Raw genomic sequence first — 72,089 nt, 5'->3', positions numbered from 1 at the left:
TTAATAAAATGGGCAAGTGAAATAAATAGTAAAGTCTTCTTCGATTATATTAGAGAAACGGGTTTGGTGAATAGATTGTAAAACTCTGTTCCACACTCCGGAGCAGAAGGTGGCGGTAATGCACCTATTTAAGTTGGTTGCCAGCCGCCGTTAAAAATCAAAAAGAAGAAGAAGAAGAAGAAGAAGAAGACCCTTTTACATCCCACGTGATCAAATAGTTGCGCGCGCATTTTGGCAACGGAAGTGGTGTTTTTCCCCACTGGCTCTAACGTGTTGGCACCTCCGAAAGTTTATCAAAACGGTTTCCCAGCATCAAAATGTCTGGTTGTTGCGTTTACGGTTGCACTAATCGATATTCCACCAAGGGGCTTAAGTTTTATAGGATTCCGAATTTCCGACAGGATCACGGCCGTTTCAGAATAGTGGCTGCAGGCGATTAAACGTGTTGATTGGAGCGAGGACATAATAAAAAATGCTCGCGTCTGTTGTTTAATCCGCTCGCGTAGCTTGACACGCTGCTGAAGTATTCTCGCCATACTTCCGTTGCCAATATGCGCGCGCATACGTCATCGTTGTGTACAAACAGTAAAAGGGTCTATTGATCACCCTCAGTGCAGACAGCTTTCAGATTTTTAAAAATTAAAAATTAAAATTAAAAAATTTTCAGATTTTTCGGTTAACGCAACACATGGTACAGCTGTTAGCGGAAGCCAGTGATTGTTATAGTTTATAAAGTTGTAATTATGGATATTCTTCTCACAAAAACGCATCGTTTCTCATCAGAAGGACTCTATTAAGCCCCTGGAGCGTATGGATTACTTTTATGGATGGCCTTTTTTGGGCTTCAGAAAACAAGCATTCACTCCCATTATAAAGCATGGAAGAGCTAGGATATTTTTTTAATATGACTCTGATTGTGTCTGGCTGAAAGAAGAAAGCCATGACACTAGGATGGCTTGAGGCTGAGTAAATTATGGGATAATTTAAATTTTTGGGTGAACTTACCCTTTAATATGAGTTCTTGGCTGCGTTCAGCCCCGACAAAACGTTGCACAACGTTTTTTAAACAGAAACGGTGATGCGTTGAACGTATCTCAAACCCCGTTGCACACCGGTGCACGCCGTTTCCAGGAAACATGACGTTCAACACGGAAACCGTAGCAAAACGTTGCGCACCATTTTGAACTTGAACGTGCCCCTTGTGTTACTGTGGCATTAACGAACTCCAGTACTCAAGGGAGCGATATAGTTACATTTAAAACTATCTGCTATTAAATAAATTGTTCATGCAAAAATGCAAATTCTGTCAACATTTGCTAACCATCATGTCATTGCAAATGGTGCATCTTGTGTACTTTGTTAAGGCCCGTTCACACCGAGAGCCATAACTACAATGATGACTAAGTTAGTGTCCATATTCGGCAGTTATTGTCTGCAGCTTTAAAGTCTATTTTATAAATGTACGTTATAGATGTAATTGTGAACAATTATTTTGACCCAATATTTAATCAAAATGTCATAACCGGACCTTTTGGTTTAAATGACAGCCTAAATACACTTGCCAGAAGTAAGCTGATCATCTGCTATAAACAAAACAAACCATGGTCGCATGACTTCAACATCTCCACCATTAAGCTTCCAACAACTCTTTCAGTCTTTATTTAAAAACATTTCCCTTAAAGTTTGTAATGAGGCTGTAAAAGCAGACCAGTGATTAATGAGTTTTCCTGTTTGGCTGACGGTGTTTAATATCCCTGACAACCTCTGTAGTCCCAGTTAGACACTTGTTAACAACCACCTTTTTCAAGACAGGTAAAAGCTTTTAAAAAATCACAATGAGGTATTTCTAATGTATTTTATGTTGTAGAATAAAACATGAAAATATATTTTGCGAGTAACCAACAGACCTTAATTATTTCAGGCATTTAACATAATCTGCTTTGTTCTCTCTTACGTTTACACCTGGAGATGAGTTTTGGTTGATCAGATCAAAAGTGCATGCTAAAAACAGGTGTAAAGGTGTCTAAAATGTTTTGAGCTTATCCATTTTCAACAACTTCCAGAGGTAGTCAAATGCATTTGACTAGATTACTTTCATAGAGTAAACGCTCATGTGGTCGACTGTTCAAATGACCAACTGACCCAATGCATTAACATTATGGGAAGCATGCCACCCTTACAACAGTTTAAGTGTGCTATTAGTTTACTTTTTAAACAAAGTAAACTGAAAGTATATATATATATATATATATATATATATACTATACTATTTAATATACTTCGAAAAATACAAATTAAAATTGCACTTAAGTATACTTGACATGCTGACAGAAAAGTCTAAGTATATTTAGCCTATACTTGTACTAAATTTTTGATCGAGATGTACAGAAAAGTATTCTTGGCTGCTTGTTCACTGTTTCATAAACTTAGATTGTTAGATGATTGATTTTTAGGGAAAATGTATGTTCCTAATTCTGAGTAATCTCCTGATGAAAACAGGGGTAAAGAAGCCGCAGTAACAAGTGATAGAAGATTGCTTGAGCAAATGTAAAATAATGCGTTCATCAAACATCTAACAGCATACATATGTTCAAAACTGCCTAACGTTACAGAATGAAATGTTGGCCCAGGAAGGGTTAATGACTCTGAAGCTTTGGGGGGGTGTTGATGGACTCGATCTTCTCCATCTGTTTTGATCATCATTCTGAATCCAATCCGGATGTAGGCCTAGTCTTTAACAAAAATGTAATTTTCTCAGCTTTTAGTTTAAAATGTTGCTTTTTTTAAATGAAACTTACCCACAGTTTTATTAAATATATATTTTATATAAAATAAATAATTTTCATAATCTTAAACCTTTAACTTTTGCTTTTTACTTTGGCCAAGGTTCTTCTTTAAAATGAGACCAAACTTAAGTCTGTGCTCCAATGATTAACATTATGATAGTATTTGACAGGGACATTTTTGTCCTCTAATGACCTCAGAGTAATTTTTTTTTTGAACTGATGCGCAAGAGGTTACACCCTGGCCTCACGCCAAATAATGACAGATTGCAAAATTGGAGCGTTTTATTCAACTCCAGATTTTGAGGGAGATCATAGTTTTCAGCCAGTTGGTTTCAAAATTCCACTTGTTATTTAGAAACTAGAAAGCAGTATTAGAACATGAATGTGGTCTTCATAAACATTCAAAGGATTTTAAACCGTTCACCTGCAAGAAGATGCGAAAGAAACTTAATTTTGTACACACGCGCTGTTTTCTGTGCATCAGCGCACCATTACTGAACTGAGCTCTCTTTTGTGTCTTGTCATGCTTACACGGATGAATACACTCAAAATTATGTCAAAATGGCAGTATCCTCCTAAGCCCAGAGTTAAAATAAAAAGTCTTAACGTAAACAGTTGGGAGAAAATCAGATCCATGCATTTGGTCTTAAAGTGAAAGTAGCCTAAAACTCTGCTCAAATCTGCTCATGACTGAATAACCTTTAATCTGTTTATTTCATTTGTATCTTTGTTCTAATGTATTTATTTGTGCTATTACTTGTTGTTGTTGTTTGATTATTTATTTATATAGCACTGGTAAAACACAACCGAGGTTGAACCAAAGTGCTTTACATACAGGTCCTATAAAAGGATAAAAATAAGGACACACATAGACCAATAAATAGACAACATATAAAACATCATATCTAACCATTATAGGCTAACGACATTAGATGCAGTTTCAACAGATTCTTAAACATTGACAGCGATTTGGCAGACCTGATAGATTGCGGCAGCTCATTCCATTGTCTCGGCCCTATTACTGCAAAGGCCTAGGCTGGTCGCCTTTATGTAGGCGATTTGTTCTAGGCACTGTAATGATTCTAATGTTCTAGGAGGGTTATATGGGGTTATATTTGCCAAATATGTGATATTTTTTGCTGCATTAAATTAAGGCCGTATAGTCATTTCAGCTGTTAAATCTTGAGTAATGATGAATTGCTTTGACTTGTGAAAGTGAAAACTGATAAACTTATGTTAATGTAAAAATATTTTGCCATGAGTTATTGAGCACATTTTTCCTGAGTGTAGTTCATTGTAATGACATTGTGTTTTCCTCTTTTGTGCACTTTTACATAATACACCAACACTTGTATCTGTTCCCAAGAAAGTGGTGGCTGAAATATGTGCAGTAAGTGGACATTTTCTAACTTTCCAAAGGAAAGAAAGTATAAGACTTTGTAATGTCTATTTGTTTCCATTGCACTGGACAGTAAATAAACCCTCTCAGATAACTGTCATATGGAGGAACTAGCCTACCTGCAAGTGCATAAATAACTTTACTTAATTTATACTTGCATGCTTTATGGCTGCAATATAAGTTGCAGGATTCCACATCTACAGAAAGGCCTACAGAAGAGTCTGCACAGACAGAGGAGACATAGGCCTACAGGTGGGCAGTGTATAGCCAACTTTTCCTTTTTATTTGTTGCATGAGGCATGTGTCTAATATCTCTTGTTGCAGGCACTTGACCGCTGGCTTTTCTTTACAAAGAACAATTGAAATAAAACTCAAGGAACTAAGCATATTTGTCTTTTATTAAACATTTAATGAAAAGTGTTTTTTTTTTTGGCAATGTTGTGTAATATGGCACATGCAACAATGTCACAGGCCCTGTCAGGTGTGCAACCCTCAGACTTTTCAGACACTGAAATCTTCCCTTTAGTTAGCCAAAGTTCATTTCATTGTGTGCCCTTGTCCTGGCTAGAGCTGCATTGTAACTGGTTTGGGTCAGGGAATGGGGTCATGAAACACCTGTCTGCAGGCAGGAACATGTCATAATCACCTATGAAAAAATGCAGTTCTGTTAGGATCAGCATAAGTGTATGTAATACAGTGAGCTTGATATTTAATTGTGGAACTTTCCTTACCACTTTCAAATAATGTGCATAAATGTGAATCTCTGAAAATTCTTAAGTCATGCACAGATCCTGGCCATTTTGCTTTCACATTTGTGATATGGAAGATTTTAGTCAACTGCCTTTTTTTATTTGATATAATATTATTAATCTGGAATATTAAGAATCCCAATAGTAACTGGGCTGCACATTTACATTGTGAACCCCCTTTCTGTTCACATAATCCCCTTCATTGAGGCCTTGATGGCAGTCTATGGTAGCCTATAGTCTATGGTACCAATCACGTTAGTGAAGCCTGAGTGACATATAGGCTACTGTAATCGGCATGGTCATGATCAGGGCCGTTTGAAGGAATTTGGGGGCCCCAAGCAAAATGGACATGGAGGCCCCCCAATACACCTCCTCCCCCCCCCCCCCCCCCACAAATTAGCCATAGTTCAGCCACACTTTATATAAATAAAAAATGTTTACAGTGCAAATACTGCAGTTTCATATACTGTGCTTAATAATTGAACATTTGCAGTAACCTTGAAGTAACTGTTCAAGATCCATTGGTAACTTAAAAATAATGTCATATTTGCATAAACTGTCACTACAGAAGCCTATATCCTGACACTAGCACATTAAAATAAGATATGAAAAAATCATGTTCCTCTGCCACTTTCTGGTTGAATAATGTTTATAGATGGATTCACTTACAAAGTATTTATTAAGTAAAAAGACTTGTTTGCTAACAGTTAAATGACAATTAACTAAAGATTAAATTAAAGACTAACAATTTACCATCTATTAATGATGGTTATTACCCCTGACTGAGCCTGGGTTCTCCCAAGGTTTTTTTTTCTCCATTAGGTCACCTGATGGAGTTTTAGGACACCATTAGGTCACTTGATGGAGTTTTTTTCGGTTCCTTGCCACTGTTGCCTTTGGCTTGCTCAGTTGGGGATATTTTGGGGATATTTAATTTTATTCTATCAATCAATAAATTCCACTAGAAACAAACCTTGTTGTATTATTTTATTTTAATGTAATACGAAGCTGCTTTGATACAATCTGTATTGTGAAAAGCGCTATACAAATATACTTGATTTGATTATAATAAAGTGTTACCGAAAAGATATGTTAGCAATTCCATATTTTGATATTATAAGGGAATGGATGCAGCTGCTTTCACAACTACCAATGCTTAAAAACATCCCGAGCTAATGTTTGATGCACGGAATTTATTGTGTGGTTTTCCTAACCCCCATTTGGGAAATAGATTATAACGGTGGAATAGTTAGTATACTGTAGCATGCTATGCCACTTTCATCAAAACCTATTAACGTTACAAAGCTATAGCAATGTCATGTCATTAAATACGATAAACAGTGATTCTGGAACAGATCTGCGTCTTCCTTATCCCGTTAAAAAACATATCACAGTATATAACCATATTCCGTCTTTTCGAGAAAAAAAAGTTGCATTAACTGTTCGTTACAAGCAGCATTTGCCGTCAGGCAGGTAGCTAACATAAACATATTTTTGCTAGCCTACCTGCTGCAAAAGTACACCATTTGTACAAGACAAGTAGAGCTATTTTATCCAGTGTAATTTATCACTTATCACTATATTTTTTTACCTTTATCTTCATTCTTTTCTGGCTTCCTGAAGCATAATTCCGCTTCATGATGACTGCCGAGGAGGTTTTGTATTTTGCCGGCAGCAGAGACGCGTGGTTGGCTGGCTGCTGTCAGCGACTACTGAGGGGGGCCCCCTTGAGGGGGATCCCGATAACAGTGTCATTGCACTTTACTGCATTGACTATCAAAGGGGCGCTCACACAGTTTGTCGTTGCATTTTATTCTTAACCAGTCGTTGTCTTGGGGCCCCAGGCCAGCTCGGGGCCCCAAGCAATTGCTTGGTTTGCCTGCCTTGTCGCGACGGGCCTGGTCATGATTGCATGATCTTCATAAAAAATTATGATAGCCAAAAAAAAAAAAAAACTGCTTTAAAAAAAAACTGCTTTACAACATTGGGTCTTCAGCTTGGAAATGCCACAAAAAACCTAAATCTGTTTTTTAAACCTAAAAGCGCCAGGTAAACTCCGAAAGACACGACAGACAGCACTTTCCATCAAGTTCTCCGCATCTCCAATAGTGTAAAGGAAAGAGCCACTCGCAAATAATCTTAGGGCAATGCAAGTTTGTGCTGTAGTTAAAGCCAGACTCCGACAAGTCGAAAATAAATGTGCGTTTCCAACAATTTAATAATGTAAACGACAATCTCACGAGTCACGAGAAAAAAAATATACATCTCAGAAAGTGCACTATCGCACTGCGCTGGACTTCCCGTATCAGATCCGCTTATGAAGCCGCGATCTAATCCTGTAACATGAAATAAGCCTGCTCCCGAGCAGGTTTAAGCTTGCGCACCTGTTGCTATGACAGCAAGTCCAGGATGAGCTTCGAAGAACCAAACCAAGAGCATGCCAAATCGTCAACAATCAAATCCAGCTAACTGAGTTAGCGACGTACGAAGAACGGGCCCCTGGTCTTTTTGTTATAAATAATAATAATAAAAAACCTGATGAGGGTCTCATCTGAACACAGCTTTTACTACAGGAAAGCTCACATGAATAGTCCTGCCAGATTTTTTTTTTTTTATGTTGGCATGTATTTAGCCTACTCATAACAAATCTGAAATAAAATTACCAGTGTGCTCTAGTTTTCAAGAAATATTTGTATTTTCGCATTTGAGAAGTGCAGATAATAATGAGTTTAGCAACTCCTAGATACTTCAAACAAATCTGTTGACTGGTTAACACAACATAAAGCCATAAGTACAAATTTGCAAGAAAAAACATTTATAACATCTGTTATCATTGAACAAAATAGATTTTAATATAAAAATATATACGGCTGCTTGACCAAATCAATGCTAAGACTTTTGAACAATGAGCATACTACTGCTTCCTTAAATGCTTAAATGTATTCTCACTGAATAAAAAATAAAGCATTTTAATGAATCCCCAAAAAGTAATTTGTGTGCTGTCTTTTTGTCCAGTAATCATAGTATAAAAAAAGCAACTATCTTTAATGAAATGGCAGCTGTCATGATAAGAGTTGTAACACCTGAACCTAATAATTGAGTATTACATGTTCCCATGACAACTGATTGTCAGGAAACAATTGGTAAATGCCAGTTGCTGGCACTATAAAGAGTCCCTTCAGGCAACACTAATATGTGCTGGAGGTCAAGTATGTTTTTTATGAATTTTTACTGGTGTTGTTGAAGTGGTAGTTGTTGTATTTTTGTTTGGCCATGGAGGGTACCACTAGCCGACTCTTAAGGTATGATGATAAATTGTAGTATTTGGCATTTGTTAACTAGTGGCACTCATCTAATTTTTTTATTATTTTTTTTCATCTACAGTTTTTCTTTGGCACTTCTCAGTCTTTGTGTCTGTGACCATTTTGGAAGTGGTAAGGTTTATCCAGGCAAGTTCTATAATTCATGTTTGCTAGCATGTCTGTTTGATTCTTTATTTTCCCTTTTCTATTTTTTTCTAGTTGGTGGCTTTGTCAGGAGTGGTTATCCTGTATACAATGAGGCTGGTTTCCCCATGCAGGATGTGAAGCCACGAAGTTCCTACAGCTGGTATGGCACTGATGTATCAAATCCCATCAGTCCTCAGAGATCAAGGAGTAACACTTACAGTGCTGCACAAGTTAAGGGTGTGTATAGCAGTATAAGCTATAGTCCTCAAAATGGCTCTTCTGGTTTTGGACCAGTGACTAATGTATATAAGCCTGGTTCTGACTCTGATGCTAGTAGTCATCTTCAAGGATCTCTGATATCTTCAGCTGGTAGTGGCAGTCTTGTTTCTGGTTCTGTGTCCACTGCAATGGGTACAAGTATGCACATTGAGTCTCAACCTGAGCCAACACAGCTCAACTATGAAACTATAGTACAGTCTAGTAATGAGTCTGTGGTGTCTAGTAGCCAGCAAATGGTGCAGAACAGCTCCCAGTCCAGTGGCCAAATAGTGGAAGTCAGCTACCAGTCTGCAGTGCAGCCCATTGTCAAGCCTCAGAGAAATAGTCTTCAAGTTGTTTCCAAGTTATTTTCCGGTAACAGGCCAGTCCAGGTTTCAAGTTCTACCTTTTTGGTCAAGCCTTTGCAGCAGAGAAATGAGTCCTCACAACCCAGCTATCACTTAGGGCAAGCCAGCTTTGGATATGGACTTGTGCCATTATTGAGTGGCCAGCAACTAGTGCAGTCACACTATGGTTCCACAGTTCAGCCTAGTGGTGTGCAGCTAGCACAGGCAAGATACCAACTTGTGGCCCGGCCCAGCCTCCAACAATCTCAAGCCAGCAGCCAGAACTCTGAACAAGCTGTCTCACAATCTGTGGACCAGTCCAGTGGCCTGCAATCAGCCCAAGCCAGCTCTCAGTCTGTGGACCAGTCTGGCATCCAACAACCTGCCCAAGCCAGCTCACAGTCTGTGGACCAGTCTGGCATCCAACAATCAGCCCAAGCCAGCTCTCAGTCTGTGGAACCATCAGGTAGCCTGTCAGCCCAAGCCAGCTCTCAGTCTGTGGACCAGTCTGGCATCCAACAACCCGCCCAAGCCAGCTCACAATCTGTTGAACTATCAGGTAGCCTGCTGTCAGCCCAAGCCAGCTCACAGTCTGTGGACCAGTCTGGCATCCAACAACCAGCCCAAGCCAGCTCTCAGTCTGTGGACCAGTCTGGCATCCAACAACCAGCCCAAGCCAGCTCTCAGTCTGTGGACCAGTCTGGCATCCAACAACCAGCCCAAGCCAGCTCTCAGTCTGGCCTGCTGTCAGCACAAGCCAGCTACCAGTTTGTGCCCCAGCTTGGTTTCCAAAAACCTACACAAACTGGCACCCAATCAGTGAACTGGCCCAGTGGCCTGCAGTTAGCACAAGCTAGATACCAATCTGTGGTCTGGCCTAGTGACCTACATCCAGGACAGGCACGCTACCAGTCTGTGGTGCAGTCTGGTGGCCTGCAGTCAGCGCAAACCGGCTCTCAGTCTGTGTCCCAGCCCAGTGGCCTGCAGTCAGCACAATCCCGTTACCAGCCCAGTGGCCTGCAGTCAGCACAATCCCGTTACCAGTCTGTGTTCTGGCCCAGCGGTCTGCAATCAGCACAAGGCCGTTACCAGCCCAGTGGCCTGCAGTCATCACAAGCCAGTTACCAGTCTGTGTCCCGGTCCAGCAGTCTGCAGTCAGCACAAGCCCGTTACCAGTCTGTGTCCCAGCCTAATGGCCTGCAATCAGCCCAAGCCAGCTCCCAGTCTGTGGAACCATCAGGTAGCCTGCTGTCAGCCCAAGCCAGCTCCCAGTCTGTGGAACCATCAGGTAGCCTGCTGTCAGCCCAAGCCAGCTCACAGTCTGTGGACCAGTCTGGCATCCAACAACCTGCCCAAGCCAGCTCACAGTCTGTGGACCAGTCTGGCATCCAACAACCTGCCCAAGCCAGCTCACAGTCTGTGGACCAGTCTGGCATCCAACAACCAGCCCAAGCCAGCTCACAATCTGTTGAACTGTCAGGTAGCCTGCTGTCAGCCCAAGCCAGCTCACAGTCTGTGGACCAGTCTGGCATCCAACAACCAGCCCAAGCCAGCTCACAGTCTGTGGAACCATCAGGTAGCCTGCTGTCAGCCCAAGCCAGCTCACAGTCTGTGGACCAGTCTGGCATCCAACAACCTGCCCAAGCCAGCTCACAGTCTGTGGACCAGTCTGGCATCCAACAACCAGCCCAAGCCAGCTCACAATCTGTTGAACTGTCAGGTAGCCTGCTGTCAGTCCAAGCCAGCTCACAGTCTGTGGACCAGTCTGGCATCCAACAACCAGCCCAAGCTAGCTCTCAGTCTGTGGAGCCATCAGGTAGCCTGATGTCAGCCCAAGCCAGCTCACAGTCTGTGGACCAGTCTGGCACCCAACAACCAGCACAAGCCAGCTACCAGTTTGTGCCCCAGCTTGGTTTCCAAAATCCTACGCAAACTGGCTCCCAATCTGTGAACCAGCCCAGTGGCCTGCAGTTAGCACAAGCTAGATACCAGTCTGTGGCCTGGCCTAGTGACCTACATCCAGGACAGGCACGCTACCAGTCTGTGGTGCAGTCCGGTGGCCTGCAGTCAGCACATTCCCGTTACCAGTCTGTGTCCCAGCCTAGCAGTCTGCATTCAGCACAAGCCCGTTACCAGTCTGTGGACCAGCTCAGTGGACTGCAGTCAGCACAAGCCCGTTACCAGTCTGTCTCCCAGCCTAGCAGTCTGCATTCAGCACAAGCCCGTTACCAGTCTGTGTCCCAGCCCAGTGGCCTGCAGTCAGCACAAGCCCGTTACCAGTCTGTGGACCAGCTCAGTGGCCTGCAGTCAGCACAAGCCCGTTACCAGTCTGTGGACCAGCCCAGTGGCCTGCAGTCAGCGCAAACCAGCTCTCAGTCTGTGTCCCAGCCTAGCAGTCTGCAGTCAGCACAAGCCCGTTACCAGTCTGTGTCCCAGCCCAGTGGCCTGCAGTCAGCACAAGCCCGTTACCAGTCTGTGTCCCAGCCTAGCAGTCTGCAGTCAGCACAAGCCCGTTACCAGTCTGTGGACCAGCTCAGTGGACTGCAGTCAGCACAAGCCCGTTACCAGTCTGTGTCCCAGCCTAGCAGTCTGCAGTCAGCACAAGCCCGTTACCAGTCTGTGTCCCAGCCTAATGGCCTGCAATCAGCCCAAGCCAGCTCCCAGTCTGTGGAACCATCAGGTAGCCTGCTGTCAGCCCAAGCCAGCTCCCAGTCTGTGGAACCATCAGGTAGCCTGCTGTCAGCCCAAGCCAGCTCACAGTCTGTGGACCAGTCTGGCATCCAACAATCATCCCAAGCCAGCTCACAATCTGTTGAACTGTCAGGTAGCCTGCTGTCAGCCCAAGCCAGCTCACAGTCTGTGGACCAGTCTGGCATCCAACAACCAGCCCAAGCCAGCTCACAGTCTGTGGACCAGTCTGGCATCCAACAACCTGCCCAAGCCAGCTCACAGTCTGTGGACCAGTCTGGCATCCAACAACCAGCCCAAGCTAGCTCTCAGTCTGTGGAGCCATCAGGTAGCCTGATGTCAGCCCAAGCCAGCTCACAGTCTGTGGACCAGTCTGGCACCCAACAACCAGCACAAGCCAGCTACCAGTTTGTGCCCCAGCTTGGTTTCCAAAATCCTACGCAAACTGGCTCCCAATCTGTGAACCAGCCCAGTGGCCTGCAGTTAGCACAAGCTAGATACCAGTCTGTGGCCTGGCCTAGTGACCTACATCCAGGACAGGCACGCTACCAGTCTGTGGTGCAGTCCGGTGGCCTGCAGTCAGCACATTCCCGTTACCAGTCTGTGTCCCAGCCTAGCAGTCTGCATTCAGCACAAGCCCGTTACCAGTCTGTGGACCAGCTCAGTGGACTGCAGTCAGCACAAGCCCATTACCAGTCTGTCTCCCAGCCTAGCAGTCTGCATTCAGCACAAGCCCGTTACCAGTCTGTGTCCCAGCCCAGTGGCCTGCAGTCAGCACAAGCCCGTTACCAGTCTGTGGACCAGCTCAGTGGCCTGCAGTCAGCACAAGCCCGTTACCAGTCTGTGGACCAGCCCAGTGGCCTGCAGTCAGCACAAGCCCGTTACCAGTCTGTGGACCAGCTCAGTGGACTGCAGTCAGCACAAGCCCGTTACCAGTCTGTGTCCCAGCCCAGTGGCCTGCAGTCAGCGCAAACCAGCTCTCAGTCTGTGTCCCAGCCTAGCAGTCTGCAGTCAGCACAAGCCCGTTACCAGTCTGTGTCCCAGCCCAGTGGCCTGCAGTCAGCACAAGCCCGTTACCAGTCTGTGGACCAGCTCAGTGGACTGCAGTCAGCACAAGCCCGTTACCAGTCTGTGTCCCAGCCCAGTGGCCTGCAGTCAGCACAAGCCCGTTACCAGTCTGTGTCCCAGCCCAGTGGCCTGCAGTCAGCACAAGCCCGTTACCAGTCTGTGGACCAGCCCAGTGGCCTGCAGTCAGCGCAAACCAGCTCTCAGTCTGTGTCCCAGCCTAGCAGTCTGCAGTCAGCACAAGCCCGTTACCAGTCTGTGTCCCAGCCCAGTGGCCTGCAGTCAGCACAAGCCCGTTACCAGTCTGTGGACCAGCTCAGTGGACTGCAGTCAGCACAAGCCCGTTACCAGTCTGTGTCCCAGCCCAGTGGCCTGCAGTCAGCACAAGCCCGTTACCAGTCTGTGTCCCAGCCCAGTGGCCTGCAGTCAGCACAAGCCCGTTACCAGTCTGTGTCCCAGCCCAGTGGACTGCAGTCAGCACAAGCCCGTTACCAGTCTGTGTCCCAGCCCAGTGGCCTGCAGTCAGCACAAGCCCGTTACCAGTCTGTGGACCAGCTCAGTGGACTGCAGTCAGCACAAGCCCGTTACCAGTCTGTGGACCAGCTCAGTGGCCTGCAGTCAGCACAAGCCCGTTACCAGTCTGTGTCCCAGCCTAATGGCCTGCAATCAGCCCAAGCCAGCTCCCAGTCTGTGGAACCATCAGGTAGCCTGCTGTCAGCCCAAGCCAGCTCACAGTCTGTGGACCAGTCTGGCATCCAACAACCAGCACAAGCCAGCTACCAGTTTGTGCCCCAGCTTGGTTTCCAAAAACCTACGCAAACTGGCTTCCAATCCGTGAACCAGCCCAGTGGCCTGCAGTTAGCACAAGCTAGATACCAGTCTGTGGTCTGGCCTAGTGACCTACATCCAGGACAGGCACGCTACCAGTCTGTGGTGCAGTCCGGTGGCCTGCAGTCAGCACAAGCCCGTTACCAGTCTGTGGACCAGCTCAGTGGACTGCAGTCAGCACAAGCCCGTTACCAGTCTGTGTCCCAGCCCAGTGGCCTGCAGTCAGCACAAGCCCGTTACCAGTCTGTGTCCCAGCCCAGTGGCCTGCAGTCAGCACAAGCCCGTTACCAGTCTGTGTCCCAGCCCAGCGGCCTGCAGGTAGCACAAGCCAGCTACGAGTCTGTGGACCAGCTAAGCGGTCTGCAGTCAGGCCAAGCCAGATACCAGTCTCTGTCCTTTCCCAGCAGTCTGCAGTCAGCACAAGCCCGCTACCAGTCTCTGTCCTTGCCCAGCAGTCTGCAGTCAGCACAAGCCAGTTACCAGTCTGTGTCCCGGCAGTCTAGATTCCAGGTCTTTCCTAAGCCAGAGCAGTCAAGTTACACGTCTCTTTCCAGTCTTGGTTCCAAACCTTTGGCGCAACCCGGTAAAATACCGCTTCAAGCTATGAGTTTGCAGTCTGTCCAGCCTGGCTCTCAAGATCCAGCACCTCTGCACTCTCAGACTGCTCAAAATAAGCGTTCATATTCAGGCATATTGAGGTTGTTGCATCAAGTGAAGTCATAGCTGCATACTTTGCCTTGTTTTCTTCATTTAGTGTTTGCTTTATGAAAAAATAAACAAACCTGTTACCTCAAGTGTCTACTGGGAGTCTTAGTATTGTTTGCACTGCATTAGCATGACCATCTTTGTTTAAACAAAACTCATTTAAACTCAAAGACTTTAGAACCAGAATCAGAAGTGCTAAAATGCAAACCCATTTGCAGGGTTTGGTCTACAAAAATATTTCATTCTTTCATTGCTCTATAGCATGCAACTCCAGAATGATGCTGTCATCACTTACCCCCAAGTTGTTCCAAACCTGTATGAGTTTCTTTTTTGTTTTGTTTTCATGTTGAGTTTGACACGTAGATACATTAATGTTGGTAACCAGACAGTTGGTGGCACCCACTGACTTCCATAGTTGGAGAAATACAAGTCAATGGGTGCCATCAACTGTCTGGTTACCAAAATTCTTTAAAATATCTTCTGTTTGAAAAACTCATACAGGTTTGGAAATACATGAGGGTGAGTAAATGATGTCAATTTTTGGGGGCAAACTATCCCTTCAAAAGGTTTCTGGTGGCTGCTATACCCTGGTCTCCATTTGTATTTATCACTGTTAACACCATGCCATAAGTCACACTCTGAGCTAAAAATGCACAACACTTATAAAAAACAAAGAACATAGGCCTACATTTCTTTAAAATGATGAAAATAGTTTAGTAGCTTGAACTGTTCTGAATATATGGACCACATGAAACAGGCTTATTCATAAGAGATGCACTGACATAAACTAACATAACAAACTGTATGATCCTTGTGTAGTTGCCTTAATGTAAACATTTAACTTGCCTGAGGGGACAGGGACAACTTGGCTATACCAGAACCACATCACATCTGAGCTAAAACAGACGCATTGCATCAGTGATTTAACAGGGTGAAGGAGGAAATCTCCCACAAAAACACAAAGATAAGGATGGAGTGTGTGTACCTAGGGGGTATGACTCTGAACCAATTTCATTCAGTGGACCTCCAACTGCACGGTTTAACGAAAGGCACACTCGTTTTATTGTGTAGCAGTGACATCTAGCGGTCAATGTGAGAACCACCAGTAAGGCCAATGCCAGTTGACGTCTGATCGATCGCACGTACACTGTAAAAAACAAACAAACAAACGAAGTAACCTTACATATTAGATAACTTGTAGAAGATATTTTTAAGAATATGTGTAGGCTAACCAAACAGTTGATGGACCCCAAAAATTCAATGGAAGTCGATTTTTGGTTACAGACATTCTTCAACAGAAGACATTCTCGTACAGGTTTGGAACAACTTGAGGGTTAACGATTACAGAAATTTAATTTTTGAAACTATAATTTGAATTGACCATAAGATACCATTTCATTTAATTAAACATGCAAATCAAAATATCTAGGCCCTACTGGTAACGTTTACTGGTAATGTTTATCTGGTAACTTTAGGCTAGTGATCAAAGTGCAATATTTTGAGTAAGCTAGTGAACTTAATGTTTTAGGTAATTTTGAGACAAGCATAAACATATTTTGTTTTTTTATTGGCCAATGGAATGTTTCCCGTAGAAGTTACTAAAAAAAAACATTCTTGGCCAGAGCAGCTGTCGGTAATCGGCGCCTGAGAGCCGCTTCCCTGCAATGCTGCACATCCAGACAATACATCGCCTTCTAAAAAGAGTGCGCTTATAGTCCCTTTACTGTATGTAATGTTGTAATCCACATTCATATGTGATGTGTTAGTGAGGAGATATAACAAATTCTACTATGGCTAAGGAATGGCTCATTAATAATAACGTCGAGCTAAAGTTGCTTGGTAACCTGCCTGGAGCGTCCAGTCACGTGAATATATTAATATTCATAAGCCAGCCTTCGCCGGAAAGAACCGCCCTGTTTTCTGAAGAGAAAATTAATTTCTTGGAATGAAGTTGTTATTTAGAACAATGAAGAGCAATTTCCATTTTATGATTTCTAATTCCAAAAAGGAAAAACAAGCTTAAAGTTTTAGTGTTTAACCGAACATTCACTTTGCCAGCTAATTTCCGCCCACTTACCAACGTTCGCTTTTAAGCCAATCGTTACTCCTACCGGACCAGCGTCACGCACGCATTTAATATTCATAAGCAAAGCCTTCACCATAGTAGGACTGGTAAACTCGTCGGATTCGTTGAGAGAGGGAGCGATGATGTCATATGTGAAAACTTAACCCACTCCCCCTAGTGAGAGGCGCTGATTTGCCTTTCACATAATTTTCTGCAGAAGTTTTGTGAAGTGACCGAGACACCGCGCGACCTCAAGTTAAGAAAAAACAGTCACACAGCCTCCGAGGACTAACTTTTCCGCATCTGGAACGTGGATATTGGACGTTCAATAACGGGACAGGCTTATAAATCGAGCCCATCATCCTGGACGGGCTGAAAAGTTTCAAGCGAGCGAAATGAACCGGAGCTTTAGTAATAAATCGCAATCTTTGCGTAGCTTGAACATGAACGCCGTGGAAGTGAAAAGCAAGGTGAGTTGTATGAAATGCATGCTGGAAAACTATTTTACGAGAATAGTTTCGTTGCATAGTTACACGATGTTGTATATTTTTAGATGGGAAAAATAGGGATGGCTAACTTTGGTTAGCCCATGTCAAATCATATTTTACCATATGAAGTAGTGTGGTCTTTGCATAGTACTCATTTACTTGCGTCAATTTAAAATTACGTTTCCCTCTGCTTTTGAGAATTGCGAGAATTTTGTTTCATCAGCGTTTTTCTGCTTAACTTTTAGTCGGCTCCTGTAAAAATAGTTTCAACACAACCGTTTTGGCGCTTGAACTGTCACATTAATGTATAGTGTTTATGATTTTCATGACTTTAGATCTCCAAAATGATATAAAACCTTCACATTTTAAAGCACAAATCCTGTTTCAGTCTTTCTGTAGTCTGGTTGCAGCATGTGGCTTTCAGATGGGAGCTTTCTGCTCTTTTGCATTCAAGCTGCTCTCTGAAGTTTTGTGTGTTTTGTAATCTTCACATCAGGACAGGTTAAATACTGTCCGAAAATAGTTTTCTAACAACACAAGGACACATTTACACATTTGACAAGAGCAAACACGAGAGCTGATTCATTGGGATGGGCTCTTTTATTTGTGTCAGTTGGACAAAGTTAAACTTTTTAGTTTCTTCTCCTCACTTACATAACATACTTAAACCACCGTTAACATTGTTACTTTAATAATTTCATTAGGGAAATGGAATTAAAGGGATAGTTCATCATCATTTACTCACCCTCATGTTGTTCCAAACCTGTATGAGTTTTTTTATTTGGTTGAACACAAAATATATTTTGAAGAATGTTGGTAACCAGTTAGTTGACTGCATTCATTGAGTTCCATAGTAGGAAATAAATATTATGAAACTCAATGGGTGCCGTCAACTGTCTCGTTACAACATTCTTCAAAATATCTTCTTTTATGTTCAACTGAATAGAATAAAGAAACACGTACAGATTTGGAACAACATGAGGGTGAGCAAATAATGAGAGAATATTCATTTTTTTTGGGTGAACTATCCATTTAAGATGTCTGTCTCTGTCTGTCTGTCTGTGTTTTTCTGTCTATCATTCTATTGTAACAGTTCCCTTGAAGAATAGCATGCTTTTCATTTATATCATGATGATAGATATATCATCACTCAAAGTGGAGCCATAAAGACCTTTCATATACAGTAATTGTTCAATTTGCCTGGGGAAATATCTGACAAAGCTTCAACCAAGCCTTCACAGAAATAATTCTATATCTGTCACCGCTTTTACTAATGGTGGTGTGGACTATACATCTGTTGCAGCCAAGCTGATGGAGACAGTATCTATTAAGGCGCTGTCATTGAGTCCCATTGGAACTAGATGATTCATTACATGTCTCTGCTTTCCTTTTGATATGTCTGTCACTTTATTCACTCTATATTAAAAAAATAAATGAGAGTGGCTGAAAAAACTGAGTTGTCTGTTGAACTAGACTTTGGCTAGACAAACTTTTATTATGTGGTTATGGATGTGATGGGTCTTAATTGTTGGAATGTGTGGGCGACATGCCCAGATCCAGACTCCGTTGCCATTGTCTGATTATTATTCGCGTCTATTATTCAGTCGTGCTCTAATTCATTACAGGGGCTGAAAATCCCTGCTACTGTTGTCAATGAAAGGAGCCACTGTTTGGGGTCTGTAAAGACAAGAGGGCCCCATTACATTTCTCTTTTCTTGGAAGATACCTATCAATGTTGAAATGGTGTCTGTGGATCAACCCGCTTTCCCACTGAAACCTGGAAGAACCAATACTCGTCCCCCAAACAAAAGTATCAATGGATGGATTTGTGAAACTTAAACCTGCGAGGCAAGAATGTTTATGGAATTGTTATCAAAGATCTTCCTGCCATGATGTTTGGAACACTGTTTATCAACTATATCAACATCACAAAGGATGCGTTACTCCAAAGTGATGCAATGTTGTGATGTCTCTGATCTCTCAGTATCACACGTAGTGTTCTTTATGATGTCATCCCCCAGTTCCGGTACATCACAATCAAGGAAGGGTTGTTCAGAGAGGAACTCTGATAGTGATAAGAGTGTGTGAGGGGGGTTTCTGAAGTGAACCATGAGCCAATGTTCTTTTGTGAGGAGCTGTTTTTTTTTTCCTCCCACCACTTTATATCTAACGTGTCTAGGGCTTTGTACATCTTCCAGAAAAACTCCTCCAACTGCTCTTTCAATTCCGTTTTCCACTGACCAAGCTGGATCTCAATTGGAAATGTACTCTTTGGAACGCTATACTGACATTTGATAAGATTGGGTTTTGGGTACTGTTGAGTGTCACACAAGTATTTAACACAAAGAGCTGTGTATCTGGCAGTAGTGCTGTGTTTTGACTTGCCTGAACCTGTCAGGGTTTGAGGACTGATAAAGTGTTTTCACTGTTCTCATATTACTCAGGATTTCGATGTTGGAAATTGGGTAGGCTATGTAATGCTCTGTGTAGGCCTGTATACTCAATTACCTGAGGTCATGTTATTGTTTTTAGGCTTGAGTTTGCACATGGATGACAACAAAATTAAGACAGATTCAGATTTACACTGTGTCCTAACCAGATGCGATAAGAATAAGATTCCAGTGATAAGCAATTTGTACACTAGACGTGAGACGTGACAATTGACAAAGGTACATGACGTGTCAAAATCAATCACATAACACAAAATTGTGAAGAGCACGTGGCTCATTTGCAATGAAATTAATAAGTAGCCTATATAATCAAATAACTAAAAATTAAACCATTTGAACATTATCAAAAAAGTCATGCTCTATGATATTCTAACTTAAGGAAATCATTCCAATACCAGAATTCCCTGCTGTTTGTTGTCATTCTTGCAGGTGGTTAGAACAAAAACTAATTTAATCATGTGCCACAGTATGGTGAAAAACTTAATCACAATTTATGTTACAATTTATTATATTTAAGCCAGGGGAAATATCAAGAAAAATCTAATTAGTACTTTATTGGGTTTTTATGATACCAAAATATGTTTGGTTTGGTATTAATCAAATTTCATCTTGATGCCACAGCAAAAACAAATATGTTATTAAATGAAGGCCTGGTTTCACAGACATGGTTTAGATTAAGCCAGGATTAGACCTTATAGGACATTTAAATAGCTAGCTTTTATAAATGTGCCTTAGAAAAAAAACATTACTGGTGTGCATATTGAGACAAAATAATGGCACGGATATATTTTAAGATATGTCAGTGCAAGTTGCTTTCAGTTAAAACCGCTCAAACATTAATTTTAGTCTGGGTCTAGACTTAGGCTAAGTCTTGTCTGTGGAACTGGGGATGAATTCATTTTTTTACCTTTAATTCATTATTTCTCAATCAAATAAATATTATGCAGCATTATGCAAGTTTTTCATGCTATTAGTCAAGTAAACAGTAAGAAACAAAGAAATAATGTTGTCCTTGGCCTACAACCCTGCCATATCTCTCCCAATAACAGTAAGAAGTGGCCAAGCCATTAGTGTTAGCAAAATAAAACATTGTCCGAATGTTTCTGGCTCCCAGTGGGGTTATCTATGTTTAAATAACCTAACCTGATAATTTTACTCTGACTTTAACAATTTGAGCACCGTATTCAATAAGGCTAAATTACAACTGTTTGCTGAAGAAACTGTGACTAACATTATCAGTGACTCTCAGGGAAAGAACAACAACAAAAGTATGTCACCATTTAATGACATTTTAAAACAATTTGTTCTTCACATTAGAAACAGAAAGACTGAAACATGTACTTTATTTATTTAGTCAGTGCAGCAGCAGCTCTGATGTCTTGCTGATAAATGGGTTAAATTCTCACACTTACTGTAGGCGGTGGGATGGATGTTTTCGTAATTCGTATGTGTCTGCAATTGGGCACATTGTCACATGCAGTCAACTTGATCACACACCTGCCACCCCAGAGACCCTCTGAGTGTATTTCTGCTGCTTCACATTTATATTTCATGTGCTAATGACAGGCTGCCACTGGTTAATGTAGGACTCTGGTTCTAGGGGCATAATTACATAGAGCAGCACAGTCCACGAGTGAATGCTGGGATTCTGCAGACTCAACCGCTGCTGTGAAAGACAAAGTGAGGCCTGTGTTTTTCAGGCTGGATGGGACGACCCACGCATTGAATCAAGACTCGCATCTGCGTGACAGTCACGTGATTCGAGACATAAACTCAGCTTGACCCCTTTAGTGAAGGGGACAGACAATTGCCTCTTCCGAATATGTAGGCGAAGATATACTTAACGGCCATGGCCTGATGTTCAGAGCTAGTAACCAAAGGTTTGTAGGGTTGAATCCCACACAACCAGTGATGCTTGAACATATTTGATCTTGGTCATGGCACTTCAAACCAGGTGACTTTAAATGCAGCCATTATGTGATGGTGTTGTTTAAGGTTTGTGTGGAGATAAAGAGATCTGTTAGACCACATCCCAATCAGTGCTATTTTAGTATTATTTATACTATTATAGTTTATATTAATATTTTTTTTGTAAATTTGTGTTTTTGTTAGTTTTTGTTTAAAAAAATATAAATAGTAATTTTATCAAAATTAGTAATACTATTAAATAGTCATTTTAATTTCAGTTTTAGTTTTTAGAAAATTGTAATACTTAAGCTTAAATTATTAAAAGCAACATTTCTAATTTTCATTTAATTTAAGATTTTCCATCTAATAGCCTACTGTTTGTTTTATTTCAGCTTTATTTCAATAAACAACATTTTTTGTAATAGTTTTAGTTAATAATAACAACAGTGATCCCAATTTGCATACTATCAGTCCTGTAGTAGGATTATTACTTTCCAAATCATAGTACATTAATTGTTTGTTAATGGCATAGCAAAACACTTAAAAAGCAGTGCAGAGGAAAAGTAATGACGTGTCTTGTCATTGTGTGCACGGTCCTGAGTGTGTGTTCTGAGAAGATTGGTCGGGTTTGTTCACCTGTGCAGGGGTGACATCCGCTAGTGTGTGTTGTTGTGGAAGTTCGCTCTGCTTACTCATCATCCAGCATTGTGCTTCACTCTATTGTGTCTCTGTCCCTGTTTGACTCCATTTCCTCATTACAAACAGCAGAGCTGCAAAGACAGCCGAGCAGACTGTTAGAGGCCTGGCCAAAACACTCTTTATCTCTCAGTATCAGTGTTTTGTGATTTCTGACATGTCTGAAGGCCAGTAAGTAACAGAAATAAGTCTCAAAGTTTTAGTTAGGTGGTGTCGAAACAGACATAAGATGACATGTATTGGGTCTACCTTTAGTTTGAAACTTGATAAAATGAGGTTGGTGTGATTTAACCTTGAGAATTCCAACTGTGGTTCTCATGGTGCTGGAGAATGTGAAAATTGTAAACCTTTATTTTAAATCTTTGTTTGGCTGGAAGGTGGGCTGCTTTCACTGAAGCACACGCACACACATACAGACAGTTACTCGCACACAGAGATCACACCGCACACTTACAGAAATATTCAGGACTCGGGAGCATTTGTTGTCAACACTGCCCTGTGACTTATATAAAATAGCTTTGCTACTGAAAAGATGCCTTATATATCTCAGCAACGAGGTGGAAGCATCTCTTTTTTTTTAAAGGAATTAAACTCACAGCTTCACTATTAGTAGAGAGACAATTTACACACACACAATCTGTTTCTCACTCTTAATTCATTCAAATACATAAATGCAATATTACTGCAATGCTTTGTCTCTGTGTCTGATTTAAAGTGGGAAGAAAGCTAAATCTAATGACCTTTAACTTGTCAATTTTGGCAAATGATACCGATATGAAACCAATACCGATACTCCATATAAGCAGAGTACGCATTCTGCGTAGGGTACCAATTACCAAGGGGGACGTAAGCAGAGCAGATTGCATAACATTTTGGAATCGGATCGTACGAATTAATACGAATTGGCAACCAATTCGCCAAAGCATAAAATATGAGAGTGCGTTCGGTCGATCGATACAGACTTTTTTCACATGTTTTTATGCAGGCTACAAATGCACACTTTAGAGAATCTAACAGCAGGATTTGCAAAAGTTTGCGAGGCGCATGTTATTTAAAGACTTTTGAATGATATAAATGAATATTTGCCGAATGCCGAGTGAGAAAGTATTATAGCCTTTTTTTTTCTACTTTCTATTAATGCAAATGCTTTAATTAATACTGTTTCATATATATCGTTTACTTTCTTCTTTACTGTACACTGATGAAGAACAGCACTGTCAAAATAAAAATCCTAGTGCTGTCAAAATAAATGTCTGCCTCTAACATGTATCGGCTTATCAATAAGTATGTAACTTATTGATTATTAGAAAATGCCAAACATTGGCCAGTAATCCGTATCCCCTAATCACAAACGACTGGAAAGATCCGTCAAAAGCCCTATAAATATCAATTTAGTGATGTTTTGTGACTGCATGCTAACTTCTGCGTTTCTTTTGCAGTATGGAGCAGAGTTCCGCAGGTTTTCAGTGGATCGACTAAAACCCGGCAAATTTGAGGAATTCTACAAACTCATCATGACGATCCACCGGATTGCAAACATGGAGGTGATGATCGGATACGCTGATGTTCACGGAGACCTCCTCCCCATCAATAACGATGAGAACTTCTGCAAGGCCGTGTCCACCGCACACCCCCTGCTGCGACTCTTTATCCAGAGACAAGGTACGAGCTCTCTCACTTCCCACCCACATCCCTTTATTCAAGGTGGATTTTCCTGCTTCATTTGAAGCATTGTCTGGTGACTCGTCTTGCCTGAAGATCTAGTTGACTAATCAGTCTTAAGGAAGCCTTGCATACTTGTATTGGTTTCAAGTTCTTCTGACTCCAATTGGGAATCGGTCAGTTAGGGGTTAAAAATCCTGCAGAATGTAGAGTATGAATTAAGTAAATACTTTCAGAGTGATTCAGCCCACAATTTCTGTGGTTCTGTGGTCAGGCGAAAATACTGGGTAAATAGGTTCATGTAATCTGTGATTGTATGCTGTGTTTTGAAGCACACAGAGACACGGTCCCAAACGTGGCCCCATGTGCAGTTATGTTGTCACCAGCACACATGTGTGTGTGTGATAGAACCGCTGTGGTCTGGAGATAACTTTCTACAGGAAAGGCTGCTGGTTTTGATGGCAGGGAAGAGAGTAACAGTTCTTTCCTGTGGAGAGACTCCGACTCTTCCTGTAAATCCCAATGCACCCTTGAAGACAAATCAGCATCCTGCAGCTGAACTGTTACAATGTGTGTTAGATACTTTGGCCAGTCCTCTTAACATCAGAGAATTTGTGTCCAATTGTAGTAACTGCTTTCCAAAATTGTTGGTACTAGTGATAGGGCCGATATATTTGGACATTTTATTGGTATTGGATACATGTAGTTTGGTTAAAATTGGTATTAGTTTGCCTTTTTGTCAATTGCAAAATCTGTACAAACTTGTGAATTATGCATGGTTTCTGTGTTTAAAGTCAACATTATTTGCCATTTGCAACCCCATAATTTGACACATTTCTGAGTGAAACCGGATATTCAACAAGAAAAAATGTAGGACATGACTTTATCAACTGGGCATTTATTGATTGGTGAAAAGTGGGTGGTTCATATTAAAATAGAGATATGCTTGTTTTGTTAAAATAATTTTGCTAACATTAGTTGAATGATGTCATTCACTAAAAATGTTGTAGCTGGACTTGTTTTAAGTCACTGTCACAAAATGTAGATATTGATTGTCAGGGATATACATTACCTTTTGGGGTCAGTAAGTTTTATTTATTTTATTTATTAGAGTTGAATACTTCTATTCAGCAAGGATGTATTAAATTGAAAGTGAAAATAAAAGTTTTTCTTAAAAAAAAAAAAGCATTGGCAATAATGAGAAATGTTTCTTGAGCACCAAATCAGCATATTAGAATAATTTTTCTGAAGTTCATGTGACACTGACGACTGGAGTGGTGGCTGCTTGACAATTCAGTTTTGCATTACAATAATTAATTACTTTTTATACTTAACTAGAAAACCACTATTGTAAATTTGTAATAATATTCATCAAATAAATGCAGGCTTAGTTGGTTATAGACTTCTTTCAGAAACATTACATTATCTTTCTGACCCTAAACTTTTATATAGTAGTGTGTTTGTGTGTAGTATGTATGCAGTTTTTTTTTTTTTTTGGGTGAACTGGGCTTTGCTGTTCATTTGAGGGTTCAGATCTCTCTGTTCTCAAAGAAACTGCAGCCTATAGAAATCAGGTCACAGTCTACTGGTATGACGGGCATTTCACACAGACAAAAGAGCCACGTGAAAAGGGACAAAAAAGAGAGAGAGAGGCACCTCAGCAGGCTGGGCTGTGCTCATCTTTCCACATCCACATATAGGACGCTTCTCTTACCGTGCTTTAAAGGTATAAACGCTGCTCTGCAAGTATCTGCATACTTCCCATCTCAGCAGTTACACAACCATAGTCCAGTAATGCCTTCAAGGAAGACACAATGCATACTCACACTCCAAGAACAAGCTGTTTTTAGTCTTTGACATATTTTGCTAAAGCATGCATTCTGGTTCCTCACACTTAGCGTGTTGATTTATTTATAGTGATCAGATTTACAATTTTCACCTGGCAGCAAAAACAAAACAAACACAACAAAAGTAGAAAAATGTCACAGACTTGCATTATTAACTACAGAATTCTGTTTTTGACACCTTATACAAAATTAGATCTCTGCATAAACGGTGGTTAAAAGCATAGGAGGATTTACATTTAGCTTTTCTAGCTTTGGTAATCTAAAATGTGGTCAAACCGTTCATGCATGTTAAGTTTTACTCCTCCTGACGGCTTGGCTTCCAGTCGTGGATTACGTAAGTCGTGTTTTCTTGCGCCAGCACAAGCTTTTAAGTGGTCAGCAGGATTTGTACTATTATGCTAATTAGTTTCTTTGCTCGTAGCTGTGAGTGCCATTCAGCTCTCATAGTGACCATTGTGAATGCTGAACAATGAGGTGCTTTCTCACGATTTGGCTTTCTCTTAACCTGAGCGTGAGTAAGCCCGTAACAGGCAACGCTCGCTGGGCGGTACCGGAGAGTCCAAGCATTCCCGTCAATCATGAGTTCCTGACATAGACATGACTGTGTATGAGTCAGTGTGAATGAGAAATCATTCCAAAAGCAGAGATACTCATCTTCAGGAGCCAGAAAAGCCACATTGGTTAGGACCACAGATGGATAGGACTGCAGTTTATACCTGTAAGCACTTTCCATAAAAAAATAAATAAAATCAAGGACATTTAGAGTCTGGTTTATTCTTGACGCATTCCACAGCAGTGCTTGCTTGTGCCCCCAAAATATATTGGAAATCTGACCTCCACATCCACTTTTCGAATGTTTGTCGGCATCATTTATAAAAATGAAATACGCACTGCTTAATTTTCATGCAGCATTTGGGGGCTAATTATAATAAATATAGACATTAGGGATGAGTATTAAGTTTAAAGGGATAGTTCACCCAAAAAAATAAAATTCTGTCATTTACTCACCCTCATGTCGTTCCAAACCTATAAGTCTTGCATTAATCTTCAAAACACAAATGAAGATATTGTTAATGACTTGGGTTAAACCACTCGATTCATGTCTTTATGAACTTTTTGAAGCATCAAAGTGTTTGTGTAATGGACTTTCAGTGGAGGGACAGAAACCTCTAAGGTTTCATTAAAAATATCATCATTTGTGTTTCCGAAGATGAATGAAAGTCTTAAGGGTTTTGGAACGACTTGAGGGTAAATGACAGAATTTTCATTTTTGGGTGAAGTAACACATTATTAATTCTGCTTCCAGTTTCTGTAGACACTTCTGGTTATTTAATGGTTCCGTTAATGATCCTTTTAGTACTTTTTGGGGAAAATATTTTTTGGAAATTCATTGCCAGATGATGAGAATTTCATTAATACGTTTAAATCAGTTATTTCAAAAGGTATTAAAATTGTTTTAGACATAACAAACACATTCCAATAATTGATTTTGATTGAAAATAATTGAAAAATACTAAACAAAAAAGGTAGTAACGTTTATTAACTTTCTTACTGCTGACAGAATAAAATGTTTCTTTAATTACATTTTGTCATATAAACAACTATTTTTAGTCTCACAAACCTTCAGAACAACATAATACTGTTAGTTTTAAGCTGTATAATCAGCGAACTGTTTCATTTCACAAAAAATGGTCATTAAGAGTAGGAATGCACGAAAATAAAATAAACATTTCTGGCCGATACGATGTTAAAAATCAACTAGTTACCGATTTGTCACTTGCTCACTTATTTGAACTTTTGTCATTAAAATAGTTTTCTGTTTTAATGAAGTTTTCAGTTATCAAATTCAAAAACATGCATTAAGGTATAGGCTACTAGCTAGTTTATTGCTGCATCATCAAATCATTTTTACTGAACATGGATTAAATCCATTTAACATTCAACAGGCCTATTTGGAATCAAACTTCACTGGTTGTGCAAGGCATGTTGCAGTGTAAAACATTTAAAAATCGAACCGTTCTTAACTATTTTCTCTCATATCGCAAAATAAAGCTTGATGCGCCGCTTGAAGTGCCTACAAGGTTTTACTACAGCAATAGTCTTAACACACATGGACAAAACAGTTTCTTTAAATGCCCCCTGGTGCCAACAAAGCTCTAAAAACTCACAAAACTTTATATTTTTCTTTTCTTTTTCTTCCTTTCTTTTTCTGCTCCCTTTAACTCCCTCAGAGAGGTCACCAGTGGAGACTTCCTTTATTTAAATGCACTATAAAGATGAGAAAAAAAAACAAAAAAAAAACAGCTCAGGCAGTCTGGGTTAATTTCCTTTTCTTGAGTTCAGCCAGACATGGACTTGATCTCATGTTGCAGACACTGACTCAGGGCTTTCTAATGCCCAGACCCAGAAGCAGATCTCACCCCTGCAGAGACAGACACTGGGGACTTCCACACCAGAGCATTGTGGGAAAGACCCACCTGATGTGCACCTGTCCTGGCCTGTGGTTGGCAGATGCACAGAAACGCCCCCTAGATCTCTGGCTAATGACTAATCTAGGGTCAGAGGAAATGAATGTAACGGGATCTTGCACATATTCAACGATGGGGAGGAACTAACTAAAAGTAGCAATGCTACTTATTTAACTACATTTTTCAGTAGTGTGACAGTAGTTTGTCTGCTGAAAATGACTTAAGATTTCCAGTAACAAATAACTTGCATTTTTTTCCCCGTCACATTATATTGTGTACATAGCCGTCCAATCAGTCAAACTGATCATGTGCTGATCAAAGGATCATGTGACGCTGAAGACTGTTGTAGTGGATGCAGTGGATTTAACATCAAAAATCTTACTGACCCCAAACTTTTGAACAGTAGTGTGGTTATAACTCCGTACAATTAATGAGTGTAAAAATAAGTTAATTGTTTGTTTCTTAGTTACTTGAAGTGCATCTAACTACTTTTTTCTCTCTATCTCTTTTCTCTAGAAGATTAGAGGATTGTTTTGAATTTGCATGTATAGTAATTACAGAAGGGAAATTAACAAAATTCATAGGTCTGGGAACATGTCCCAGAAGTTTTGTTTTCCTTATGTAATCCGCTAGCCTGGATGCCAGCCGAACTTAGCCCCGCCCACAAATTTTTTAGGTCGGGAAGTTCGGTCTGGACTCGTTCCGTTGAGGAGCTATTATGCCCGAACAAAAATTGTTCGGACCAATCAAATTGTCAGGGCGGGCTTTATACGATGATGGACAGATGAGCAACGTAACGTAATCATCCACGTCATCAACGAGCGCTTGGGTTGAATTCAAATGACTGCCGCTGAAGAATTGAGATTTCACGAGTTCACGCTTACAAATAAGTCAGATAGAATAAATGCATATTTGGCGTGCTGTCCGAGGAGAGGCTTCGGGCTCGGTATTCGGCCCGAACCCAAAGTACTCCCCCCATATTCCAGGCTGTGGAAGAACAAGCCGAGAGTGAGTGAAGGGATGCTGAAAACTGTCAAGGAATGTTAGGTGAGTTGACAGAGTGAATAAATATATGCTTCCTCTCATGCTGATAGTGTAGACCGTAGACAGTTGATTGGATTGATTATTTGAATGTGCTCCTCCTGAACTTTGTTTATAAAACATCATGTGTAGATTCCGCCATCGCGTCTGTTATAGAAGATATCGACAGCGCATTAATTTTAAAAGAGGAACAGAGAACCGCGATCGGAAACATGAATGAAAAACATACGTCACTTACTCCGTTGCTCTGATTGGTTGTAGGTCTATCCAATTGAGTGCAGAGGCATTTTTTTTCCTGGTTCGGTTGAAACACGCCCCATAATCAAATCTCAATGGAGCAGTATCAGACTCACATTCTGACTAGAATCTGAGTATGACGACGTCAGGCTAGTAATCCGCTCCATCATGTCTTTGTTTGTGACAATAATAAACTGAAGAAAAATCTGCTGTCCTGTTTTGAAGCTTCAGACTGTTCATCTTTGTCATGCAGCATCTGTTGCCTAAAAATGAACATTTGAATCATAAGTGTTTTTTTCTCCCTTACTGTGAAAGTTAGGAAAGAGGATAAAAACACAGACTGTGTTCTTAGTTTTTTTTTTCAAGCCCAAATTAGAAATTAAGTTGATTGAGAACACATGTCCTGTCGGAAGTCTTCATAGCGTGTTAGAGGGGAGGGTACAACTTTATGGTCGATGTAAAATAAGGTTATGTATCATAATTTACTCTGTTACTCCGTTATTTGTCATTTGGCAGTATATGTTATATTTGTGGCCTTTGTTTCTGCTGGTCAATCATAACCATAACTGATGTAAAAAGATCTTGTTAAAAGAATGTTAAAGGTTAAACAAGTTAAGTTTTGTGTCATGCTGTTGAATACTACCGACAGTAATTTCAACTTCAGTCCCTGAGTTTGTAAAAACAAACAAAATGTATGTTGTTGAACTGTCTAAATCTGTTCTGGGCGGATGAGCTTCTGGTTGTGGGTCACAGACGTTATTCCTGTGGGTGGATGTTTCTCTATGTAAACAACTTCTTTCTGGTATTTTTGTGCATGTTATTATTAATGCTCAAATGTCACTCCATGTCTTTACATCACTCATATATTGTATTAAAACCATCGTAATTTGATACTACTTGTCAGTTTGCTAACGGTTTATTTAAAACTTGCTGCTGTATCAAATTGTCCATTCAAATTTATATGAAAATCATTCAATTCACAGCACTGTAATTCTGCAAATTGGAGCATTAGAAAGTGCGGTGTCTTCTAACTCACTAGTGATCAAGCATAAAGGATTTTTATGTCAGGATAGTAGGAAATCATTTAATTTTGTTCCCAAATTCCATGTTTTTTGCATGTAACAGAGTTTTACTGTTGAAATTAAATTATGGATGAAAATTTGTGATGGGCTATTCCTTAAAATAGTTATTGTTTAACTATTATTATTATTATTATTATTATTATTATTATTATTATTATTACTACTACTACTTTGAGAAGTGAATTCTAAACAATAGTAATATATTTCTGTCAAAATTTCATGAAATGTTTGTGAAGTAACTCAGTGAAGTTCATGTGTTCATGTTCTCATATGGTGAGACTGCAGATGCTGAAAACCCCACACGCATCATGCATGCTTGAGTATGAGTAGTAGACAAAACTGCACCATTTATTCACACAGAGACATGCAGACTTTGTATTTAATTAAAAGTCTAGTCAAATACTAGTTCATATCACCATTTGATCTTGATTTGTTAATCCAAATTTTGCATTATACAGTAAACTCTATTTTTATGGCTGGTTTCTGCGATTTCCACATTGTGGAAACCATACTGTGATAGATGTAAAAGTTGTATAAGTCTGTAAGAATGTTATTCAGGTTCACAGTGACCTACTGTAGATGGCCTACATCAAGGCTGAGACTAAATACAGGACACACAGAACATCAACAAACATGAAGGTTTCCTATCTGTGGCTTGTTGCTGCTGTGTTTGGAGACACAGGCTATACTAAACTGATAAACCCCTCTTTCAGACAAAAGATAAAAAAGTTTAGATTTATGTAAATGTAGATAGTGGTGTAGTAAATGTGGACAGAGGTCTTTTAAACAAGGTTTGTTTCCCACATATGTGTTTTGACTGTGTTCCACTAATGCCAACACTGTCGCTTGAGCAAACTGACCTCTGGTTAGAAACCACTTAACTTCTACATTTGGCTTCTAAATTTGGCTACTTTTTCCTTTTTTTTCTTTTTTTTTTTTTTTCTACACAAAACACCAATTGTAAATCTGTTATTCACAATACAGACTAGCCTATAGTTTGACATTTGAATTTCTGTTAATAGGATTAAGTCCCTTTCTGACTCTTAAAAATCTAAAACAATGAGCTATTGTGTCATTCTTTCATGCTTAAAAAATGAACGGCATTTTGACAGCATGGTCGGCCGTGCTTGTTAAAGGGGGTAAACGTCTTTCTTTGCATGCACTTGTAAATGTGCCTTTTAATCTATACTGGAATGATCTTCAAAGTCTGCCTGTTAAAACTGCAGGAAATTGCTTTTCAAGGCATTCTCTGGCATTGCTAGTTTTGTGCACTTTTAATAGCTAATTTTAGAAGTTTCTGAAGAAGTTTCTTAGTTTCTTCCAAAGAGGAAGACAGAAGGGGGGAAAGTCTGAAACAGTCCATGAGGGATGTCTTAGACCATGACGTGAATAGTACAGAGGTGTCAGGGAATCGAACAGTGAGAAGCTGGAGAAAGCTCAGTTTCTTTTGAAAATGAGTCATGGACTATCTTTATGATTGGTCTTCATTTTGATAGTCATGGCCTGTTTATGATTGGTCTTCATTTTGTCATGGACTGTTTATGATTGGTCTTCATTTTGTTGACCTGATATTGATTAAATACTAAACAATACTTGTAGCACGACTACCATGCATAAAGTTTTGAGTCTTGTGAAGACACTGAACGACAGCTGAACGACAGTCGCAGCACAGATCAGCAGCAGGAGTCAGATTTCATTTATCACGAGAGTGAGGAGCTGACTGACAAGACGATGGCAGAAGATTTGGTTTCAAAGTGCCAATATTTGTCAGTATTTGGGATTTAAGCCCATTGCTAAAAGGGGAACCTGCAAAGGATTAGTTGTGTTTTTCTAGTTGTTGTGTTTTTCATTAAGGATAATAATGAACCCACCATTCAACCAATGTCCACCCCCAAATTGGTGCTATTTTGTGCATTCATAACAGTGCGTGTCCACTGGTGCAGAGCAGAGCGAGCTTTTTCAGTTAATTCCTATGGAAGCTCAACTTTCATTGGAATTAATTGAAAACGCTCGCTCTGCTCCACACCGTTATAAATGCACAACTCGGAGCTCTGTAAGTTGTTTCCGTACATTATTATTGTAATGTTACGTGCTTTGAGACATGAGGTAATTTAACGCAGTCTCTCATGATGCTTTGCAGACGCTTCATGTGTTTTGAAAGAGGCGTGGCTTTGTAAAGCATTCTGAAGTGAGGGTGCGATCTCGTGCTTTCAAAGCTAGCTTGCTATTGCTAGCCTCTCTGAAATTGCCTACCCTATCTTTAAGTGAGCGTTATGGCGCTTTTCCACTGCGTGGTACGACTCGACTCGGTACGGCACAGTTCGGTTCGCTTTAGCTCGGTTGCTTTTCCACTGCAGTTAGTACCGCTTCAAAGTGGGTGGGACTGATCGTTATAGTTGCCGTCTCTACTGCCATGACATCATCATATTAAATGCGAATTTTTCATTCCGTGTTTCCCCATCCACTACTCGGCAACCAACGAGAGGAACGTCTGCACCTCGTCCACTGACCACGATTCAGCCATTTCTTTTTTTAAGTTTATACTCTTTTTTTTTTCTTTTTTTAAAGCAAATACTTTTAAAACAGGCGCTACAGTGTTGGCTGTTGTCTACTGGCTATTTAAATCTAGCGGGTTTAGTGTCTCGTGTCGTAAATACAATGACGCTGGTCGATGATTCTGTCTGACCAATCAGTGATCTGCAGTGTTTTCACGTCACATTTTAGTATCGGTACGGTACGCTTGGAACCTCAACAGAGGTGGTACCATTTAAAGCGAGCTGAAGCGAGCCGTACCGTACCGTACCATGCAGTGGAAATGCGCCATAAGTGAGCCGTACCGAACTGAGCCGTACCGTACCATGCAGTGGAAAAGCGCCAAAGCGTGCCGTACCGAACCGAGCCGTACCGTACCATGCAGTGGAAAAGCGACAAAGCGTGCCGTACCGAACCGAGCCGTACCGTACCATGCAGTGCCAAAGCGTGCCGTACCGAACCGAGCCGTACCGTACCATGCAGTGGAAAAGCGCCATTAGTTGATGGCAAAGGTATTCTAAATGTAAAAATAGGGGAAATTAGCATGAACAAATAATATCTAATTTTGGCAGAGAACCAATATGGTTCTGATAAATTAATAAATAAATGACATCCATCTGATTAAGGAGTTTTATTTTGTTTCACAAATCTGTAACAAAAGGCAATATATCTGTAGCTGTTCAGAATTTCACTATAATGTGTTTTAATGTCCATGACATTATTTTTCATACAGTCTAAACTGTTCCTTCATCCTCCCTCTTCTAAGTGTGCTTGTTATTTTTGGAGGAGAACGACAGGCGTCCCAAACTAATTTCGGTAGAATTTTGATTTTCATTGTTTTGCACACGCGTCTCGAATCTCCACCACAAAGTGTTAGTTTTAATGTCTTTTGTACAATGCTTGTGCCCTAAAATGAGTTAGTCCTCCTGATGTTTCATAAGTGAATCACTTAAATAGCGGTGCTTTTTACAGCATAAATCCTTCTAGAAGGTTCTGTCGTGTTTTCTTCTGTTTCCCCGTCTGTCTGCAGCGGCAGCCAACCACAGGGAACCGTTTGCACATCTGGCTGGTCGAGGCAGCAGAGCCCAGGGGCTTTTGGGAAATCTGTAATGGGAGAATGCCTGGCCTTCCACACATAGGCTACAGCTTACCCACAGCTGTTTGTTCTCACCATGTGCCGCCGCCACGAGCAGGCCTGAAAAATCACTGAACTCGGAATTCAGGAGCAGAAATTAATCTCCCCTCGCTGTGAGATTATTACATCCATGATTGTTTTGATATGATGTTTATATGCGCCAAAAAGCTGTGTTTCTTTCTGTGCTGTGACTCTTATGTAAGGACAGCAGTGGATTATGCAATTCACGTGCTGCTGGCGAGCAAAGTCGCGTTTGGTCGAGTCCCGGGACAGAGGGTCAGTCCTGCTGAGATTATTTTTGGCACTCATGGAGCTAGAGCAGGACTATGTGTTGCCTCTTTCATATGGGGGAAAATAAATAATAAAATGACACTAAAGGTTGAGTTCTTCATATTCTGGCTGAGTTTAAAGCGTTAGTCACAGTAGCGCGGCTTCACTCCTTTTGTTAGCGGTTACTCTGGATAACGTGCTGCTTTTGTCTGCACGGTGGAGACGAGCCTGAGGCGGTGCCATTAACAGCAACGATTCTCGGAAACATCATAAACGTTATTCATAGATTGCCTTTATTTATTTGTTTTTTAGGAGAGATGGCAGCTGTCAGGCCATCTTTGATACAGCAGTGTCTCTGTCTGTCTTTCCAGTATAAGTGCTGACCTCTCCAAAACAGTGGGGCATAGCAGTCATTTTAAAGGGTTAGTTCACCCAAAAATTAAAAGTAGCCCATGATTTACCCTGAAGCCATCCTTGGTGTATATGACATTGTTCTTTCAGAAGAATACAATCGGAGTTATATAAAAAAATGTCCTGGCTCTTCCAAGCTTTATAATGGGAGTCAATGGGTATATTTTTTTGGAAGTCCATCAAGCGCATCCATCCATGATAAAAGTGCTCAAAACGGCTCTGGGGGGTTAATAAAGGTCTCATGAAGTGAAGCGAAGCATTTGTGTAAGAAAAATATCCATATTTAAAACTTTATCGATTAAAATAAGCTTCCGGCAGATGGCCGTACGCAAGTCGACTTATGCCAAAAGAGTAACACTCATTCGACTTACGAACACTAGTCGTAAGTCGACTTGCGTACGGCCGTCTGCCGGAAGCTGTTTATTTTAGTCGATAAAGTTTTAAATGTGGATATTTTTCTTACACAAACGCAGTCAATTTTGCCTCATGTTTGATTTAAAAATATATATATATATATATATATATTTATAAAAATATACATTTTATCTATTTATGCATCTAATTTTATTTGAATTTAAATTAAAGTGTGTTTTTTTTTTTTTTGTCGCCACTATTAGCACCACACACAATAACAAAATTTTTTTATTTTACAATGGAAGTAATGTAAAGTAAATGGGGCAAATTCTTGGAGGATTTAAAAACAGAAATGTGATGGCCATTAAGCTACTAATTGATAGTGGGCATGCCCTATGGTGCAATGATGTAAAACCATTCACTAATGTATTGCTCTAGAGGCAGATGTGACGTCACAGATCCCACAATATCTAAACAAGCTGTTTTTTGGAGCTTGATTAATTAAATGCTCTGCTTATGAGGAGGACGCTTGGTTTTGAAGCTATGAAACTTTCAGGATGTTTTAATGGTACAAAAATGTCTTGTATGTCAAATGGAAAATTTGATTTCTCAAGGTCATGACTCATACTCATACTTGATGTACCACTCATACCCCTTTAAAACCTGTGTATTTTTTTTCAAATTTTTTCCCCCACTAAAATCATGATATTGAACACTGATATTGTTACCCTCTTGTGGCTATACTTTTGAAATTGTAAATGTTTTAACATTTCCATCTTTAAAAGTGCCTTACTATAACAAAGTAAGCCCTGAGCCCAGATGGACCAAATGACAACAAGCAATCTTCAGTCTGCATCTCCAGACTATTTTATAACATCAGGCATGAGGACTTTCCTCTGCACTAAGAAATGGACAAACCTTTCCACAATTGTTCATCCAGTGTACAGTTATTGGCATAGGTGGAGGGTGAACCAACTCTAAGATAAGGCTAGAAGCGATTGCTCCTTAAAAACACTATTAAAATAGAATGTCATGAAATGGTTGTCGCATATCAACAACCTACATATCCCTAAACACTCTTGTTATTAAAGGTGCCATAGAATGGATTATTTTATTATTTTATAATGTTTCCTGGGGTGCCCTTATAATGTTAGTATGTTTTTTAGATCAAAATTTGTTATAATTTAGAAATAAAAGGCATATTTCCTAGCCTGATTTCATCCATTGATTTGAACACTCTGTTTGAAGGGGCGTGTCTGCTGTGAGACTTCAGTGTTGTTGCCCACTGCTGTGATTGGCTGACATGCTTGCATATGAAATATCTGGCATTACATGTAGAGCTATCTGGAAAACTTTTACTATTACAGCTTTTATATATTTTTACTATTACAGCTATCGGGATTAACGAATCATGAGAAGTTTTTTTTTAAGTATTTAGATCTATTCCCATCACATAAAAGGTTTCAGTGATGAGCACTGAGCAGATGACAGCCTGTTGATCGCGTGAATGAAGATCTTATCACTGCAACGCGATATACTGATGCATAAACAGTGTTGAACGACTTTGAAAGAAAGATTATCTGTCTGAATTTGAACAATTACACATCAGAAATTCACATAACCCACTGGTTCTCCAGAGGCTCGGATGAAGGAGCAAAAAAATATTTTTGTGTTCATTTGTACAACCAAACACTGAGCAACTGCCATGCTTCGTTCGCTTGTTTGCAAGCCATGATGTCTCTCGAGGAAAAAACAATATCGCGCTGGATCTAGATAACACAATGTAAATTATCGTTAATAAAATCCCTACTTGCCGCTTGCGGGAATATAACGTTAGTTGAAATTGCCCCCTTCGTCCGTTTGAGACGCCGAGAGAAGCCTGGCTGCTTGATATTGTTGTAACAGTCCGTGGTGAAATGGGCAGAGCAACTAAACAACTTCGAATTAAACTGTAGCGGTATCCGATTATAGATAGATAGATTATAGATAGATCTGCCATTTTCCCTATGATCCTCCTCCTGCTTGTTTCTTCACCTGCAGAACTTCTGATGATTCGGCTGTGCAGTTTCGCCTGGCACTGAGCATGGGCTGGCATATGCAAATTTTTAGAGGCGTACATATTAATGATCCCATCGGTTTCGTCACAGTTGGTGTTATGTGGAGATTCGCCCGTTTTTCAGGGGTGTTTTTCAAAAACGAGATTTAAATAAGAAAGAGAAAACTATGGTGTTTGAGACTCACTGTATGTCATGTCCATGTACTGAACTCTTGTTATTTAACTATGCCAAGATAAATTCAATTTCACATTCTATGGCACCTTTAAAGTGGTTATGTTCACAAACCACTATAAATTGAACAGGCAAGCATATGCGTGATTTGGCATGGCAGCCAGTTCTAATAATAAATAGCCTAACCATTGTCTTACCTATTGCAGCGAAAGATACATTTTATTCTGAATGGATTATATATTGCCTAGAAAGTGTGCATAAAAGCTCTCTCTTCATAACCACTAGCTATCACTCATCTTAATTCATCGTGATCTCACAAAGTTCTGCTAATCGATTAAGCTGACTGTACAATGAACATCTTTTTAGCCTACATAATGTCTACGCTTTTTTTGTTACAAGTTAAATTATAACGAGAGGATTTGAGTGCGCAACACTGTAAAATGCATAAAAAGTGTGATGCAGCATGAGCTGATCTAAATTGAATGCCGCAATCGACACTTCATTTCATTTTCATTTTATTACTAGATTTAGTTTAAAGGTGCTGTATATAACTTTTTCACTCTACTAAAGCATAAAAATACCATCATATGTTTGCATATATTGAGGAAACATGCTAAGTTCATATACTCGTTTCTCTGAAAAACACTTCTACAGCCAGTTATTTTACTTTGAAATGTGCGTTTCCAGGCTGGAATATTTGTTATTGTTTTGGTCTGTGATACTGCACGTTGCCAATTTGCCAATTTTCATTGTCTATTGCGCTCGTTCCTGTTGCGTGTGCTCAAACTGGCAACCTTTGTGAGCACCGTCCAGTCTGAGGAGCAGGTGGCGGGAGAAACGACGATCTTCGATATTTTGAATTCGACTGCAGTGCCTGTTTCGACCACTGGTTGTCATTCTTACATACTGTACCTTTAAATGTGCAGGTGCATTTTTGGCCCAAGCCCCCTTTAATTTTTGACCCGTTGCTAGGCCTTCCCCAGCATTATACACACTCCACCTATGGTTATTGGGCTGTAACCTGACTGATTCTAGTCTCATTTTGTGGTGGTTACAGTTGCTCTGTGTTCTTCTGCCAAGTGTAGCCTACACTGAAGCCACTGGATGACTGCTGTAAAATGTAGTTGATGTTGTGTGGTCCAGCGTGTGTGGCACATTTAAAGGATGCTGTTAAAGAAAGAAAGAGGGCAGACGCTGTGTGAGCTCTTTGTGTCACACAGGTGGATTTTAACGGAAACTCTGACACACATTTTCCTGGCTGAATTTCTGAACGGTGACTAGCATAGCTGACATTTCACCTTTTTGTTGTTTTTTCTTTCGGTTTCCATTTTAAAGAATAGATTATATTCTTTCCCTTTGAATTTTGTTATAAAGTCCCTTTGTTTTAGTAGGCTTTTTCAGTGTTCTGTAAACCATCCAAAATCAAAATAGTTTTAAACAGGCTTTAATTCCTGGATTCTTCCGTCTTGCGGCCTATAATGTCTCTCTGTTTTACCACAAACCTCCCTTCTTACTAGGAAAACTTTTCCAGTCTTAAAGGAATATTTCTGGTTCAAAACAGTCGACACATTGTGGCATAATGTTGATTATCACAAGAAATAATTGACTTGTAAATGTTTTAAGTATTGAAAAGCAAGCTTTTAATGTTGTAAAGCACTTCAATTATTTTTTCTGTTCAATTAAAACTTGTATATTTTATCTGTAAAGTTGTTCTCAACATTTTTGGGTTGTTTTAGGCATTATGTTATGGTTTTAAAGTGATTGTTTTCCACAATAAAAATAGCAACAAAAATAAAAAAATGCAAGCTTCCTGTTGTTTGTGGAGTGGCAGGTTTAGTTAATCGGAGAAGTCTGGCATACGTCACCAAAGATAAATCTTAAATTTTCACAGGAAAAAAGGTTCAAAGATTTCACAAGGTCAAAAAAAAAAAAAGATGTACATGGTTGAATCTTTCACAATAAAAACTAAACTAAACTAAAACATGCATTCCCAAAGTAGATAGGATGAATATCAATTTCATCTCGAGTTTTAAACGATTGTTTTTGGCCAGTTCTTGATTCTTCAGGTCAAGGGATTTATTGCTTTAAGAAGTAATGCTTTTGAATCACCAGCCTTGCCTGTAACTGTTCACAGTAAGAAACCATTTTTGGGTAAGTTCAGCCTGCTGAGAAGAACTTGCGCTGGCTTCTAAGTGACCTTTCAGCTCACATTGTTCTTCTCCAATAGGGTGTTGTCGAGTGATGCCAAATCGTAGTGAATTCACACAGTCATAATACACATCCCCACTCACCAAATCAGAAAGTGACTCTGAAAGAATGAAACTTGTGTGTTGTCCGGTGTCTAGGTTCTCTGCCTGTTTTTGCAGGGAGGAAGGAAGTGCCGTTCACCAGGATTCTGGAGGCTATAGTTGTTTATCGCCTGGAGCAGAGGTTTGTGGCTTCTGGATTCGGCCCAGTGCCGTGCGGTTGGACTGAGATTTGAGGCCTCAGCCCTGTTCAGGGTGTGTGCACCCGGAGAGGTGCATTCTGGGTGACGGTGGTTTAGCCACTCTTCTGAAATTTAACTCGAGGCGCCTGGCTGAGCAAGAGTAGCTGGTTTTTGCAAAGCTTATTCCTGTTCCTTGCTAATTAAGGCTGCTCTCTGGGACGAGACCAGACATGTAGAGCACATGAGCTGTTTATCCTACCACAGCGCTGCTCTTCAAGGGATCTACTCGCTTTGATTCAGAGTTTTAAAGGCATGTGTGTGCTTGTTTATCTGAGATTACTCTACACTATTTGAAAAGCAAATGGGTCAGTTTTGAATCATGCAGATGGAAAAAAGTACCTGACGTTATTCTCAAACTGACTGCGTAATCGGATCCGTCTAACAGCTGTCTGTATAAAGCGACATTTAGACGCATGACTAAAATGTTATTTAATTACTGCCTCAAAGACTGCCTTTTGTGTCCTTTTAAAAAAAAAATCTTATCAAGTGAACAACTCCTGTGTCATTAGTGTTTTTCCTCCCCACATTCAAAAACTTCTTCAACCTGATTCTTAAAATTCTCATTTGCAGACAGGCTGTCTAGACCATTTCAGACTATTTTTGGTAACAAGACGTGGATGTGTCTTTCGCATATTCTTTCTGACTTTCTGTCTTCTCTTCCGTTCTCTTTTGCAAAGGTTTTCTCATCTCTGTCAAGACAGAAGTCTGAAATCTGCACCTGATATAATACTGTGTTCTAGAGCAGTTCATTTTTAACATTTTGTTTTCTTTTTGTCCTTACAAAAAGGATACTTTAACTTTTCTATTTGCGTAATTTTGTGCAGATATACGTTGTAATATAATGTATATAGTGTAATGTCTAAAAATTAGCTGAATGAATATGATATATATGATAAACCTCATATAAGATGGTTTGTATGGAAGTTTGTTTCCGCCACAGAATAAAAAAGGTAATTGCGACTCTCTATCTCACAATTCTGACTTTTTTTCTCGTAATTTAGAGTTTACATCTGACTTTTATTTTCTCAGAATTGCGTGATATAAAAAGTCGTCAGTCTTTGTCTTTCAGAAAAAAAGTCAGTCTTTATTTACTCAGAATTGGACTTTATAGCTCGCAATTGCGAGTTATAAAGTCAGAATTGCAAGATAAGCCACTATTATCTTTTAAATAGTTTTATTCCGTGGCAGAAACAAGCAATTATTTAAAACTAATTCTCTCTAGGTTTTTCTTCTTAAGTTTTAGTGCATTGTTATTATCTTGCAATGTTCTTTTTTCCAAAATCCTTTAATTATCATAATGAGACACTCTTAATCTTAATTGTTGACAAAAAAAAAACTTCCTAAATGAATAATTTTGGCTGTACATTTGTATTAGTACCTGTCTGGCTCATTTCCTTTGCTTCTCAGACTGTTGTCTATTGACAGTGGTTAAGAGTCTTCTTTGTAATTAAGTCCTCCAAAATTAGCTCAGTGGTAGAGTTGGAGGGGGGTCACACCTACAGCTTTAATAGCCTCAGGATATCGCTGGCTTTGAGATTTTTTTTTTTTTTTTTTTTTTTTTTTGGAGATTGCAGTGAAAAGAGTTGAAGATCTTAACTAAAAGATTCTAGGTTTGTTGCCCCACCAGGACAATCCATTCCAATGTGTCATTACTACTGTGCCCTTTGCAACGTACTTAAACACAGGTAGGTGATTGTCCTGGTAACAATTTAGTGTCTGCTAAATGACTACTTACTAAGTCAAATCAGAAGGTCACAGTAAACAACCTGTGACTAGGGAACAGTACACATCCTACTGGAATTCCTTATGGAAAAACAAAGACAGGGACCCGATAAGGTGGTCCCGGAAAACCTGTATTCCCTCTGTTCCATTGGATGAGTAACAGCTAGTGACCAGTCACTCAACATTGAAATAGTAAAGGCCTCGATAAACTCAAGTCAAAGAATGAACTGGTGTGACATCATTTTGAACAAAATTAGGCCCAAACAAAGTTGTCTTGCAGTTTATTTCTGGAGTTTATTTCTGCCGCCTTTGACATTGAAATCTTCTCTGATTAATTTATTCTGTTCAGTCCGTTGAGATCAGATGCGAGTGAAGCATGAACACACTGGAAAGCTGCTTTAAATGAAGAAATTAAGTGACACTCGCACTGTTTTTTCATTTTAAATAATGTAAGGGCCAGTTCACACAGAACGCATTTTTGCTGTTAAAAGCGCGAGACGCAAGAAAAAAAGTGCAAGGTCTAGAGATGTCTTTTTTTTTTAAACTTATTTTAATTTGAGCAGCACCGTAAGTGAAGAACAAAAATAAACTTTGCTGTGAGTATATTGGGGCCCCTTTTCCACCAATTTCTGGACCTACAACCTACTGGTAACCAGCAAAGATCTTAAACAACTGTACCACATCACCCCCTGAGTTCAGCTGCAAACCTTATCATCTCCATTTCTGTCTAATAAATTAGCTGAATCTCTGAGCCAGCGGTACACACGAGGTCATGAGAACTGCAGGAATGACCCTGCCACCCAGCTCATTTAGGTGGACTTAATTACAAAGAAGACTCTACACCCCCACAGTTACACGGACACACCCTGTCAGTGAGAGGGCTGTTTATGGATCGTTCACAGAACGGGCGTGCTCCTGCCTCTTATGTTTTTGGGAGGCTGAGGGCCAAATGTATATTAATTTCTGACCGCACCGTCTGGCTACGCATCCCACACACAGCAGTTGCCTCAGATCCCCCCCGTCCCTCCGTCACCCTCTACCTCCCTCTGTCCATTCCTGCATGCATGGGATGAAATGGCTGGAATACTCCCCATCTTCCTGTTGTCTGTGTTGTAAGAAGAGCACACATGAATCTTGAGTGAGTTCACAGAAGTTCACGTGGACTATACTGTCATCCATTTTTGTGAAGTTTAGTAAGATTAGGATCTCTATGTTTCTGCTTTTAAAGGATTAGTTCACCCCAAAATAAGTTCTGTCATCATTTACTCGCCCTCATATGATTCCAAAACTATCTGGCTTTATTTAAAATACATGCTCCCTTTTAGATACACTCATAATTAAGCTTTGAATAGGACACCAAAAGCACCATAAAAGCATCATAAAGTCTTGTGCGCTATATCCCAAATCTGTTCATGTCATATGATATGATTTGTGTGACGAGCAGATTAAAAGTAAGTCATTAAACACGGATGATTTTTGCTTTTAGTGGGCTGTTTATCATTGCGAACAGATTGAGTCAGTAAGTTGAGCTTGAGAAGTGGATAATTTCGCTTTGTGAAGTAATCATTCAGGCAGGGTTTTAAACTGGATCAACTGATTCATTGAATAGACTGCCATTGGAACTTGGAATCGAGAATTGTCCAAGTTTACATGGGTCAAAAATAATGAAAACTGTTTACTTTTTTTGTGGTGGGGCCACAAAGTAAAAATTGAACCACTGGCCTATCCGGCCAGTAGAAAACAATCCTAAGCGTTGAGGCCTGAATTATGGTTTTAATCATCAATGTGCCAATGAAATCTGGTGCAAAAATGTGGAATCATCACAATATTTATGTAATAATGTTGTGCAAGTTCACATATGACATATGAAGTCCTATTCAGTATTCAGAAACTTGGCCCGCTATGATTACAAATGTATAGTTTAGCCAGTCATAACAGGTAATTTACATAGTCTTAAAGGTACAGTAAAAATATAATTCTAAAATTCAGATAGAGGGTGGAAAATGGTCATGTAAGAAACCTTGACTAAAGGCCTGTTCATACTTAGACAAATGTTCACTATGAAATTTGGTGCAATAAACATTTTAATTTGAATGAACGGCTATTAATACGTCTGTTTAGACTGACACAAACATTTGCATGCAGTCAATGACAGATTTTTTCTGTGAAAAAAGCTAATCAACTAAAAGAAAATTGTGCTTTTGGTCAAAAGAAACAGTGAATAGGAACCAATTTTTATCTCTGTACTCTTCTATTTGGTGTTGTTTGGTAAGCACCATAGTGAATACAAAAATCTGAATGGCTGTTAAACATATACTGTTTGACTTTCTTTATTCTTCATGATAAGTGGGTGTCAGAAATGAAAAGTTGAGTCTCTCTCTTTTTTTTTTTTTTTGGTCTGAACAGACTAACCGAATACAAAAATCATGCAGAATATTTTATTTTGGTGTGAACAGGCTTTAACAGCTTAATGTTACAAAAATGTAGACTGGCCTCTTAAAGTTTTCACTTCTAATTTTCTCTCATTATATTGTTAACATTACGCGCATCAAAAAGTAAACACACTTGACCGCTGATAGATTTACTGCAGCCTTTAGCTGTCACGTGAGAGCCTAAGTTGGCTCAGGAGACAACTTAATCTGTCATCTCTCTTACTCAGTCTCTCACATATATGAATACATACAAACATATGACAGCTTAAAGAACGGTTTAAATTGGCTTTGTCTGTATGTGTCATGCTTCACAGGCAGTATCCCTCATGTGAGCAAACAAGGGAAATGAATCTGAACTCTTTGTTTTGTGTTTGGTTTGTCTTATTTTGTGTGTAGGGGGATGGGGAATGGCTTTTTGGAAATCCTACTTAAATCCTTTCAGCTGTAGTGGTTGGACAGACCACATTCCTCATGCCTTTCCTGCCTCTTTCATTGCAGTCTATTGTTTAAGCCGTCGTACAATATGTAATTCTAAAATCATACTGGCCTATTAGTGGTTTGCAGTTGGATTTCTGTAAGCCAATTTGGCTTAAGCATGCTAAAAGAGGGGTGCGGGGGTGGACACATTGTGGACGTTCATTTAAAAAAACAATTAGACTCTGTGAATGGTGGGGCACCAATGGAAGCCACATATATAGGTCAGAGACCTTTAAAACAATGAGCTCCCCCTCACTGTGAGGGCACCTTACAAATAATGGCACTGGAGCAGAGGCGTTATCTCATTGGTTGCTGGGAGACTGGTGAGCTGTCATTTAGGTTGATCTGATTGGCTTGGTCCCAGTTCCACTCTCAACTGTTGACAACCAAATGTGACGAGGGAGGTATCCCCCCCTCCCTCATGTTTACATTGCACTGATGTTTACATTGTAATTCCCCTAGAAACATCACTGCATCAGAGCTCATACATCTTAATTTCAACATGCTCGGATTTGGGACATAATAATTACACTGCACTGGTTTCAGTACTTGTATAGAGTGGTGCAGGTATGACATCACTTTGTAGGCCAAAATGCGAAAGCGAGTTAGCATTCTTAGCACATCCAGTTCAATCATCCCAAAGTCAATGGTTTTTTTTGAATGGGGGTTTGGTTAAATGGCTGAAATAAGGAATGTGGTGAACACAAGCTCAAGACACTTTCACGTTTTATTCCATGACATAAAATACATCAATATTACCCCACTCGTGATTTTTTTTTTTTTTTAAGCTGTTACGTGCTTTGAAAAAGGCGGCTAAATGGGACTACAGAGGTTGTCAAGGAGATTAAATGTCATTACGCCGAAAAGATAAACTCAGTCTGCTTTTACAGCATTGTTCATGCTTATAATTGTGCTCTTACAAACTATTCTAACGTTCGGGGAAAATATTTTTTGATAACTTGGTGTCTAGCTTAGCTTAGTGATGGTGACGTTGAATTTGTGGGGCCGTGGTGTAGTTTGTTTATAGTCTACCTTTAGCTTTTTACTTCTGGCGACTGCATTTAGGCTTCAAAATTCAGAAGTTGTTCATCTGTGATTTATTATCTTGATGGAAAAAACATGCAAGTATCATAAACTTTTGTTGATCACAAAGTTTGTTTTTAGCGATAATCCAAAAACCTCTTGGAAAATCCTATTGGGTTTTTTGTCGAGGGAACCAGTGTGATGCTGACTGACGGTTGGCCTACAAAATTATGTCACACCTGCCCCACTCTATTATCTGCCTTAATGAGAAATCAGAGAAGAAGAAAAAGACAAAATCCTGCTTGGCCTTTACAAATAGGATCCATGGATGGAGGTCTTTTCTGTTTGGCCACTGAGTCTGAAATACTTAGCCAAATCTGTTGGTTGTTGCTTGCCAATTAGCAGTGACTTTTATCTACAGTTACTTTACAGTCCACTGACTAGAGGGGCAGCGAAGTAACAAAGTAACCTTAGGTTAAGTGGTTTGTGTAAGGGCACAATAACAACTGATCACAGTTGTGATGCTAGTAATTCTTTCTTGTGATAGAACCTGCATCTTTAACCATTAGGCTTCAGAAGTGCATCATGGATCTGCCTTTCATCTAATGACTTTGATTCAGTGTGTAACTCCTTAGTAGATAAGATTCAGTCGCCCAGCTTTGAAAACAAAACAGATTAATTTATCTGTAGAAATCTCTGCTGCCATGCAGTTCAGGAGTTCAACTGTGAATGTGGGAGAAGCCAGTTAAACCAGATGCAGTTCAGGCTGAAAAATTGACAGCTTGAAGCATTTGATAGGACCTTTGGCTGAATCTGCTGTAGCAAAACTCTGGTCATGACGTGTCATTATATTTTTATCATAGAACATGACTTGCAATTTTACGCTCATGTTTCTTAGTTCATATTTTTGTGCTCTTATTTCAAAATATTAGATAATAAGATCACTTTCTGATAGTATCTTGCTTTTAATACATTCGGACCTTATCTGTGTGAGCTATTGAGTGTGTGTTACGTGTTATACGTGTCTACACGTGAGGGTCATCACGGCAAACAGAGGCAGCGGAGTGAGGTGGAATCTGAGATCTTGGCACACAATTTCAGCAGGTCTGATTCAGGAAGTGGGTTGTGAAAGGGAGTGTGTTGAGTACAGGTGTGGAAGACCAGCCTGAACCTGCCCAGACCTTGAGAAGACTCTCTCAATAACAGCAGGGAGAAAGAGGCTCGTCCTGACAAGAAACAATGCATGACTGCCTCATGTGGCCAACACTCCTGGCACCAGCCATAAATCTATTTTATGTAGTTGTGCTTTTTAAAAACTCTTGTTGTTGAATCTTTTACTTAGACTCCTGATAATTTACCTGCAAGTCTGTTGGGAATGTGACTCAGGACCCTCACCAAAAGTAAACATGATTCTTCCAAGAGTTTTAACTTGCGCTGAGTTGCAGTATGTTCTAATTATTTATGTGAAGACTGCAGCATAATTTTCAATCATAAACCGCAGTATAATTCAAAGCTTAGACTCTGCAGAAGAGCAAATCGCAGTTTAAGCATTTTTTTGCTGTGGTTTGGAATCATTTTCATTGTTGGTTTCGCAACATTGTTTTTTGCCTTGCATTGCGAATAGTTCATCTTTAATGGAAGATGATACAGTATAGCTATGTAGTTACTGTTTCCAAACCAACATATCCTTTTCCTTCTGCATTTTCCATTGTTTCAGCTTTTTTTTAATGTTTAAAATTTGGTTGTTATTACGAATGTGCAAAAGTTATAAGTACTTGCAAAACGTGTGGCTATTTAAAAAAAAATCTATAACCTCTAATCATAGTCCAGTAAAAGTTTATTTTCATTTTTAATATTGTAGCAATGTTTTGTGGATTGCCAGCACCAGCAGAATGTACAAAATCTTTAAAGGGGCATTCCACCCATTTGAACATTGTTTTTTACTTAAAGTGGGTCATATATGTAGTCGAAATGTAAAATTAATTTTGAATTTGGTGCCTTCGTGACCGAGGAAAGACAAAAAATAACTTCAGGACGCATTTGTATGAAAGACAACAACTCCCACAATGCACCACATTGCACAGCTCCGCAAGCCACTCCCACTAATCCAGAAAGCGCATATCTGCCTATAAGAGAAATCACTCTTCCGTCTACAAGGCTAGCTACCACCAGAGCTTGAAATTAATTTCACACAAAATGTCTAGTTAGTTGGCGAACTCATTAGTGCATTACTCCTCGTTTGTATTTCTTTCGAAAAGGTGAATTATTGCATGGTACCTGGATGTTCAGTCAGAACATATGCGGTGCGAAACTAGGATAGTTCACAACACAAACGTCCGTGTCCTCGTCTGATTCAGAGATTTCGTCCAGGAGAAATTGTAATCGTTGAAATTCTTTGCCGCAGACGGACTCTATCTCTGTGTTCGTAGCGGTTCGTAGTTGCATAGTGAGATCACCGGCGCCACCAGTCCGCCCTAACTCGAGCCAGTCCGGGCTCCTCGTGCCAGGTCTTCTGCCTCGGCTGCTCTTCGCTATAATGCGGCTTGTAAAGGTAGCCACAAACACCTGATTCAAGCATCAGACTTCCGAAATCCTCTTCTTCTATATCATATTGAGCACTCTCCTCCGCTATTGTCATAACTTTACATCTGTCTCCACAGCGCCTGTTAGCTTAGCTTCAAACAAGATGGAGGATATTGCTTTCAGTTTCAGAGTAAAGTCCCACCCACTGATCTGTAATAGGTCTGTAGCGTGAGCGGTTCCCGCCCCCTGGGAAAGATGAGGAACGAGTGTCTGTAGTCTCAACAGAAATCCCCCCCTCTTACACTTCCTCCTACAATGACGCAAAATTACGATTTTTGCGTCATTGTAGGAGGAAGTGTAAGAGGTAAATAACGGATTTCTCCCGTCTCAGGGGAAAATGAGAGCGTGTTGCACGACCATTCAATAGTATGACTGGGTTTCTAACAATGCAAAGCTTAATGCAAATGGGTGGAGTGTTCCTTTAAAAAAAAAGTTCTAAAATAATTACAGTATGTGATATTTGAATGATTGAAAAGGCTACTATACACGTATGGGTAATTATTCTGTAATATGATGTATTTCAGAGTGAAACAGGATCTTCAATGAAAATTCAGGATGCACTTGGCTGAAAACTGAAGCCAAAAATTATTTTTTTCTTTTTTATAAATTTGTGTAATTGTATTCATATCTGACTTTTTAATTAATTAAAATGAAAATAAACTTTTAAAAAAATGTAATGAATTAATCACATTTATTTAATAATCAACACTCAAATAAAACAGCGAGGGATTAAAGACCGTATGAAGTTTTTTTTCACGCATCAACAGAGAACCACATAGACTAAAAGATCGATCTTGAGATTTAAGAATCCCTATTATTATCGATTAAAATTGAGAAATCAATATTGTCACAGAGTCCTAGAGTCCAAACAGCTGACACGTTTAACTTCTGTAGTTGTGTAGTTGTCCACATTGTAATCACAAAATAAATGCTGAACAGTAAAAAATAATCGCTAATTAAACCACTATTTCAGTCAAATATTTAGTCCCTTCAAAACACTTTTGGCCCGAAACCAAAAAATTGCTGTTACGGCCAAAAATGTCTTTGTAGTATAGGCTAGCTTGTTTTGGATGCTATGAAACTTTTCACCCCATTTATCTGATTATCCTAGTTTTTCTTTCCTCCACAAACAGGTTTAAAGGGACAGATTGCGAGTGCCATTTAACACCTTAATCCTCTCTCATTCCTGCACCCCCTCTAAACTCGTTGCTGTTTGGTGTCACCCATGACAGTAAGAGATTAGAGAGCAGATCTGGAACGTCTCACTTAGCAGCTTGTTTTGGGGTTGGGGATCATCTCAAAAGCAGGATGATGTCAGAGCCAGATGAGGACTCACCCCCTCATCACTGATGACTCAAACTCACCGCTTGACCTCTGTGAGCACCGCAGGAGTACGGTGTAGCAGATAGCAAATCAGTGGATTAAAGGGAGTAAAAGGAGGATATCAATTGTGCCATCCACTTGCACTGCATCTGCATATTGTTTTTTTGTTGCATGATTTGTGAAATTAAGTTCTTTTAAGTGTCGCCTTACCACAGTAAAGTGATATGAAATAATATAAGACTTAGATTTTATAAAAAATAAAAAATAAATGGTGAAACGATGCTAGGGTGTTGTGGGGCATTGACAGGGTGTTGCCAGGCAGTTTCTATGGTGTTCTGAGTGGAGTCTTAGTTGTCAAAACAAAAGCATCACCACCCCCTCTCAAAAGTATCTTTTTATGCAAATGGCTTGGGGTCCCTCTTTCAGTCTAAGTCTATGGCAATTTTTTTGGCCTGTTTTAGTTTAATTATTGCTATGTAATAGTGACATTTTTGAAGTTTTTTTTTTTAAATTGCATATCAGTAATTATATTGACTTATCAATGTAACATCACAGTGGAGGGCAAATCTCTCAGGCAATTTTCATTATAAATCTTGCTGGATGATTTCCAAATGCAGTTTTATTTCTTATATTACCTGTTTTCTTCTTGATTGATTATTTCAGCGCAATCATAACTATTCCCTTGCTTGTCTTGGCAAAAGATGGTGACAGGTGAATACGAACACAAGGTTTACACTGCCAAGTGCCAAGCATAGTAGTAATCTATTTCTCTTTTCTTACTGCCTTTAGGGTCACACCAGCATCAGGCTGCATAAGCTTTGATCCTGGTGTCAGGTCCAGAGACCCCAGCCAAAGCTAGTATGGTTTGCTTACAGTCTTATAGTTTCTACATTTTTCTTTGTTCATCAGGACTGAAACTGGTCAGTTTCCTCTTGCTCATGTGAATGAGGCCATAAAAGCACCACCGACATGCACCATAGCGTGAAGAGGGCAGCCAGTGCATCCTGAACCATGTTCTGCTTCCTGACGGTCATCCTCAGTTCCCCACATCTTTTCCATTCTTGTCTCTTTTTGTCAGCTCCGCACACACTTCATAACCAAACATTTACTTTCAGCCTCAGAGCTTTGTGTGATTTCTTTTAATAATCTTTATTTAAATTTATGTGGACTGTATGTACTGGCAGCTGAAGTAATTATGTAATGCAAAGAAAGGACATGCTTAGTTAGGTTGGGCCTAAAGGACTCTTGGCATTCATGTCCTAAACTTGGCCACACTTGCAGAACATATGGGGGGTGGAGAACAAGGTTAAATACTAAGCATATGTTTTCATGTAGAGATGGCTTATGTGTAAAGCTGCATTGAGAAGCATGTGAATGGCACAGTAGACGTACTACCTGTATTTGAGCTGAAATCCTCTCCAGACCAGGGTAGAGTTGGTGGAATGTCTAAAATAACTTTCGTAGTTTGTCTACCTGTTAAAAGCAGTCCTTATGCAACATTGCAAAAAGATGGCAAGGGAGTTTAATCTCCCGACACAGTCTCCACCCTTCACCGCTGCTGTTAACTTCTCCCAGATGTGTTCGCCAGTGCACTGTGGGTAACACGAGTTAAAACCCATAGGGGTGTGTATGAGCCTGCATAGAGAGCTCTGCTGAGTGTGCACTAGTGAAGGAGGGGCTTCCTCCTTTAATCTCTCTCAGGGCTACAGAGAGAAGCCAAAAGCCATCGCTCCATTCAGCCAGGGAAATTTGAGTGCGACGGTTTAAAGCAAACACAGACGGACTCTCCCAGGGGGCTCTGTCTGAGAGGACATTACCCTGATCCTGCACTGCGGTGAACCCTCGGGTACCTGTGTCTGCTTTACATGTATATGATCGGATAATATATGCAATTCACACTAGAGTTCCCGAGTTCACCGGGCATGTAGTTTGGTGATGTTATGGAAATCAACATTCTGTTTGTCTGGGTGCTATATAGGCTCTCAAGCAGGGTATTGTTATGCACAATTGCTTTAGGGCTACCTGCCACTCAATGCTAATGCACATCATTTTATTCACTCATGTCATCAGCAGATGATTCCTACCAAGAGCATTATTCAGCAGCAATGCAAATAATAGACCCCAGACAGGAATTTGTGCAGGGTGTCATGGAAATAGGAATGAGAATCGTATTGGCAGTTTCTCCAGAACAAACAGTAGGAAATGCAGGAGAAAATGGGAAAATAAACCCTGTTGGGTGGCATAATGATTGGCCATAAAACTCTTTTGAGGCCTGCTTTTATGAGCGTTTGTAAAAATCCAAAAGAACTTGGAAAAAGACCCTTTCAGTGTGGAAGTTAACGAGAGGTGGGACAACATAACAAAGCCCTGAGACCTCGCCCACCCCTCTTTCCCACACCCACCCATGGGTGACTGATAGGGACCATACCGCTTTACCCTCAACTGATGAATTATGCTTCAAATATGTTGTAGGTCATATCGGTTAAGTTGTGAAGCAACTTCTGCATTCCTAGTTGAGGCACTGTGGTGGAATGTGTAGGGTCTATTCCTTTCTGACCTGGCTCACCCACCACATCTCCAGTGACCTCTGCCCTGACTCTGGGGCCGGACCCCTCCCCATGGAGTCCAGTCAGGTGACTGCAGTGCCAGGGACAGCACTGAAGCGTTACTTCATTCACTTGAGCTGTCTATTTCTGATTGACAGCATATGAGAAATTATTTCACTGGTTTCTTTGTGCTGAGTTAACTGTTTGTAGGCTTTGTTTACTTTACTTCTGCCTTCATCTCAACAATTCTGTTATTTTAATGCATGTTTGTTGTTTTCTGGTTGTGATTTTTATAGGTAAGGCTGAGTATCCTAGATATTCTGTTGTATTAACATTAGAATAGAATTTTAGAACTTTATTATACAAAAATGTATAGAATTATCAATTATTTAGGTTTAATCTGTTATGGAATACTTTTTTAAAATTGTTTTGGTGGAGCAAAGTTATGCAATAATAAAATGATAAAACAAGGGAGGACTGTGTCTCTCTCGCTGTGCGTGTGCGTGCGCCATTCACAGATGGTTTCGTTCTTAATTTAAAGGTCAAAATATCTGTTGAGTAAAGTGTAGAATTATTATAAAAAATAAACTATAAATTAAGTGTTTAAGTTATTGTGCCTTCAAGCAGTCAGGACATTTCCATCAAAATTAGGAGTTTTGTTGGCTGAGCTGCTTTAATCTAAATACTTTTTTTTCTTGGTCTTTGCAGCCTCAAGACAAATTAGGGTTTGGAAATCAATGTTTTCCAAAAAAAATAGAGTTTTTTCTAAAAAGAAAAATAGTTTTGCCCTTGAGTTAGTATTGTGGATGTCCATAACCTCAAATTTCAAGAATCTGCCATTTAGTGCTTAAACCTTTAAATAAATAAAAAGTTAATGTGGCTTGCTGTATTTGTTTGTACAAAAGAATGTATGGAATGATTTAGGCACATTGTTAATCACCATTGAATCACCATCCCTCTCTTTTATGAAAACTTCCATTTAATAAAACTTTCTTGGGCAACATCGTTGCCTTCCTTGAACCTGTAGTCTTTGTTTTCTGTCTGGTAGGCACTGTGCCATTCACTTTCCCCTGGAAATGTCTGGAAACTGTCCTTTGATCACTGAGCTGAATTTATTTTCCCATCATGCATCAGTGCAGTGAGGATTACTCTGTCAGGAGTAGTTTAGGCTTGGTGACTTAGTGGCTTGCCCTCACTCTCAGTCCCTTTGGAGGTTCAATAATCCACACTGGGTCCATGCCGATACCAGTCTGGACTGGACACCAGGAGTCAGAATGGAAAATCCAGTGGAGAATAGTTTCTGCCAGGCAAAAAAAAAAAAAAAAAAAATCTAGTGCTCTAGCTCCAACTCCCAGACGCCAGACTTCAGGTTTAACGTATGCGCTTTATCTTTGCTTACTCACAAAGTAAGTCCTCCACAGTTTCTACATGTTCTGCTAGGTGTTCATAGTTTTTCTCAGAAGAAGACAGTTGAGGGTGTACATTTGGAGAGAACGGTACCCTTCTTAATGAAGGCCAGAAGCAGAAACACTTCAATGTGTTTCCTATCAAGAGACTTGCAGTTGTGGCTAAAATTCCAGGACATAATAAAAGTCTGTCTGGACTCAATCAAAATAATCAGGCCGCCAAAGAGCCAAACTAAGAACAACTGCGTCTGGATGCTTTGATGAACATTCGGAAGCTTTGTGTAAGCATTTTTAAAAATTGATTTTAGAGCAATTGAACAGAAGGTGGGCATTTTCTTGCCTGTCTTTCTTGAGAACTCATGCTGGGAAGTCAGATAAACTTGCACTGGAAACTATGCCTTATATCCAAAGCGAACAGTCCAGGTGTGGTTGATGGCTGTCTGATGTAGCACAGAGAGGGTGTTGTTGGACTAAGTTATGTTAGTGTTTAAATAGAAGCCTTATTAAAACACTGTAACTTGGTAAGCATGTCCTTGGTCTTATGGGACATTTCAATATTGTACTTCTGTTTTAAGATGTGTTGTCTTTTTCAGTAGGACTTTGAAGAAGACCTTGTGATCACACTTGATCTCTTAATCTATGTGCTTAAGTATTATGCTGTTCTTACCACACTTATCGGCGTATATCAGATAATGCAGATAACTTCATCTCTGATAAATACCTTCAACAGAGACCTTTGTGTTCTGTCAGTAGTTAAGGTTACATTTTTGTAATGATGCGATAAGGTGGCCTCATGTTTTGGTTTAGCATGCCAGAAAAGTCATGTTACACCATAATACATAGAGTATCTGAGGGATATAAACCGTCCAGCAGGTCTGATTAGATTTGCATGCTTGTCCTCATCCACAACTTCATATGAAGCTTTACCTTTTAACAGTACTAAGGCTGAAGTTTATCACACTAATCTCAGCTTCCTTTACCACAGGGGTGTACAAACCTACTCCAGGAGAGCCATTGTCCTGCAAAGTTTAGCTCCAACCCACCTGAACCAGCTAATCAGTGTCTCACTAGGCATACTAGAAACTTCCAGGCAGGTGTGTTTAGGCAAGTTGGAGCTAAACTTTGCAGGACAGTGGCCCTCAGGACTGACTTTGGACACCCCTGCTTTACCGTGTTGATGTACATTTCCATATTTTTGGCTAAAATTTAAATTCTATCATCAGTTACTCGCCCTCATGTCGTTCCAAACCTGCAAGACTTTCTTTCATCTTCGGAAAACAAATTAAGATATTTTTGATAAAATCTGTGAAATTTCTATCCCTCCATTGACGGCTATGCATCTACTACCTTGATGCTTCAAAAAGTTCATAACAATATTGTAAAACTAATCCATATGGATTGAGTGGTTTAGTCCAAATTTTCTGTAGAGACATTTAGGCTTTTTATTCACATATAAACATTGATCAGCAAACATAGACAAAAGCTCAGATTTCATTAAAAATATCTCCATTTGTGTTCCGAAGATGAACGAAAGTCTTGCGGGTTTGGAACGTCATGAGAGTAAACGATGACAAAATTTTCATTTTTGGGTGAACTATCCCTTTATGGAAATGGTCCTTCTTTGTACTTATGAGACATGTTATGTCACTAGATTCAGTTGTAATGAATCATAATTTGCATCTTTAATCAACTTAAGCATTAATAGTCATCATTTTCGTTTACTCTTGCAGAAGAGGTTGACTACAGCAACTTCGGCACCAGCACTCTGACTCGGAAAAAGAAGGCAGTGGTCACTCTTCGGAATGACCTGAACCGCAAACGGCCCCACATCCGCATTGGCATGCCTCAAGATTTCCGTCCTGTATCGTCCATTATTGATGTGGACATCCTTCCTGAATCTCACCGAAGAGTGCGGCTCTACCGGCACGGCTCGGACAAGCCCCTTGGATTCTACATCCGTGATGGCACCAGTGTTCGTGTTACACCCCACGGCTTGGAAAAGGTCCCGGGTATCTTCATTTCCCGCCTGGTACCTGGAGGCCTGGCCGAGAGTACGGGCCTGCTGGCCGTCAATGATGAGGTCCTGGAAGTCAATGGTATTGAGGTGACAGGAAAGACATTGGACCAGGTGACTGACATGATGATCGCAAACAGCCACAACCTTATTGTGACCGTGAAGCCGGTGAACCAGCGCAACAATGTGGTGCGCAGCAGTCGTATCTCGGGCAGCTCGGGTCAGTCATCCGACAGCAGCGGTTCGGTGGGATACCCCGCCATGACCGCTCCCACCGGTGCCACCGCCATCTCTCATGGCTACAGCCCAGAAGATCTGGAGAGTGATGAGGAGTCGGACATCGTAATTGAGAGCAACATCAAGCGGCCATCACGACGCTCCAATGCCTCAGTGGCTTCAACCGCATCCCGGTCCCAGACGCAAACAACCACCGTAACCCCACCCAGCCCCCCTACACGACCCCAAACGAGACCTCCATCCACTGTGTCCACGGCCTCTTTCCACTCTCAACCGAGCTTTAATGGCACAGTGCACAATAGTTTGAGTTACAAGTTGCACAAGGACCTTACCCTCCAAAACAACCCCTACCACAGCAGCAACCCCGTTATGCGGGAAAGCAATGGCAGCCTACACAAAATCCTCAGTAGCCTGAGGACAGACCCCCGTCACAGCCTGGCTTTACCTAGAGGAGGGGTTGAGGAGGATGGCACAGTCATCACTTTATAATACAGTCACATATAAAATCCAGACCACCCAGAGACTCGGCTTTTCAGCCTGGGACATCAGACTCAACTTTGAACCTCACCAAACTTTAAGGGTTTTGTAAAATGGCTAATTTAACAGAAACAATATCTGGAATTTTACTCTTTTAAATGTTTGTTTTTTTCTTCCATGTGTTGTAATGTCTTATGTAAAAAAATGTGTCCAATTCAGTGGTATGTCTCTTTTTCCAAGCAGAGACACTTTTTATTTTGTCTATCAGTGTTTCTCAGTTCTTGTTTGGAGGTTAATTTTAATCATGTTATCTAAATGTGTCTTGGGACCAGAAATTGGGTTTAGACCTGTGTGTGCGTACTGTTGTCTTCTGTTTACGGTTTGTACCTGAAAACAAACATTTGTTCCTGGTATAATGAAAAAGCTGATTATATTATGCAAATGCCAAAATGAATTTACTCTTAATCAGCAAGCCCCCACCCCCCCCACCCCCCTTTTTTTTTTTGCCCTGTCTAATTAAGTTAATAACTGAATAGAATTAAAGGACAACTCCGGTGAAAAATGAACCTAGGGGTAATTAACACATGGTTACCGAGTCGATCTTTCCCTGGGATGCGTTTTCATGAAAATCGAATGTAAAGAGTTTTATCTCTAAAAACAGATTAGCTTATAACGCTAGTATATGGGGCACAGAGTAAGTAAAAGTAAATCGCTAGTTAATACCACTAACAAGGCTCAAAATAGCCTCACACTAACACGGTAGCATAATGAGGGTCCCTACATGCAAACCGAAGCATTGAGAACTTTGTAAGTGTACAGACAGTTTAATAAGAATATACTTTATAAAGACAGTACATTACGCGTTTACAGACAGGCGTCATCTTGGAAAACAGTCTCGACTAATCGAGTCACGAACGCCGTGCTAAGTGAGCTTGTTGATAGGAATTACGTTTGTGAAATCTAACGTAGCACGGCGTTCGTGACTCGATTAGTTGAGACTGTTTTCCAAGATGGATCCTGTCTGTAAACGCGTAATGTACTGTCTTTATAAACTATCTTCTTATTAAACTGTCTGTACACTAACAAAGTTCTCAATGCTTCGGTTTGCATGTAGGGACCCTCATTATGCTACCGTGTTAGTGTGAGGCTATTTTGAGCCTTGTTAGTAGTATTAACTAGCGATTTACTTTTACTTACTCTGTGCCCCATATACTAGCGTTATAAGCTAATCTGTTTTTAAAGATAAAACTCTTTATATTCGATTTTCATGAAAACGCATCCCAGGGAACAATCGACTCAGTAACCATGTGTTAATTACCCCTAGGTTCATTTTTCACTGGAGTTGTCCTTTAATAATCATTATTATTAACTTTCAGTAATGAATGTCTGCTGTATGTTTAATACCTTTATATGCAGTAATTCACAATTTGGCGGATTCCCTCAGAATGTTTGTTTCCGAATATTTAAATATCACTTGTGTCAGCATTACAAAAAGGCTTTTTGGAAATTGTGGATGTTTTTATTTAGACAAGAAACATAAAACTTAAACCATCACTTTTTTGAGACATTTACTACTACAGTATGTTGATTTTGGCCCTGTGGGATTTAATTTGACTTTGTTTCTGGTTTATTTGACTGCAGTGGAGTGTAATTGGTCATCACATATAGGTATTTCACACTTGTATGTCCTCTTGAAGCTCTCCTGACTTCAGGAGACCAGTGGAATGTAAGTTGGTTCCCTCTGTTTTATTCTGTACACATATTTGCTGTCACCTCACTGTTAATGAACCCTCACCTCTGACCTCCACTCAAATCACCACAGCTGAACAGACTGCTGTCTCATACTAGTCATATCCTTAATGGCTTTAATGTTAATGCTGCCACTGAGCATACGGTCCAAGCAAACTTCAGGTATAAAATTAAGTCTTATATCATTTTTTTTTATATTGGGAACACACCAGTTCATTCTTAATTTTGTTTTATAGAGAGAGAGAGTCTGTGGAATACATTTGTATATAATTTAAAACCACTGTGGATGTACCTTCCTTTTGCTTTTAGGTTGACTGCATTGTATTTGTCTTCTTAAACAAAGACTTACCTTCATATCCACCATTTTTGTGCCTTACTGCCCCTCCTACAGACATAGTTCACTCAAACAGACTATTTGGATCTGACCACTGGAAATATTTTCATTTTGGTAAAAGCAAGGGCATGGTATAACATGTGTGAGTCAAAATACATTTGTTCTGTGTCGCCATCTGTTGGTCACTGCCTGAACTGCGTCTATTTAGCTAAGAATCACTTTATATTTTGCATTAATTATTTGCCATTCGTATCATTGTTGTTGTCTTGGATCATCTGTATGTCTGTGTATCATCAACACTGAATAAATTTAACAGAAATTCAAAACAGGATGAGCTAAAAATGAGATTACTTTAAAAAAAATATGACAGATTGTGTCTTCGGTCAGTCGTGTTAGGACAGTTTCAGAGCGCCGGTTATTATAGACCAACATTTCAGTGTCATATATTAGCCAGGCAGTCAAACCACACTTAAAATGGTAGTTACAATACTAAATACATGTAAATAATGTCTATATGGTTTTTACTGATGTCAGGTTTTTTTTTTTTTTTTTATAAAATAAAATTGAGATGGACAAAACACATTCTATAGTGTTCTTTTACATTCATAGTTTTTGTTAAGATTGCATTGCACAGCAATTTCCTGGATCCTTTATGAACCATATTTTTTTTAATAGTTTTAAATATCATTTGGGAAGGAAACGCTATCTGTCTGTCTGTCTGTCTGATTTATTGTCGTGTCAAGTATTTACCACTTTTGAAGTCATCTATCCGTTTGAGTCTCTGCTTTGACCCTTATATATCACATGACCAACATGTGGCCAACCCGTTCTCTGATTGGCTATTAAACTTGCGCATGCGCACATGCTGGTCTGCGTTCACTTCCACATAAACAAGAGCAGTGTAGTGGATAGCGAACCATGGAGCATCGCTTTGACAGGGCAGCAGCGGTGCTGTCACCCCTGGAGGAGTCCAGCGCAGAGGTGAGCAGAGACAGCGGCATCGTGTCCCAAAGCGCCAGCAGCTTGTCTATGGTGAGTGAGGCCCTGAGCAGCGGTACCGTGTCTCAGAGCCCGAGCTTCGGCGCTGCAGTGGCCCAGAGCCCGATCTCAGCAGCCGGAGAAACCCAGGACCAGAGCGAGCCGGAGCAGACACAAGACGACGAACTACTGAGACACACGGCCATCACATACTCCTCTTATATCAGAGCCAACGCGGAAGAAGAGGTAAGGACACATATGCAAAGTCCTTCTTTGGCATGCCTGTTTAACATGATAATGCATAAACTTCAATACACACAATAAAAGCAGGATAGAAAAAATGTCAGTATATCATCATCATCTTCTTCTTCTTCATTATTATTAGCCTATATCACATATAAGCAAGCATGTTGTTCTTCTGAATATTTGTACTGCTCTGATTCGGCCATACTGCAGCACGAGTGTGAATATGATCTTGATACAACATATGAATGATTATTGATATCAACTTGTATTTTCAAAACAGTATTGCCAGTTCTGTCTATATTTTTTATCCACCAAGGAAAATCGTTCTAAAAGAAGCCACAGCATAATCAACTTCCGAGTAACACCTAGTAGTGATGTTTCATTCCTGAATGAATGATTCAATTACTCACTCATAAACACAAGTCCTGCGCAGCGTCTGATTATGCCTACTACTATACTATATAGTAGGTGAAAACCCGTATGTTAGCGGAGTAGAATGTCCGAATTCACAATATTCATAAAACAGTTGGTGAAAAATACCTGGATGACCTACTACTTTTTGAGATTCTGAAGTTCGCATCCATTGGACAGTGGACACTTTGTTATCCCGTGACACAGTAGGTCAGATGACAGTGACAACATGGATGTTGTAGTATGTCTTAATTGCATGCATAGCAGTTGTGCCCTTTCAGTCGGATTGCGGCGCCCCCGGAAGCAATTTCAACATGCAAAGGCTACTATATATTGAAGAAACATGTTTCAAACAAAGTAGTATCTACTATACGGTTTATGCAGCACGGGTCTTACCAATCGTACGTAAACAATAGTTTGTGCATGATGTGTGTAAGCATGTGTGAAATAGGCTCATTTGGTGATTTTATTTATTTTTTCATGAGAAGTTTTGTGTACAAAAACAAATAATCTACGCAATTATTAGTGAATGAGACCCAGTGTCTCCACCTACTGGTATAGCGATGTAACCTGCAGAAAGTGTCACTGAAAACTCTCTCCACAACTAATACACAAACACATACACTGAATTGGTAGTGTTTCACTGTTTGTAACACTACATAAACTGATAAATTGTTGAATATCTGAATGCCATTTCGAATGAATGGCAACTTGCTTTAGATAAACCATAGTGTGTGACTCATGTTGGCTTGCAGTATGTGGTTACTCCCATGAGTATAATATTGTTTCCCTGCATAACAACACTTTATAATGCTATTTGTAATAAGGTGATTATGATGGAAGTACAGAGTTGTGATCGGAGTCCTCTATCTAGAAAAAGAAAACCCAGTTAAACAAATATCACATCTTTTTTTTTTTTAAATCATCTTTGTTTGAGAAAGTATGGGAACCTTTAGGATCAGTTCATATAAAGAGGTCATAAGTCAGTTGTTTCATGTGATTAAAATCATGTGAGTTTTAGCACCCCCTGCCTAATGAAGAACATGAACCTGGGTTTGGCCATGCCTCTGTCGAAAAAGTTTAACCAGGCTGGATAAGATTATAAAACTATTTCTGCAATTGGATAGAGAACAATGTGAAGAAATTCAAAACTGTTACTCTGTGTGGAAGGGGGTGTCAGCATGTCATCTGCACACTACTCTAGCATTCATGAGTCCACCATCATAAAATACTGAACAAGAATGTGTATATGGAAGGATAGTTTGAAGAAAACTGAAGAACACTGCTTTCAAAGAAGAACACTGCTGCTCATTTAAAGGGTTTGTTCACCCAAAAATAAAAAGTATGTCATTAATTACTCCCCCTCATGTCACTCCAAACCCGTAAACTTTCGCCTTCAGAACACAAATTATTTTTATTATTTTTATGAAATCTGAGAGTTTTCTGTTCCTCTATTGATAGCTACGCAACTACCACTTTGTTTGACGCTTCAAAAAGTTCATAAAGAGATTATAAACTAATACATATGATTTGAGCAGTTTAGTCCAAATTTTCTGAAGAGACACAATTGCTTTATGATAAACCGATTGAATTTTGGATTTTATTCACATATAAACATTCATCAACGCACACATCCGATCAGGTAAACGGAAGCTCCAACATGTTCGCTTGATGTGAAAAAAACATTGACGTTCATTCTCATGTGTTACCAAAGACATTTGTTCTTGCGAGTCAAGCAGGTTTGGTTGACCTTTATGACCTTTTATGTTCGCTGATTAATGTTTATATGTGAATAAAATCCAAAATTCAATCGGTTTAACAAGCAATTGTCTCTTCAGAAAATTTGGACTAAACTGCTCAATTCATATGGATTAGTTTATGATCTCTTTATTAACTTTTTGAAGCGTCAAAGTAAAATAATGTCAAATGTTTTTTAAATAAAAAAGCCTGTTGAATTGCACTACTTGAAAAAAATAGGCATTGCATTAACCATGCTTGCATTTTTACTTGTTTTACACAATTACTTGCTCTTCTAACTGTTGCTCTGTCTTCGTCAACAACACGCGCTTTTGCACCCCCTGATGGTGAGGTTGACTAACAGCAGATGGAGAGTATGCTCGGCAATCTACTGCTTTTCCTGCAGTTCCTGGATGTCAATGTTGAATTTACTGTCGAATTTGAACCACTGAATTTATGGAAGCGAATTTGCAAAGCGAAATAAAATGGACCAAAAATTGCCTGTTGAATATTACAGGTTGTATTTTTAAACAGTTTGAATATTTTGGAAGTGAAATATGAAAGGTGAATATGGATTATTGAATTTTTAATAATGAAAATGTGTTTGACATGTTTTTAATTGAAATATTCACAGCCTAAATATTCAACCATGTTGAATTTCAGCCCATAAAAATGCAAACCCTAAAAATACATTGCATTAAAATGCAAGCATGGTTAATGCAATGCCTATTTTTTTCAAGTAGTGCAATTCAACAGGCTTTTTTATTTCAAAAACATTTGACATTATTTTACCTTCATACGTAGCTGTCAATGGAGGAATAGAAAGCTCTCTGATTTCAGCAAAAAGATTTTCATTAGTGTTCTGAAGATGAACGAAAGTCTGACGCGTTTGGAACGACATAAGGGGATGAAAAATTAATGACAGAAAACTTATTTTTGGGTGAACTTTCCCTTAAGGTTTGCCTTGTGGATGACCAGAAAATTTTAGAGGAGAAGGGCCCAAGTCCTGAATGTATCATAAGCTGAACAAATTCAGGATTAGTTCTGGTTTGACAGAACCCAACAAATTCATTCAGTCTCAATCAGTATAATATAGATTATCAACTTTCTCTGTCAACTCAGGATTTCATTTAATGTGTGTGCACATGAAAATGGCATTCATTAGCTTAATATTACTTTTCAAACTTTAATTGCTCCCATATAATGGATTAAAGGGATAGTTCACATTAGTCATTTACTCACTTTTGTCTTTCCAAACCTCTATGACTTTCTTCTGTGGAACACAAAATATATTTTGAAGAATGTTTCATTGAATGAACAAAAAACGCTTTTCTAAAAATATCTTCCCCCTCGGAGTCTCTTCAATGCATCTGTATACTCGTCCTGTTGGAACGCAGTGTAGTTATCAAGCCTAATTTGTCAAGCATGATATGGGTTAAATAAAGACTGACTTGTTCTCTGTGCTGCTGACTGAATTATGTTGCTAACACCAGACTGCTTTTTAAATTCTTAATGGTCCTCTGTTATTTATTTACATCACATGCACACTGAGTATTGTACAGTCTATCATGTGTTTTGTTTTCTTGACGTTTATCACATATTTGCTGTGCAGATCCTGTGCTTGGAGAAAAGCCTGGAAGAAATGCTTACAAGAGTTGATGAGTTTGTTGGTATGCTTGATATGGTAAGATCAATGTCTTTTTCCCCCATTTGTGAAGTTGCTATTAAAATAATTAAAACTAAACTGAAACATAAAAAATAAAATAAATGAAAGCTTACTAGAACAATAAAAAACGAATAAAACAACTCTTAGCTAAATTAACAAAATATAAAAGCTAATTCAAATGATAAATAAATTCTTTAATATTGTATAAATAATACTAAAACAACACTGTTATAACCCAATTAAGACTGAGTTTAACAATCAAGACCCCCTCCCTAAATTACTGTATATAGGCTTCTATATATTTTTATGTATTAAGACCCATTAATTGTTTCCTGGGGGGAAAAAAACATGATATTTTATTAAATTGTATTTGCTTGTATATTGTTACTGTACTAAACCTAAAGCAAATTATTAAAATGTTATATAGAAAATACTGAGCTTTGTATGAAGTATCCACTGTCCTCTAGTAAAATATCAATAGATAAATAAACCTAAATAAAAAAATTACATTTAAAGGCCCACTGAAGTGCCTTGGAACGTGCAGCTTTGTATAATGCATTGACGTAATTTCCACTGAAACAGGAAGCTAAGCTGCGACATATTGAATGGTTCCTACCCCTTTTCAAATAGCCAATAGCGTTTAGGTTACCTCACAGACTGCAAGTCGTACTTGACAGCACCATGAAAGCGAATCCGAGTGCTGATGATACGTTGGATTTAATAGTAGAGGTGTGAATAAATTCTAGCCATTTCATTCTTAACCAACGTACAGTTGAAAAATGGAATAAAACTTGAGTGTTTGAGCAACCGAACACACATCTCCAACCCAGTCTCTTTGACCAGGTGGTATTTATAGCATAGGGGGCGGGACGCTTTAGATTCTAGAGAGCATTTGATTGGACAGAAGATGTGATAAGAAGCTAAAGTCTGCGGTGATGTCATAAAAAAATCTGTGATCCATTTTAGCGGAAGAGAGAGACTCCTAAATGCGAATTTTGTCTTTGTTTTGGAACACACCAGCTTATTCATAACCTTAAAGCTAACATATTCATACTAAAAGCTACAACATTAAAATTAATTTCAGGGGGCCTTTAAGGCCCTGTTTACACCTGGTATTAATGTGTTTTAATCGATCTGATCTCAAGTAAACGAGGGAGACACATACCTGTTTACACCTGGTATTTTAATACGTCTCTTTTGTCCACTTTCAACGACTTCTGTCCTTAATTTCTTTGAGGGGCAGGTAAATGTATGGGCTTTTTCAGATCTTTCGATCTAATGGACGAAATAAGCTCACACAATTTACGTCTTCCCTCAAATTTTCCACAGACTCTGTTGTGGCCCCCTTAAACCCCTGCTTAATGCACTGTTGCCACAGGTGTTTAACTGACCAATCTGCAAATACTTTAACTGAAAAAGCATGCTATAACTTGTTGTTGTTGTTGTTGTTGTTTTATAGATTCGAAATGACACCTCACAGGTGGTCAATGAGAACCTACCACAGATACAAAGAAAATCGGAAGAGATGAGAGAGATTTACCGAAAAATTGACAAATTGGAGGTACTAACTTTAAACAATCCCTGAATCATGGTGATGGATTGATGTTTTCTTTTGTTGCTTCAAGTGTAGCTTCTAATTCTCAGGGCTTTGTCAAAATGGTTGGAGCCAATGTCAATGCAATGGAAGAACAAGTAACTCAAGTTGAAGGTGAAGGTGAAGTTGGAACCCTACCAGGCGCCTTCAAAAAGATCTTTCGCACAATGGCCGTGCCAGGTTTTTTAAACGTGAGCTCTTTACATGTGTATATACATGCTTGCCATAGTATTTGGCATAGAACTGGCACCAATTGTTTACTGCCTCTTTTTTTTCTTCTTCAGAAACCTGCAAGCCCAAGAAGGCAATCACAAAGACACCAAGAGCTTCCCAGTGTATTTAGAACAGAAGATTACTTTAAACCTCAGTCTGAGCAGTAACGGAGAGATTATCGTATTGACTTTATGAAGTACCAACCAAGACCAGGGTTCTCCAACATCAGCAGTGCTGCCTGCTTTCAGGTGCAAACACCTGCTGGGATTGCTAACACAAACACTTCACAGTCACTCTATCTGCAATTTATTAAAATGAATCCTGATCAAAGCCAAGTGTTATTTTAGTAGGCAGTCTAATGGCAGCTAGTTTTATAAACAACAGAAGCTTTGGTTTTAAATAACTTTTTTTTTTTCTGAAGTGCCTCTCCAGGAAGTCTGACATTGTTTCTTATAATTGGGAAAGCATGCTTGGAAAATGTCAGAACATTAGTTCAAACGTTTATATGATTTTTATTCAAACTTGTACATAGTTTTACAGCTTTATAATTATTTTGCCCTTTGTCTTTTCTTCCAGTGCTTGAGATCTTTTTGCACTATTTTCAATATTGCTATTTATCACTGATATATCTTATTAAGGTCTAAAGTTCGATGTCTGGCACATGTTGACGATTAATATTTAATTAATTCATATAACCAGTGTTAATTGACTCTGGGTTATTATGTAGCATTCAGTGCCGCACTCAGCCAAACAATCGCCACAACAAATATTGTTTTTCATGGACCATTTACTTTTATACTAATATGTCCATGGACAGTTGTTATGCTAATTGTTACATGATGATAAATGTGACTAATGATTGTCTGTTTGTAATAAATTTCCAAATGTAGCCTATAGCATAAAGTGACTACATTTCATTACTGATCAGTTGTTGTTTTTGGTCAGTTGAACAGCTTTGTAGAGTATTCCACAAAAATTATGAGAGTTTGCTTTCATCTGTTAATGTGTTGTGAAATTGTAGTGGGATTTACAAAAAATGTGCATGCATGCACATTTATTTGTTAGAAGGATATTGATATTGAACCAATGTTGAGCCGAACCAATGTTGAGCCAAACCTACAACCATAAAATTGGATGACAAAGCTGTATTTTATAGGAAAAGATTACAAGGCTGATAAAGAATGCAAGCATTTTGAATACAATGAAAACAATGGGGAAAAGGTGTATTTCTTTCTGTGATTTACATTACGTTACATTATATTACATGTAGATCTGAACCAAGACACAAGAAATCACCTAAAGAATAGTTTAGCATTTGGTCATATTATATCGGTTAAAATAAATTGCTTTTCTAAACTCCACGTGATTACTCCAAACTCATACTGATTACATTTTTCATGTGTGAGTAAATGGTCCGTTTCACCAACAAATCGTTCTTTTGAACAGATTAATGTAATGATTCAGTCAAAACCTGCTGTTCACAAAGCGTTAGTCAATTACTAGACTGAAAGCCTTGTCATTACTTTTTAACTTTATTCTTGTACAAACAGACACGTACCAGACAGCAACATAGTGTCGGCCCAGATGCGGGCCACATCTGGTACATGTGGATTCCACGCGTACCAGATGTGGGCCGGATCTGGGCGACACTATGTTGCTGTCTGGTACGTATATGTTTGTACAAGAATAAAGTTAAGCATTAGTCTATACTATCAATGATGAACTACATTTTTTTTAATCAGTTTTATTTTGATTAACATGACACAATATAACATCGCGACTAGGCTATATGAAAAGAGGTTTTACTGTTATAAAAAAAAAAAAGGATTTGTGAGCATTAGTGGAACTGAAGGTTTTAGAATAAAAATGAAACACGTGATCGCTGTCATGTGGTGAGTCAATGCCCATGCAGCCGCATGTTGAGCCAGCCGGCTGCTCTCGAATCGCTCTTGCAGTACTTTGATGGCATACGTATCAGTCACCTGGCGTCGGCGCTGTCTCAAGTCGGACAAAATTTCTAACCAGCATGCACTGCTTCAAGTCAGCCGCCGATCGGTTTGCGCAGAGCTGTATGAAGTTGAAAACACCTCATGTCTCTGCAGTACAAAAAGGGGGCGTTTCCAAATTTTGGGGCGTTTTCAAACTGGGAGAGGAGGGTTTTTTTTTAACTATCCAAAGGTACGGAAACCTAAGAGGCCATTCATTATTTTATTTTTTCTTGTTTTCTCGTGATCGTATGGAGCCCCTAAAGGGACACGGTGGTGGAAAAAATTGGGGATGGGAGAATTATTATTTTTTTTTTTTCAACACTTTTGCGTTCCCATGAGAAACTTTGCGTTCCCTCGCAAAACCTGTTGTGAGCTCGGACAAACACTTCCTATTTAGCGTCCCACTGGTTGTGTTTCAGACAGCTCCGTAGCCTAAGTTAACAATGGAGCGGTTCAATGTTTGAACTTGGACTCAAATATAAGTTCAAAGAGTTCAGTAAAGTTGGCAATAAAAATAATATAATAATATAAAAAAAAAAAAAAAAAAACGTTTTCTTTGTGACTTGTACTGATGTGTGACTATTCTTTACAACTACAAATTCCACTGTCACAGGTGCTCAGTTTTGCTATAATAATACCCTCACAGAACATGGTATAGTAATCAGCCATCCATGCTAATCGGTGTGGTGAACTGTAGGTACATCTGTCCAGGCCAACATCTGATGTCTTGATGCCTTCAGCTGGGGATCCCAGAAAACCTGCAATAAAAGTACAGTTCACAATACATACATACTCGTCTGTATCTGGTATCACAAATGATCATTCCAGGTAAAATTTTTAGCTTTGCTCAATATACAATATTTGTGGCATGATATTGCCCAAAAGAAATTATTTCAACTCGCCCTTCTGAATATTCCTTTAGCATGGCATTTTGTGAGAAGCCCAATGACCTTGTCACGTTTTCTTGTCATTTCCAGAAAAAAACGGGGAAAAAAAACTTGTGCCTACAGTGTTTACCCCAGACAATTATTCAGTCCAATAAACATTGTCAGAGTTTTACAAGAGTGAGAGGGACAGGAACAGATTTATGGTACTATTTATGAATGAAAGGTAGAGGATCAGTGTTATCACAGGAACCGGAGACCGCTGACCCCTAATCGTCACCTAAAAGTTTTCTCAGTTTCACAAGTTCGTTCATTTTTCAGACAGAATGGAAGTCTCTTTTCTTTTGTTTCTTTCTTCCCTTTGTTTCGTTTACAATATTTGCGAATAAAATATTGTAAGAAAATATTGTGAGAAAATGGGACGCGTGTGAGATCCGCATGTGCAGCAGTGACAGCAGAATCAAAGAACACAGGTAACAGAGAAAATGACTCACTGCTCTTGACTAAAGAATGTTTGTAGCTTTAATAATGATCAATCATAAAGTAAATGTAAAATTTTGTAAAGTACTTAAAATAATAATAAAAAATTGAACAGAAGTAATTCAGGTAAGAATTTTTTAAGAAACCAAATATAATAAAGATACAAAATATAGTTTTGGGTTTAGGACCTAAGCTACTTAACAAAGATGACTTGGGCTATTCTTATTTAGAATGCTCAGAATTACAGCTTTTAAAGCAATAATTGTTTTGTTTTTTTGGAGAAAGCAAGAATGTTTGGTTAGATTTAGTTTATACAGTACATTATGGAGAGGATAACGTGAAATCAAGAGCAAAAGTATACATTTTGAAAAGATATGCAACTCTAAAATTAAAGAATATTCCATAAAATAAAGGAATACATATCAGCCTACATTAACTAAATAACTATTTGTATAATTGTGTTAAATGTGTTTGAATTGAAAGACATAATAAAGTACATTATATATATATATATATATATATATATATATATATATATATATATATATATATATAGGTGATAATGGTTAATAAAGTCGAATAATGATATGACAGAGTGTCAGTCATTGTGTTCCTATGGTCAGTGTTAGAGGATCTGTGTAACAACTGAGGCTTAGCCTGACAGTTAGCCTGCCCTGGACCAGGCTAGTTTCCCAGCATAAGTTGCCAGAGTAACTGAGTTCGAACTATTTTAAGTTTGCTTTATGAAACAGAATCAACCGACAATAAGTCTGACTAACCAAAATAAGCCTGGCTTGTATTCTAATCTTGTTTTATGGAACAACCCTCTGAGGGTTAATTGTTCCATAAAAGACGCTTAGAAAAGCGGGGATTAAACTGCAAAACCGGACTTGAATGAGCCTAACAAATAAGTTGGGGCTAAAGTGGTTCCATAAAAGGTAATTGAAGTTCACGCAATCTCACTAATTTGATCCAGGTTTATCAAGTCTAGATAATTGCGTGTGCACGCGTTTCTGAAGCAGCCCTAGAGGTCGATCGTGGATCAAATCGATCCACCATCAAACAGCGTATATTTTGTGCTGTTTTATGCCTTTGTGACATGTTTTTTTTTTCCCTCAGTGCAAAACGTACATTTTACAGTTATATTCTCCATCTGTAAATGTTAGAAAGTCATGCAAATGTATCCATTTTGCTGCTAATCTTCATATTGAACGAGCGCTGCTGCGCGCATGCGCGCCAAATAGGAGCGCAATAATTCTGACTAAAATATACATTTTGCTTGGAAAATTAATATGCGATATTTTATAACATTAGAAATATCTTCTAATTATAATAATTTATCTTTAGGATGTTGGATAAGTTGCAGTGAACTTCTAGCAAACAGAAGTAGCCTACTTCAGTGAACAGAAGTAGCCTAATTCAGGGAAGATTATTTTTAAGAAACTAAATATATAAAGATACAAAATATAGTTTTGGGTATAGGACCTATGCTACTTAATAAAGATGATGTATACTTATTTAGAATGTTGAGAATTACAGCTTTTAATGCAATAATTTTTTGGAGAAAGCAAGAATCCCCAGTTTTAAATGAGTAGATTTAATTTCTAAAGTACATAGGATAACATGAAATTAAGAGCAAATGTATACATTTTGAAAAGATATGTGCAACTCTAAAATCAAAGAATATTCCATAAAATAAAGGAATATATATTAGCCTACATTAACTACATTTTTATATAACCCTCCCTCCCTTTTATTTCTAGTTATTTGTTATTTTATTTATTTACTTATTTAATATTTAATATTTGATATTCAAATAATATTACTTGAATAACTATTAGGAATTATGTGTCATTATAAGAGTTTGATATAAATATGTGAATGTTAAATTTTTATTCATATTTATTTATTGTTTTTTGTCTTTTACCCCATATGTAAAAGTGTCTAACTATGTACTTTTTGGTTATTGTTCTAATCATGTGTGTTGGTGGGTATTATCACAAAAGAAAAAAAGTAGAAGGAAAAATAAGGAATATTTATTGGGGGAAAATATGATGTATTGATGAACTGTCAATTTGTATAATTGTGTTAAATGTGTTTGAATTGAAAGACACAATAAAGTACATTATATATATATATATATATATATATATATATATATATATATGCAAAAATATTTGTTATTTGGACATTAGATGTGCCTTATTTAGAATTTTAAACCTATAAGTGTATTTTTATGATAGCAATAACTGTAAAGGGACTATTGTAATGGGGTAAATCAAATGTAGGCTAATATACTGTTACTAAGCTCAGATTCATCTTACCAGTTAAAATTTATACTGTGCTTTTGTAATTATTTATTTTTAAATATGATAATAATTATGATTTTAACTTCTGCATTGCACATTACAAAGCTTATATTGTGTTCTAATGTTCTTCTAATAATCATAAACATGTACTACAGCTGCCAAACAAAACCAGAGAGAAATGTATTCATAAATCTTTAAAACAATAATTAAATCTTGGGCACAAAACATTCAGCCAGTAAAAAAAGAAAACCTGTAGTATATATATTGTATTTAGGCCTATATATATATATATATATATAATTCATTTTATTTAAAGGCGCCTTTCTGAACACCCAAGGACACCTTACAGCAAACAACCAGTGAAATAATAACAATATAAAAATACAATTATAAAATTTACAGCATAATTACATCCATCACACAAAGAAAAGAAAACTGCAATTCACACATAAGCCTGAGTAAAAAGATAAGTTTTTAGACGGGATTTAAAAATTTGAAGACTGTCACAATTCCGTATGTTGGGGGGAAGCGAATTCCACAGCCGAGGCGCCACAAAACTATAAGTTCTTGCTCCCATTGTAGTTAAGCGAATACGTGGCGACACAAGAGAAATGGAGTGAGACGATCTCAGAGAACGAGAAGGAGTATAAATGTTTAAAAGATCAGTGAGATACGGAGGAGCCAAATTATGTAAAGCCTTAAATGTGAGAAGCAGAATTTTAAAATCAATACGGTACTTAACTGGAAGCCAATGTAATTTTTGAAGAATTGGAGTGATGTAGGCCTACGTGCTCTCGTAAAGAAGTCCTAGACAGGACACGTGCCGCTGAGTTTTGAACCAGTTGAAATTTACGATGAAGTTTTGTAGGAAGACCAGAGAGAAGAGCATTACAGTAATCAATTCGTGAAGTGACCAACGCATGAATTAGAATTGCTGTGCTGCTCTTAGTGAGAGAAGGACGAAGTCGGCTAATATTACGCAAATGAAAATATGCGGCGCGTGTAATGCTATATAATGTATATATATAGGTCTATATTGTCTAATTTATCATTGTAGCCTTATTTAAGTTGATTTTCTGTATACTGTGTATTTATTTTTGGACTAATAGTGGTTAATAAAGTCCAATAATGGTATGAGAGAGTGTCAGTGGTAATATCATTGTGTTCTTGTCGGTCAGTGTTAGAGGATCTGTGTAACAGCTGAGGCTTAGCCTGGCAGTTAGCCTGCCCTGGACCAGGCTAGTTTCCCAGCATAAGTTGCCAGGGTAACTGAGTTTGAACTATTTTAAGTTTGCTTTATGAAACAGAATCCAACGACAATAAGTCTGACTAACCAAAATAAGCCTGGCTTGTATTCTAATCTTGTTTTATGGAACAACCCTCTGATGAGAGTCTCATCTGAACACAGCTTTCACAACAGGAAAGCTTACAGGAATAGTCCTGTCAGATTTTTTTATGTTTTATGTATTTACTCATAACAAATCTGAAATAAAATTACCAGTGTGCTCTAGTTTTCAAACAGTTTCAATAAAGACGAAAAAGTATTTGTATTTTCGCATTTGAGAAGTGCAGATAATAATGAGTTTAGCAACCCCTAAAGATACTCCAAACAAATCTGTTGATT

General features: G+C 39.1%; 2 protein-coding genes across 2 annotated transcripts; both read left to right on the top strand.

The window, feature by feature from the left end:
- Nucleotides 1-16,564: 16,564 nt before the first annotated feature.
- Nucleotides 16,565-56,427, top strand: pard6gb (par-6 family cell polarity regulator gamma b). Its single transcript, XM_084131513.1, has 3 exons — nt 16,565-16,809; nt 23,321-23,543; nt 54,879-56,427. The coding sequence occupies exons 1-3, from the start codon at nt 16,735-16,737 to the stop codon at nt 55,886-55,888; spliced, it is 1,308 nt and encodes a 435-aa protein (XP_083987639.1). The 5' UTR covers nt 16,565-16,734; the 3' UTR covers nt 55,889-56,427.
- Nucleotides 56,428-58,816: 2,389 nt separating this feature from the next.
- Nucleotides 58,817-65,728, top strand: bloc1s4 (biogenesis of lysosomal organelles complex-1, subunit 4, cappuccino). Its single transcript, XM_084131347.1, has 5 exons — nt 58,817-59,183; nt 62,944-63,015; nt 64,457-64,558; nt 64,642-64,782; nt 64,876-65,728. The coding sequence occupies exons 1-5, from the start codon at nt 58,878-58,880 to the stop codon at nt 64,969-64,971; spliced, it is 717 nt and encodes a 238-aa protein (XP_083987473.1). The 5' UTR covers nt 58,817-58,877; the 3' UTR covers nt 64,972-65,728.
- The last annotated feature ends 6,361 nt before the right edge of the window (nt 65,729-72,089 follow it).

This window comes from Abramis brama (genome assembly GCF_963993115.1).
Source record: "Abramis brama genome assembly, chromosome: 12".
Taxonomy (NCBI): Eukaryota; Metazoa; Chordata; class Actinopteri; order Cypriniformes; family Leuciscidae; genus Abramis; species Abramis brama.
This window is presented reverse-complemented; position numbering and strand designations above follow the sequence as displayed.

Excerpts from the sequence above, each read along its gene's own strand:
- bloc1s4 (XM_084131347.1), top strand. The coding sequence starts at position 58,878 with ATGGAGCATCGCTTTGACAGGGCAGCAGCGGTGCTGTCACCCCTGGAG. Across the intron at positions 64,559-64,641 it reads GAAAAATTGACAAATTGGAG|GGCTTTGTCAAAATGGTTGG; the intron begins GTACTAACTTTA and ends TCTAATTCTCAG. Across the intron at positions 64,783-64,875 it reads CCGTGCCAGGTTTTTTAAAC|AAACCTGCAAGCCCAAGAAG; the intron begins GTGAGCTCTTTA and ends TTTCTTCTTCAG.
- pard6gb (XM_084131513.1), top strand. The coding sequence starts at position 16,735 with ATGAACCGGAGCTTTAGTAATAAATCGCAATCTTTGCGTAGCTTGAAC. Across the intron at positions 16,810-23,320 it reads CCGTGGAAGTGAAAAGCAAG|TATGGAGCAGAGTTCCGCAG; the intron begins GTGAGTTGTATG and ends TTTCTTTTGCAG. Across the intron at positions 23,544-54,878 it reads ACTCTTTATCCAGAGACAAG|AAGAGGTTGACTACAGCAAC; the intron begins GTACGAGCTCTC and ends TTACTCTTGCAG.